At 41.0% G+C, this 72,089-nt stretch overlaps 2 non-coding genes across 2 annotated transcripts; one reads left to right on the plus strand and one right to left on the minus strand.

Moving 5' to 3' along the window:
* Positions 1 to 17,019: 17,019 nt before the first annotated feature.
* On the minus strand, positions 17,020 to 17,126 carry LOC148843896 (small nucleolar RNA R71). Its single transcript, XR_016103924.1, has one exon. It is a non-coding gene; the product is annotated as a small nucleolar RNA R71 (small nucleolar RNA).
* Positions 17,127 to 42,333: 25,207 nt separating this feature from the next.
* On the plus strand, positions 42,334 to 42,440 carry LOC148843897 (small nucleolar RNA R71). The gene has a single exon (XR_016103965.1). It is a non-coding gene; the product is annotated as a small nucleolar RNA R71 (small nucleolar RNA).
* Positions 42,441 to 72,089: the final 29,649 nt, after the last annotated feature.

A 72,089-nucleotide genomic window follows, 5' to 3' on the forward strand; every position in this document is an offset into this window, starting at 1 on the left:
TAAGATTTCTGTACCAGTCGGCATAGTTTGGGCCCTTTAGCTTGTTATCGTCTAGAAGCTTTGCAAATTGACCGTTTGCCATTTTCTGATAAAATAGCAAAATCATTAGTCCACAACCTTAGTTTGATTCATGTTACCTACATAGATATGGCTTTTAATCTATGTTCCATTCCCATTTGTTCATCTCTGAGATTTCCCTCCTTTCTCAGTGACGGAGACGACGAAATGTCTCTGGAAATGTGGAAAATCACATGGGGTGCGTGAAGCCAACTGTTTCAGCTGCATAACCTCACCACCTTTATGTGACGGATCATATCCACTCATCAAATGAGTTTCCTTTTGGCCTCTGTCAGACAAGGTTCAGAGCCATTTTCAGGTAAACCTTTCTGTCCAGTGAGTGCTTACCCATCATATTCAGGTTACGCCAAGGTACCGTGAGAGAGTTCCCATTTTCTAGTGAAGCTCCTCCCACATCGGTCTATGACGCCCCTATCATCTTATGAAACACTCTAATAGATCCAACAGCAAATGGATAGCCCAATTTTATGGTGCGTTTCCTCATTACTGAAGGACCCATCATTGTGCTAATGACGGAAGGCCTTTAGAGAGTCCATCACATGGGTCTCCCTATCACAAGCATTCATATTTGCTGGAGGGAACAAAAACGCCCTAGTTTTAATTTAGGTCAAACCAGAGTGGCTCCCACTGACTTTCATAAAGTCAGATTTCTGGTGGGCCTTAATCGGCTAGGGGTTCCGTACGCATCCCTTTTCAGGGTTGTGTGGCCCACCAAGCAAAGAGGGGTCATCCAATGACCTTGAAGGACACCATGGCAATGATGTGCATTCAGCCATGGTGTGCGCAAGAGCCACTAACGAGTCTTCATGGGCCAAGTACTTATGGCCCATGGTCGCAGCACATCAAACATCCAAACATCACATGTAAAGGAGGAATTGATCCAATCAATTAACTGCTGTAAAGCCCATTGAATAGCCCATTTAAAAACTAAGTCATTAACAATTAATGACTACTAGGTGTATGGGCTGAATCGCAGATAGCAGTTCGGCCCATACAGCTTATCTCACAGTAATGGGCCTTTTGCAGTTTTAACCCTTTAAAACTGGGCTTTACAGGTGGGCCGAAGTAATCCTTGTAATTGAACATCAGATTTGGAACAGCAAGTGTGAGAAATACTGACTGAAAAATAGCCTATCGAACCCCAGATTCGGTCCAAACAGTTTTGGTCCAATCTTGTCCGAGAGGATCCAAAACTGATTTTCAATTCAAGAATTAATTAATGAAAGATCTGAAATTAATAATTTTGATTTCAAACAATCACAAATCAAACTATGGACTGTTTGCACCACCTGCAAAACAGAGGTTAATCACAAGGGTTGCAGTTTCACAAACTGCAAATCGCAGAAAGCGATTTCTCCAACTGCAAATCTCCAGCGCCGCCTTCTTCTTCCTTCTTCTTTAATCAAGAGAAAAAAAAATAACAGAAATCCTATTTCTATTAATTACATTCTTGATCAAATCCCATACATTCAGTCTAAAATAAAAAAAAAAATTATTTACAAACCGAATATAAATAAATAGAAAGAAAAAGGGTGCGCAGACTATCTACGCCAAATCTGCACTGGGATCTCCAGGTTCGAACAGTCCATTAAATCAAAATAAATAAAGAACAATTCTAAATAAATTTTGGATTTAATAAAATTAATTTCAGATCAATCGCCCTTAACAAGAAACAGTTTCTTGAAATAAAGAAAACAATCTGCGCAAATCCTAAAAGAACACCTTCTATCCATCTGCGCAGGGTCAGATCTGATTTTCATTTGGTTCAAGATTCGAACCTGGCTTTGATACCACTGAAAGAATGGTAGGATCCATCTAATGGACGCCATAAAGGTTGCGGAATGGGTGGGCGAATTTCAACAATTTCCTACCTTCTCTCAACTGGGAATCATATTCCCTAAATTTAGAATACAATATTCAAGGATCCTACTTGAACCATAATCAAACCAGATCTGTACCAAAAGATAAATGGGAGGAATATACCTAATCCGGAGAAGCAGTATCTCCCAAAGTTGGTGTTCACGCCCAAAGAATACTCCAAGATCCGTTCCTGCTGAAGATGACACAGCTGTGAATGGAACAGAACCAGCAGGGTGCGTCCTACACACTGGATCCTTCACAAGAATCCTCTGGAAGTACTAAACACTGAATCTTTTTCAGTCTTTCTTGCAAGACTGATGTCAAGAACAGATTTCTTGACTTTCTTTTCTGCAAAGATCTAATCTTGCAATGGCAGATGGCGGCGGCAGGAGGAGATCTCCAAAACGAAAGGGGCTGAACTGATTTTTCTGTTTTTCTGGAGAGTATGAGATCTGATCTTCTCTCAATTCGCAGGAGATATCCTATATCTCTTCAAGGTGGTTCGAAATCTCCTCCTTTCTTCTTGATTAAGAAACCTCCTTTTTAGGAGTTATCCCAATCCAAATCAGTATTTGGATAGGGGATAATCTTAATCCTTTCTGCAGATAGAGTTAGCTTACTCCTGATCTTATCAGGAGGTTACCAGATTCAAATCTAATTTGAAATTGGTCTCTAAGAATGGATAAGGCTAAAGGCCCAATCCTTTTACTAACTTTAATCTCAAATTCGCCCCATGGATGGGTGATCATATCAGCCCACCTCGAAATGGGCTTTTGGCCCATTAAGTGTTCAGTGTCTAATTACTTTTCAATCTGCTGCCCAGTTGGGCTTCTTTGTATGGCATGGGACCCGAGCATTGATCTACACACTAGCCACATGGGTTCGGCCCAGCCTCTAAAGCAAGGCCCAGCCGAATTCACTGAAAAACTCAATGAACCCCTTGAGTCCATCATATGGACCCTATGGGCCCAACACTTACATTAAGTGGTCCCTGGGCCAAGCCATCTTATAAAAACCCAGGGACTGTGGGCAGGTGCAAGATTAGCCCATCAGGTATTATCCTCAATGATCTTACACTTAACCTCTCAGCCCTTAATGATCAAGCACTGCCCGACAAGAGAGGACCTCTCCCTCGGCTGCAAGGAACAGTGCCGCACTCTCCTCTCACATGGATCCCGGGAATTAAAACCATTTGCAAACAATTCAAAACCGTACATATATATATAAATATATTAATTTTGCAAAACAAAATTCTAACGATTGAAATCAACTGCCGACAGTTTGGTTTCCATTAGAGAGAGTGCATTCCCGATCATTACCCTTTGTCCGACAAAGTGGCTGATTCTATCACTATGATCACCCACTCAGATGAATTCTCAAACTGCCCCAACATACCCAGGTTTTGATCCTCGCTAAGGATCTCACTGAATGGCATATCAAAGGCAGCCTGATCCAACACCTAGTGAAATGTCATAATCGAGTCTAGGGGTCAGGTGTAACTTTCCAGTTTTGCCCATCTATCTCCAAGGTCCAGGGCAATACTGGAAATCTGGTCCGGTTCAGGGATTCAAGTAATCCCATACTGCATGTGCCTCGGGTCTTACCCTGATGGCTGAGATAGGCCATCCCAACACTCGGTGGCACACCAGAATCAGCCTTGGCAGGATAAATCTCCCCAGACTTATCCAACGGCTGTGAACATTTAAAACTAACATGAGTCTCTATAAATGTCCAGTTTTAGGGTTTTACACAGAATTAAACCAAACAACATGAATCAAACATGCACTTTATTTATTTCCACTAAATAACAAAAGTACATCAAATCAGATTGAAGCTAAGGGCATACAAAACTGTCTAACAGACCTAATACATACTGATGTATGTGGTCCCCTTAGTGTTAGGACAGAGGAACCAACACGTGTATTTCATCACCTTTACAGATGATTTTTCACGATATGGTTGCATGTACCTAATGAGGCACAAGTCTGAATCCTTTGAAAAGTTCAAAGAGTTCAGACAGTAAGTCGAGAAACAGTTAGGAGAGAAATTATGGCCCTTCGATCGGATCAAGGTGGCGAGTATCTCTCTGACGAATTCAGGGACTACTTGAAGGTCAACGGGATAGTGTCACAATTAGCTCCTCCTGCCACACCTCAACTCAATTGTGTTTTAGAGAGGAGGAATAGGACCTTGTTGGACATGGTCCGGTCACTTCTCATACGCTGGGAATTACCCACATCCTTTTGGGGATATGCATTAGAGACTGCTATCTACATACTGAATCGGGTTCCACCAAACCGGTTCCGAAGACTCCATATGAATTATGGACCAGAAGGAAGCCAAGTGTAAGACACTTGAAGATTTGGGGTTGTCCTGCTCACATTAAAAGAACGAGTGCGGACAAGTTAGAATCCAAAACCAGTCATTGCCTATTTATAGGCTACCCAAAAGATTTGGTGGGTTATCTGTTCTATGATCCAAGTGAGCAGAAAGTGTTCTTTGGTTGAAACGTCCAATTCTTAGAAACCGAATACATCCTAGACACCCACCGTCAGGAAATAGTTCTTGGTGAGTAGAGCTTAGGAACGGTGGGATATGTCCCACAAGTTCCAGGTAGTGACCAACCTAGAAGATCCACTAGGGTATCCAGGCCACTCGTCCGATATGGTTATGACCAGGACAGTTACCTGGTGAAAGCCTTGACTAGTGAGGAGAATCATATAACTTACATAGAAGCTATGTTAGGCATAGCTTCCTAGAAGTGGGTAGAGGCCATGAGAGCTAAGATGGACTCGATGGAGACCAATGGGATCTGGACTCTGGTAGATCCGCCCTCCAGGGTAAAAGCATTTGGTTGCAAGAGGAAGAAGGGCCCCGATGGCAGGATTGAGACATACAAAGCTCGTTTGGTGGTGAAAGGGTATACTCAGAAAAAAGGTATCAATTATGAGGAAACCTTTTCGCCCGTGGCCATGCTTAAATCCATTAGGATCCTACTAGCTGTAGCAGCATACCATGACTATGAGATTTGGCACATGGATGTCAAACCGTGTTCCTGAATTTAGATCTTAGTGAAGATATCTACATGCAGCAGCCGCAAGGCTTCATTGCTGATGGTCGTGAACACATGGTATGTAAACTTAATAGATCCAAAAATGGACTTAAGTAGGCTTCTAAGATTTGGAACATTCATTTTGATTTAGAAGTCAAAACGATTGACTTTGAGCAGAATCCGGATGAACCCTGTGTTTATAGGAAGTCCAGTGGGGATAAGATCACCTTTTTGGTGTTGTACGTGGATGATATCCTACTCATTGGGAATGATGTAGGAATGTTGACTTCGGTCAAGGTATGGCTATCACAGCAGTTCTCCATGAAAGATCTTGGAGAAGCTTCATATATACTGGGTCTTCAACTCTATAGAGATAGATCGAAGAAAATAATTGGATTATCCCAGGTTGCTTACATTGACAAAATTGTGAAAAGATACAGCATGGAGAACTCCAAGAAAGGAAACGTTCCTTTCAGGCACAGAGTCACTCTCTCCAAGAAGATGTCTCCAAAGACTTCTAAGGAGATTGAGGGCATAAGAGACGTTCCCTATGCCTCATCCGTAGGGAGCATCATGTATGCCATGCTGTGCACTCACCCAGACATTGCTTAGGTGGTGAGTGTGGTAAGCAGATTCTAGGACAACCCAGGGTAGGAGAATTGGACTACTGTGAAGAATATACTCAAATACCTTTGAAGGATAAAAGAGTTTTGTCTGGTATTCGATGGTAGTTCACTACAAGTTCTAGGGTATACTGATGCCGATTTCTAGTCGGATCTAGATGATAGAGAGTCTACATCTGGGTATGTTTTCATGATAGGATCGTGTGCTATTTGCTGGAAAAGCAGCAAACAGGGGTCCACTGCAGATTCCACAACCGAGGCCGAGCACATTGCCGCAAATGAAGCTGCCAAGGAAGTCGTGTGCATGAAGAAATTCAACACGAATTAGGAGTGATTCCATCCAGCACATCACCCATCCTATTTTTGTGTGATAACAATGGAGCGATCTTCCAGGCTAAAGAGCCCCGGGTCCACTCGAACTTAAAGCACATCGAGAGGAAGTACCACGTACTATGGGTGATCGTTGGTAGAGGGGACGTCCTAATTCAGAAGGTAGCATCAGCGGATAATGTGGCAGACCCATTGACTAAGCCACTAACACAGAAGGTGTTTGAGAAACACGTGGAAAGTATGGGACTCCGGCTTGTACCAGATTGGACCTAAGTGCAATTGGGAGCTATTAGACAGTTTTGTATGCCCTTAGCTTCAATCTGATTTGATGTACTTTTGATATTTAGTGCAAATAAATAAAGTGCATGTTTGATTCACGTTGTTTGGTATAATTCTATTTAAGACCCTAAAACTGGATACTTATAGAGACACGTGTTAGTTTTAAATGTTCACAGCCATTGGATAAATCTGGGGAGATTTTTCCTACCAAGACTGATACTGATGTGCCACCAAGTGTTGGGATGGCCTGTCTCAGCCACCAGGGTAAGACCCATGGCACATGCAGTATGGGATTACTTGAATCCTTGAACCAGACCAGATTTCCAGTATTGTCCTAGACCTTGGAGACAGAGTGGCAAAACTGGAAAGTTACACCTGACCCCTACACTCGATTATGACATTTCACTAGGTGTCAGATCGGGCTGTCTTTGATATGCTAATCAGTGAAATCCTTAACAGAGATCAAAACCTGGGTATGTTGGGACAGTCTGAGAATTCATCTGAGTGGGTGATCATAGTGACAGGATCAACCCCTTTGTCGAACAAAGGTAATGATCGGGAATGCACTCTCTTTGATGGAAACCAAACTGCCGGCAGTTGATTTCAATCGTTGGAATTTTGTTTTGCAAAATTAATGTATACATATATATTTGTACGATTTCAAAATGTTTGTAATTGGTTTTAATTTTCGGGATCCATGTGAGTGGAGAGTGTGGCACTGTTCCTTGTAGCCGAGGGAGAGGTCCTCTTTTGTCTGGTAGTGCTTGATCATTAAGGGCTGAGAGGTTAAGTGTAAGACCATTTAGGATAGTACTTGATGGGTTAATCTTGCACCTACCCATAGTCCCTGGGTTTTTATAGGATGGCTTGGCCCAGGGACCACTTAATGTAAGTGTTGAGCCCATAGGGTCTATGTGATGGGCTCAGGGGTTCACTGAGCTTTTCAGTGAATTCGGCTGGGCCTTGTAATAAAGGCTGGACCGAACCCATGTGACTAGTATGTAGATCAATGCTTGGGTCTCACGCCATACAAAGAATCCCAACTAGGCAGCAGATTGGAAACTAGTTAAGCATTGAACACTTAATGGGCCAAAAGCCCATTTCGAGCTGGGCTGATATGATCACCCATCTATGGGGCGGATGTGAGATTAATGTTAGCAAAAGGATTGCGCCTTTAACCTTATCCACTCTAGGAGACCAATTTCTAATCACATTTGAATCTGGTAACTTAATCTGCAGATAGGATTAAGATAATCCCCTATCCAAATACTGATTTGGATTGAGATAACTCCTAATTAGGAGGTTTCTTAATCAAGAAGAAAAGAGGAGGCACCCTAAGAGAAAAATATCAGATTTCGAACCAAGGGTTGTAAACAAGAAAGCATCCTGCGAACTGAGATTAGACCTCATTCACACTCCATAGAGAAGAGAAGCAATTCAGCCATCTTTGTCCCAGGAGTTCTCCTCCAGCCGCTGCCATTCCTTCTGGCAAGATTTGATCTTTGCAGAAGAAAGAAATCAAGAAATCATTTCTTGACATTATTCTTGCATAAAAGACTGAAAAAGATTTGGTGCTCAGAGTTTCAGAGGATTCTTGAGAAGGATATAGTGTGTAGGACACACTCTGTTGGTTCCGTTCCACATACAGCTATGTCATTTTCAGTAGAAGCGGATCTTGGTGTCCTATTTGGGTGTGAACACCAACTTTTGGAGATACTGCTTCTCTGGATCAGGTATAATTCATCCCTTCCCTTCTAGTTCAGATCTGGTTCGATTATCGTTCAAGTAGGATCCTTGAATATTGTATTCTAAATTTAGGGAATATGATTCCCAGTTGAGAGAAGGTAGTAAAGTTTTTGAACTTTGCCCACCCATTCCGCAATCTTTATGGCATCCCTTAGATGGATCCTACCATTCTTTCACATGTGAAGCAAAAGGATTACCTAATGGACAATCAAAACTAGTATGTCCTATTTGATCACAGAAATCACATGGGATGCTAGATGATGTTCATTTCTACAATATTAAAAGTATCAAATTTTTTATTCAGACTAGCAAGTTGAGCAGATATGGTTGCAAGGGAATCAATGTGGTGTACTCCTCTTTGATCGGTTCGGTCATTACTCCACTAGTAGCTTGTCGACACCATTTCTTCCACTAGATCATAGGCTTCCTCTGGAGTTTTCCTCATGATTGTGCCTCCTACAGCTGCATCAATAATGGAGCAATAGGATGGAGTAATACCATTATAAGAAGTTTGAATTTGATACCAAATTGGTATCCCATGGTGAGGATACTTCCCAAGCATCTCTTTAAATAAAGAAAGAAAAAAAAAATCCAATTTAACCAAGGTTAACAAGTGCTAATATTATTTCAGGATTAAATCCCGGCAACGGAGCCAAAAACTTGATAGCTATAATTATAAATCATTCCCACGGGGATTTAACAAAATAAGTATTAGAACTATAGTCTTCCCTAATTATTTGGACAATTGAAATTCAGATTTAAGAGTAAGAACTACTAAAAATAAAAATAGAAAAAGAAAATAAAAGCAAAGGCAATCAATAACCGAATATGCAATGAGTGAAATTGCTAAGGCCATTGGTCCACCTAACCATTCTAATTAATATTAATGGATGTGATTAACCAAGATCATTTGTCATTCCCATAAGCTAAATGTTTTCCCAATTTTATTTAATATTCTTTCCCAAGATATATTAAACCTATTTCTATCAAGTAACCCCTCGATCCCTCGACTAGAGTTCTCAATGATAGAAATGCATTAAGTTTAAGAAAAACTCATATATTTAGATGAACCATGTGTATATATCCCTGTATACCATTCAATTCACACCATGAATTATGTGGTCGAATATATAAATTCCTCTCGTGATTCATTCATATAAACCAAATCAATTAAGAGATTGCACTCCTAATCGCATTAAGCAAATAATTCATAGACTATATGGAAATCACGATCTTGGATAAATCATAATGATAAAAATATATTCATTATCATGGTTAGGCTTTCCACAGCCCGAGCTAAAAACAAATAAGTTCATGATAAAGGAAATAAAGCAAACAAGAGGAAAGAAAGAACTCATGCATCCGCCCATGGTGTTGAGATCTCTTCTTGCCACCACCTCCTTCTTGAAGCTTTCTTGATTTGTTGATCTCCTTCTTGAAGTTTCTCGATGATCTTGATTCACTTCAAAGGGATTTTAGTAATTGATTAATTTAATTATTGATTGACTGATGCCCAAGCTGGTCCCCCCCCCCCTTTATATAGCTTTTGGAGGAGGGGCTCTCTCCACCTCCTCTTAGGAGATTATCCTCAAAAATAGAAAGTCCTAATTAGATCTAATCCTATCCTATCTAGTAATCTTAATCTTTTATCTTTCTAGAATTACAATTGAAATTTAAATCTGATAGGAATTCTCAAATTCGGATTGAGTTTCTTTAATAATTTGGGCTGCTACAAGGCGTTTCTGCAAGCTGGGCTTCAGCTGTGAGCTGGGCTTTACTACGGATCCACTTCGACTTTGGGCCTGATTTTGACTTTGATTCAGGCCATATCTGTCAAAACAAGAACATGAAAGTTGTAGATCTCGCTCTTATCTTTGCAGTGCATCTTGAATCAGGCCAATCGGAGCTCGGATATGAGAGTTAGGCCCAGATTACTGAATGGTGCTGAAATTGCGAAAAACCATCCAATTAGCCTTGTTTTCCTTCTTGCGACTTCTTTCCTTGCCCTAAATCAAAATACTAGAGTAATGAGTCCAATTAAATGTAAATTAGGTGTGGAAAGACTGAATATTCATAGATAAGATTATGATAATTTCTATTCGCATCACATGGAATTAGCAGAGGCTGGCGAAACAAGGATAGCCAAGGTTGAGGGAAAAAATCTGCCCCACCCACCTGAAAGCAAACCTGCAAGAACCTTGGACTGATGGAAAAGAAGTCGATGCATCTAGGTAATGGGGGGCAATGGGAAAGACTACTATACCATCATCAAGGACCACGATGATGACAAACCACCCACTACTAAGAAGGCCATTTCCGAGGTATGATTTTATTGAATGTGTCTTGTTTAGCGTAGCCTTATCGCAACATGTACTCCTTTTCAAAAAGAATTCAACCTTAATCTATTAACAGTATTTTTCAAACCAAATACATGTTTACTACAAAGTTTCTACAATCCTCTAACGAAAGACTCTAAGTAATGTCTCAACCAATACCATTTCACCGTATCGCAAGTCGATGTTGCTACAATAACACCATCCAGTAATAATGCAACTATTGGACATGACACTAAGATATCACTTTAACCACAAACCTGTATAGACATAAAACCCTCAAAATCTGAGACGTATAATAACATGAACAACTTCAGGAGACAAAAGAAGACACATCAGAATACTGCGATGAGGTCAGAGTATCTCCAAGGTGCATGATGAATTCCATTGACACGGTTGAGGAACCATTAGAGGAGATTAACCTAGCAACAGACGGAACTGACAAAAAGCCTTTATACATTTCCGCTAAGCTAGTGGCCAAGGATAGAGGAAAATTCAATGCACTTTCACAAGGTAAGGAAATGTCCTTATCGCAGAAACTTCAAAACTTGAAACCGATCTAATCTGCATTTCTTATGCAGAATTTCAGGATGTATTCGCCTGGTCATACGAACAGATGCTAGGACTAGACTTAGAACTCATCCGCCACTTCTTGTTTAGAGTGAAGGGATAAGAAATCCATCACATAGACGCCCAAAGATTGCGGAATAAAGGGGCGAATTTTAAAACTTTTTCTCTCCCTTCAACTGGGAATCGAATTCCCTATTTAGAAAATCATATTTTCAATGATCATTCTTTAATCATAAACTGAACCAAATCTGAACCAAAAGGAGTAGGGAGAGATAATACCTGATACAGAGAAATAATATCTCTCAATGGAGGTGTTCACGCCCAAGGTAGGATCCAAAATCTGCTCCCACTGAAGATGGCACAGTGCAGGGTGGAGCAGAATCAGCAGTGTTCTTCCAAAAGAACTTGATCCTTCTCAAGAATCACCTGGACGGCTTGTGAATACAACTCCCACCAATCTTTTCTCCAAAAGATAGGAATCAAGATCTAATCTTGATTTCTCCGAAGAACTGGAGATCGAATTGCTATAGGCAGCGACTGCAGGAAGGAGGCGGCAAGAGAGTATTTGCAGGGTGCAGAATTCTCTCTTCTGTGATTTCAGCTCTGAAGACAAGACTATCTATTGCTTGTTGATTGCCTTGGGATGTCTAAAGGCTGCTGCCCACTCTTCCTTTTATAGAATTAAAGGGATCAGCTCCTAATCCCATTAGGAGTTGCTAACCCAAATAATATATGAATTAGAAGTCCCTTTAAGATAAGGGGTTAGATCATATCTGCAGATTAGATCAGCCATCTCCGAATCTAATTATGAAGTTTTTAGATCTAAATCTCATTTAGATCTTGGACTCTCTGAGTGGATAGGGTGTGGGTCCAATCCTATCAGCTGATCCATCTCAGAATTCGCCCCTTAAGTGACTAATCAAATTAGCCAAGTTCGAAATGGGCTTAAGGCCCATTTAAGGTTATGTATTCATTTATCCTTCTAAACTACTGCCCAATTGGACTTCCTTGTATGGCGTGGGACCCAAACATTGATCTACACTTCAGCCACATGGGTTCAGCCCAGCCTTTGTTACAAGGCCTGGCCGAATACACTGTTATGGACAATGCACCCCCTGAAACCCATCAGATGGGTTCTATGGGCCCAACACTTACCCTAAGTGGTCCCTGGGCCAAGGCACCTTGTAACACCTAGGGACTGTGGGCAGATGCAAGATTAGCCCATCAGGTATTATCCTCAATGGTCTTACACTAAACCTCTCAGCCCATAATGACCATACACTACTCGACTAGAGAGGACCTCTCTCTCGGATGCAAGAAACAGTGTTGCACTCTCTCTAATATGGATCCTGGGAATTAAAACCTATTTGCAAACATTTCGAAACCATAATATATATACTTTTATATCTCATATAAAATATATTTTGCAAAACAAATCTCAACGATTGAAATCGGCTGCCGGCAGTCTTGGTTTCCATCAGTGAGAGTGCATCTCTGATCATTACCTTTGTCCGACAAAGGGGCCGATCCTGTCACTATGATCACCCACTCAGATGAATTCTCAGACTGTCCCAACATACCCAGGTTTTGACCCCCGCTAAGGATCTCACTGATTGGTACATCAAAGACAGCCCAATCCGACACCTAGTGCAGTATCATAATCGAGTTTAGGGGTCGGGTGTAACTTTCCAGTTTTGCCCATCAATCTCCAAGGTCTAAGGAAATAATGGAAATCTGGTCCAGTTCAAAGATTCAATTAATCCTACACTATATGTACCTAGGGTCTCACCCCGGTAGCTAAGACAAGCCACCCCAACCGACTTGGTGGCACCACAGTGTTAGCGTTGTCAGGATAGGTCTCCCCAGACCGACCCACTGGTTGTGAACATTCTAAATTAACACGAGTCTCAATAAGTGTCCAGTTTAAGGGTATTACACAGAAACATACCAAGGGAACATGAATCAAATATGCACTTTTATTCATTTACAATAAACTCATAAAGTACATCATTTTGATTGAAGCTAAGGGCATACAAAACTGTCTAATAGCTCCCACTTGCACTTAGGTCCAATCAGGTACTAGCCAGAGTCCCATGCTTTCCACGTGTTTCTCAAACACTTTCTATGATAGTGGCTTTGTCAATGGGTCTGCTGCATTTTCCGCTGACGCTACCTTCTGAATCAGGACGTCACCTTTACCAACAATCTCCCTTAGTACATGGTACTTCCTCTTGATGTGCTTCGATTTCGAGTGAGCTCGTGGCTCCTTAGCCTGAGCAATAGCTCCATTGTTGTCACACAACAATGGGATGGGTGATGTGTGATGAACCTACAATTTATCTATATTTTATGAGGTTTTTGCATGAAATTTTATGATGGTTTAATTAAATTTTGCCCTATTTTAGCTTGATTGCAAGAAAGATTTCAGGGGGAGCCAAATCAATAAAAAGAAGGCAAAAGCAAGAAAAGAAAACCCAAAATTTACCAATTTCAGTCCGGCCCAGCCATGAGAGCAAGAGAATTTCATTCGGCCCAAGAAGAGCAAGTGAAACTCTTTGGAAAATCCAAGGGAAGAAGCCTAGGAAGAAGGAAATTTCGGCCCAGCCCATTTTTAGCCCAAATAACAGCCTAGAGTGTAGCCCACATGAGCTCAAAAGCAAGCTAAGTTGTAGCCCAAATAGCAGCCCAAAGGGAGCTAGGGGCGGCAACTTCTAGGAGTTTCTTGAAGAGAAGGAGGGAGCACTCTAGAAGGTTCATGAGGGGTGTAATACACCCCATTCTAGAGGCTTCAAGAAGGGGCAAGAGCCCCCTTGAAAAACTATATAAGGAGGCCTCTAGGAGGGGAGAAAGTTGTTCAATTGCTTGAGAGGAAGGCTCTCCCACTCTTAGAGGTTCGGCCACCTTGAGAGAAGAGAAGAGAAGAAGGCTAGGCACAAGGAAGAAGAAGAAGAAGGGCTGAAGGAAGTTCAAGACAAGCAAGCTAGAAGAAGAAGGTGAGTTCGAATTGAGAGTTTGTGATTCAAAGATCTTCTGTAATAAATCATTTGTAGTTTCATTCTCTTTTGATTTGAATTCAGTTTCTTAGTTATATGTTCTTTCTTCTTTCTCCTTGTTTCCATTCTTCCTTGATGTATTTCAGCTTGTAAAATTTCAGTTCAGCAATCTAATTCCTTTTGATTCATTCAAATGGTCATGCATTGTATTTGAAGTTTCTTGAATAAGGGTGTGATTGTAGATTAATTCGGCCAATTAACCTTCAAAACTCATATCTGAATTCTCAGATCTGAGATTGCAAGATTTGAATTGCTTGAAAGAGAATTCAGATCTGCAATTTTCAGATTGGGCGAATTAATCTACAGCTTGGAATTCCTAGAGTGCTTGAGAGAGACTCTAGGAATTCAGATCTACTATTCAAGAACTGAATTGAGTGCAAGGTTAGAGATAACTTGCACAATTCAGTTGGTGATCAATTCAGATTTGAATTGATGCCTTAGAAGTGTTTGAAGAAATGCATGCATGGGGATTAGATTCTTGTTAGAGATAGAATAACCATCACTCATGCATAGGATGAACACGCACTTGAGAGAGGCTGTTCATGACCTTGGGGTTTCACCAAACCAAGGCTCAATCATGATTCATTCGAATGATCCAAATTGATAGATTGCTGAATTCTGAGATTGACATTTACTACTTACTCTTCTAACCTGAATTGAAGGCAATTGGGCCAATGATTTAGATAGATTTTAATTTAGGATTTCTTAGCTTTCATTAGAGTTTTGATTTATTTGTTGATCAGATAAGAAATGTTCAATTTAGTATTGGTAATTGTTTCCTAAATCCTCGTGGGAACGATACTTCACTCACTACTTTATTACTTGAATGGCTAGTGCACTTGCTAGTGTCACAATGAGCCACACATCATGTTTTTGGCGCCGTTGCCGGGGATTTAGAGAAGCAATATTAGGAAACATTGAGCATTCTTAATCTGATCTCATTCAGCATTGCATTCATAGTTGGGTTAATTTGCTAACTTTTTCATTTCAGCTTGGACTGCAACTGCTGTACTACTGTAGTTATGTTTCTTCTTTCTTAAGTAGATTACTTTCATTTTTTTTGTTTCAGTTTCATTTTAATAAAGGCATGTTTGATTTCTATTCAATCTTGGTGTTGTTCCCTTCAAAAAGAAAAAAAAAAGAAAAAATTCACATAAACATGAGTGTTGCAGATCTGAGTTGCATTCGGCACTCAAATCAGCAGATTTCAGATCTGCAGCACTCAGCCAAAAAGAGTTGCTTGTGTTTCAGACTTTATTTTTTTTCTTTCTTTCATTACAAAAAGAAAAAAACAAATTAAAAAAAAAAGGGGAGATCTTTTGAACAACAAGATGAGCAATTGAGAATTCGGATCAGAACTCAAATCTGAGTTCAGATCTGAATTCTGCTATTGCAGATCTGCAACAGTTCAGATCTGAGTTCCTCTGAACTCAAACCTGAACTGATGAAATTTTGAGGGGAATTGGGTGTCATCACCACCCCAATTCACCATAGGGCACTTCTGCTATTCCCCAAAAACAATTTGGTAGCAATAACTGAAGGTAAGGCAATTGAGAATTCAGATCCAAACTCAGACTTGAGTTCAGATCTGAATTCTGCTGTTACAGATCTGCTCAGTTCAGATCTGAATTCCTCTGAACTCAGATCTGAACCGATGCAAGTTTGAGGTGAATTGGGTGCCATCACTACCCCAATCCACCCTATGATACATCCAACCTGCCTCAAGGGTGAATGGATAGCAAGGAATGAGAGAAATTCAAATCTGAAATGCAGTTGATATGATGTGAGGACTGAACTGATACAGAGCATACTATGAATTCTGGGTGGACTGAATTCTTGGCTTTACCCACTTGTAACCGAGCTACATTAGCTAAGGAGGTGTATGTTTGGATTGAATAATTGTTATGCCTCAGATATTTAAGAAAAATTAGCACTTTCCAAGTATTTCTTTTAGCATTCAGATCTGTAGCAGGGCTGCTATAGTGCAACAGTTAGCAGACCTGATTTCAGATTTCTACAAAAGTTGTATGGGCCGAATAGCTTGCAATACCAAACATTGCAGACCCAATTTTCAGGTCTTAGCAAGTGTTTGATATGCATCAGCTATACAGGTTTGAGCTTCAATTGTAGAGTTTAAAATCTTTAACCCAAGCCTAACTCAGGACTGGTTTTAGTTTATTTCAGATCCTTTTAATTTTTTTTTTTTCAGATCAGATCTGATTTCAGCCCTAAAGCATCACAGAATTGATTCCAACCTTAATGGATGTATATTGTAGTGTATACCAATGAGTGTGTATGAGATATCCAGCTCAGATCTGAATTATTATTTATTAATTTCTCTAGACTAACAATACCAAAGACTTGTAGATCTGAACTCAGATCTAAATTGGGTCTGAATTCAGATGTTGCAATCGATGGATGTAGATAAAGGAACCTTGAATAAGATGATTGGTTTAAATCTGCTTTTAGTATAATCGGCTTCATTTATTCATGATAGGATGTAGGTTTTGTATTCCAATAATTCACTTTACATTTTCAGTGTGATAGGATTAGTTATTTATTTTCTTTTGTGAATATTGGCATTTTTATTGCTTTGACTTTAACAATTTATGACAAGCAGACCTAAACTGGAAGAGATCCTTTACGACCCGGAGATTGAACGGACTCTCCGTGTCCGTTTGAGAGCTGCTAAGCAAGTCAGACAAGAAGCACAAGAAATGGCTGAACAAAGAACTATGATGGATTATGCCAAGCCTACCCTCACCGGGACTGTCTCCAGCATTATCAGGCCAACTATTGCTGCCAATAACTTCGAAATTAAACCGGCCATAATCCAAATGATACAAAATACGGTTCAGTTTTGTGGTATGGCCCATGAGGATCCGAATGCCCATATTGCTAACTTCTTGGAAATCTGTGACACCTTCAAACACAATGGGGTAAGTGATGATGCCATCCGGCTGAGGTTATTCCCATTTTCTTTGAAGGATAAAGCCAAAGCTTGGTTGAACTCATTACCGGCAGGATCTATAGCCACATGGGACGAAATGGCCAGCCGTTTTCTCTCTAAATATTTTCCCCCTTCTAAAACTGCTAAAATGAGGAATGACATCACTACTTTTTTCCAGCAAGAGGGGGAATCTTTATATGAGTCATGGGAACGATACAAGGAGCTGTTAAGGAGAGTTCCTCACCATGGCCTCCCCATTTGGCTGCAAGTGCAGACTTTCTATAATGGTCTTACTGACTCAAATAAGACCATATTAGATGCTGCAGCCGGAGGATCCATAAATAATAAAACTCCTGAGGTTGCCCATGCACTTATTGAGGAAATGGAAGCCAACAATTATCAATGGCATTCGGAAAGGACTCAAACTAGGAAGCAACAAGGCTTGCATAATGTTGACACTTATATAGCACTAGCTGCACAAATAGGAGCACTCAGTAAAAAAATAGATGAAATGCAGATAGCTGCCATGCATGTGTAGCCTCTTAATTGTGAATTGTGTGGGGGAGGCCACATCAGTACAGACTGCCAAGTTGGCAATCAGTTCAGACCATCTACTGAACAAGTTGACTATGTCAGCAATTCGTCAAGACAGTAGGGTTACCAGAGTCACCATACTTTTCATCCAGGATGGAGGGGACATTCAAACCAGTCCTGGCCAAATCAGCATATTTCCAAGCCGTTCCACCAGACTTATCATCACCCTGAACCGAAATCCAATTTGGAGGAACTGATGACAAAATTTATAGCAGGTGCAGAAACTAGGTTCCAGAACCAGGAAGCCTCAATCAAAAACCTGGAAAACCAAGTGGGGCAATTGGCACAATTAATCTCTTCCAGACTGCCGGGAACTCTTTCAAGCAACACTGAAGTGAATCCACGAGAGCAGGTGCAAGCTATTACCTTAAGAAGTGGAAAAGAGTTGCCTGAGGTAGAAAAGAAGAATTGGGCTGAACCCAAGGCAGAAACAAGCCTTGGAACCAGACAACAGAAGACGGAACAACCAGAAGCACAACAAGGGATGCACCAACAACCACAAGTTCCATTCCCTAACAGGCTGAAGCAACAAAAATTGGAGAAGGAATTTGGTAAGTTTCTTGAAATATTTAAAAGTTTACATATTAATATTCCTTTTGCTGATGCTTTAGCCCAGATGCCACACTATGCAAGGTTTTTGAAGGAATTATTGGCAAACAAAAGGAAACTGGGAGATGTGGCTACAGTTGCATTAAATGAGGAATGTTCTGCTATCCTTCTGAACAAGCTGCCTCAGAAACTCAAAGATCCAGGGAGTTTCACTATTCCTTGTACCATTGGCAGTTTAAAATTTGAAAAAGCTTTATGTGACCTGGGAGCTAGCATCAATTTAATGCCATATTCTATCTTCAAGAAATTGGGGTTGAATGAACCCCAACCCACTAGAGTGGCATTACAATTGGCTGATAGATCCATTAGACATCCTAGGGGGATCATAGAAGATGTGTTAGTTAAAGTCGACAAATTCATTTTTCCAGTTGATTTCATTGTGTTAGACATGCAAGAAGATGTGGAGGTCCCGCTTATCCTAGGGAGACCTTTCCTGGCTACCGGGAAAGCAATGATTGATGTCCAACAAGGACAACTCAGCCTTAGGATACAAGATGAGGAGATAATTTTTAAAATGTCTGATGCTATGAAACATGCACCCTCTAGTGATGATTCTTGTTTTATGATTGATGCCATTGAATTGACAATTGATGAATGCTTCCAGGTAAGTAGAATAACTGATCCTCTTGAACTCTGCCTCCAGCAGGGAGAACTTGAAGAAGCAGAAAAATTGGGCTGAACCCAAGGCAGAAACAAGCCTTGGAACCAGACAACAGAAGACGGAACAACCAGAAGCACAACAAGGGATGCACCAACAACCACAAGTTCCATTCCCTAACAGGCTGAAGCAACAAAAATTGGAGAAGGAATTTGGTAAGTTTCTTGAAATATTTAAAAGTTTACATATTAATATTCCTTTTGCTGATGCTTTAGCCCAGATGCCACACTATGCAAGGTTTTTGAAGGAATTATTGGCAAACAAAAGGAAACTGGGAGATGTGGCTACAGTTGCATTAAATGAGGAATGTTCTGCTATCCTTCTGAACAAGCTGCCTCAGAAACTCAAAGATCCAGGGAGTTTCACTATTCCTTGTACCATTGGCAGTTTAAAATTTGAAAAAGCTTTATGTGACCTGGGAGCTAGCATCAATTTAATGCCATATTCTATCTTCAAGAAATTGGGGTTGAATGAACCCCAACCCACTAGAGTGGCATTACAATTGGCTGATAGATCCATTAGACATCCTAGGGGGATCATAGAAGATGTGTTAGTTAAAGTTGACAAATTCATTTTTCCAGTTGATTTCATTGTGTTAGACATGCAAGAAGATGTGGAGGTCCCGCTTATCCTAGGGAGACCTTTCCTGGCTACCGGGAAAGCAATGATTGATGTCCAACAAGGACAACTCAGCCTTAGGATACAAGATGAGGAGATAATTTTTAAAATGTCTGATGCTATGAAACATGCACCCTCTAGTGATGATTCTTGTTTTATGATTGATGCCATTGAATTGACAATTGATGAATGCTTCCAGGTAAGTAGAATAACTGATCCTCTTGAACTCTGCCTCCAGCAGGGAGAACTTGAAGAAGCAGAAAATGAAAAAATAAACCTCATGATAGCATACCTGAACGATAAGCCTCAATTCAAGGGAAAGGGGTTTCTTAAATTAGAGAACTTAGGCAAATTGCCCGGACCATCAGGTAAGCCATCACCCCAAGAACCCCCCACCCTTGAACTGAAGCAATTACCATCCCATTTAGAGTATGCTTTCCTTGAGGAACCATCAGATCTCCCCGTGATAATTTCCGCAGCACTGAATCCCTTACAAAGAGAAAAATTATTAAGAGTGCTGCGGGAACACAAAAATGCTATAGCTTGGAAGGTAGAAGATATCAAAGGCATTAATCCATCAATCTGCACTCACAGAATTTTGATGGAAGAGGACAGCAAGCCTTCCGTTCAGCCCCAAAGATGCCTGAATCCCAACATGAAAGAAGTGGTAAAGGCTGAAATAATTAAGTTGTTAGATGCTGGGATCATTTATCCTATTTCTGATAGTTCTTGGGTAAGCCCTGTGCAAGTTGTGCCCAAAAAAGGGGGTACGACTGTTGTTCCAAATGAGAAAAATGAACTCATCCCTACTAGAACCGTTACCGGATGGCGTGTGTGTATTGACTATAGAAAATTAAATGAAGCCACCCAGAATGACCATTTCCCTCTCCCATTTATGGATCAAATGTTGGAGAGGCTAGCCGGGCATGAGTATTATTGTTTCTTGGATGGATATTCTGGGTATAACCAGATACCAATTGCACCAGAAGAACAAGAAAAGACCACTTTTACTTGCCCATATGGAACCTTTGCATACCGAAGGATGCCCTTTGGGTTATGCAATGCCCCAGCAACCTTTCAGCGATGTATGATGTCTATATTTTCTGATATGGTTGAAAAATTTATTGAGATCTTCATGGATGATTTTTCAGTTTTTGGCTCTTCGTTTGATGCATGTTTGAATAATCTGGAATAGGTGCTTACTAGATGTAAAGAAACACATCTTGTGTTGAATTGGGAGAAATGTCATTTTATGGTGCAAGAAGGCATAGTGCTTGGACACAAGATCTCTCAAAGAGGTATAGAAGTCGACAAGGCCAAGGTGGAGGCAATTGAAAAATTACCAACCCCAACATCTGTTCGTTCTTTGAGAAGTTTCTTAGGACATGTCGGATTCTATAGAAGGTTTATTAAAGATTTCTCAAAAATTTCCAAGCCATTATCTACCTTGCTTCAGAAAGAAGTGCCTTTTGAATTTTCAACTGAATGTCTTCATGCTTTCAACATCTTGAAAGACAAATTGATCCATGCACCTATCATGGTAGCACCAGATTGGACCCTCCCATTTGAATTGATGTGTGATGCGAGTGATTTTGCTATAGGAGCTGTTTTAGGACAAAGAATGAACAAACATTTTTCAGCCAATTTACTATGCTAGCAGAACCTTGACTGGACCCCAACTCAATTACACCACCACAGAAAAGGAGCTGTTAGCAGTAATATTTGCACTTGATAAGTTTCGTTCATATCTGATATTATCCAAGGTTGTTGTCCACACAGATCACTCGGCATTAAGGCACTTGCTTACCAAGAAAAACTCAAAACCAAGACTGATCAGGTGGATCCTTTTATTGCAAGAGTTTGACATTGAGATTAGAGACCTGAAGGGTGCTGCAAACCTGGCTGCTGACCATCTCTCCCGGTTGGACACGGTAAGCTCAAAAGAGGAGATAACCAGCAACATTCGAGAAGAATTTCCGGATGAGCAGTTGTACTCAATACAGAAATACTCATATCCTTGGTATGCTGATTTTGCTAATTATATAGCTGCACAAGTCCTTCCTCCTAACCTTTCATATCAACAGAAAAAGAAATTCTTTTCTGATGTAAAATACTATCTGTGGGAGGAACCCTTTTTGTATAAATTGTGTGCAGATCAGATCATAAGGAGATGTGTCCCCGAGGAGGAGATGGAGTCGGTACTCCAATTTTGCCATGATAAAGAAGCAGGAGGTCATTTTGGAGCTAGTCGCACTGCAGCCAAGGTTTTGCAATCAGGTTTTTATTGGCCCACACTCTTCAAAGATGCCCATCGGTATGTGTCCACATGTGACAAATGCCAAAGATCGGGAAACATTTCCCGACGGAATGAAATGCCCCTTTCCAATATTTTAATCTGTGAAATCTTTGATGTTTGGGGTATAGATTTCATGGGACCTTTCCCGAATTCTTTTGGGAATAAGTACATCCTCGTTGCAGTTGACTATGTATCCAAATGGGTAGAAGCCATGGCTTTACCCACAAATGACTCAAGAAGGGTAGTACACTTCCTAAAGAAGCTATTCTCCCGATTTGGCACTCCGCGAGCTATAATTAGTGATAGGGGAACTCACTTCTGCAATAGCCAATTTGAGAGGTTAATGCAGAAATATGGAATTACACATAAATTAGCTACCCCTTATCACCCTCAAACCAGTGGCCAAGTGGAGTTGGCTAACAGGGAACTCAAAAGAATTCTGGAAAAGACCGTAGCATCCGCCAGAAAAGATTGGTCCATCAAATTAGATGATGCATTATGGGCATACAGAACTGCATTTAAGACACCTATTGGCATGTCTCCCTACAGATTGGTCTTTGGTAAAGCATGCCATTTACCAGTTGAATTGGAACACAAGGCCTATTGGGCTCTTAAATTCTTAAATTTTGACATTCAGGCCACAGGGGCTAAAAGGCGGTTGCAATTGAATGAATTGGATGAATTCAGACTTACCACCTATGAGAATGCCAAAGTTTATAAAGAAAGAATAAAAAACTGGCATGATAAGAATTTGCTGAGACGGGACTTTTATGTACGCCAACAGGTATTGTTATATAATTCCCGTCTCCGCTTGTTTCCAGGTAAGCTGAGATCCAGGTGGTCTGGACCCTTTACCATTTCACAGGTTTTTCCCCATGGGGCTATAGAACTCACCCACCCGATTCAGGGCATGTTTAAAGTAAATGGTCAGCGCCTGAAACCATATTTAATGGGCAGTACTGTACCCCCTCCATCCACTGTTTATCTAGATAACCAATAATCTCTTATGCTTGCTCATGAACAAGTTAAGGAATCTTTTTGTCATTTATCTTTTTAGAATATTAGTTAGTAAAATAAAGATCTTTTTCTCAAAATTCCAATTGTTTAAGGACTCAGTTCATCATTTTCTTTTCTTCAGTTTGCTCTAGCAAGTATGACTCCCTAACACTACGAACATTGAGGACAATGTTCATCTCAAGTGTGGGGGAGTGAGCCCGAGGCTAGGGTATGGGGGTTGAAACCATGCACCTCATGCACCCCAACACACATATGCAGGCAATGACATCACAAAAAAAATTAAAAATAAAAAATAAAAAAAAAAAGACTGGAACCCCGCAAGTTCATTACTATTTATTTGATGATTTTTTTTTAAGAAGGAATTCAATGAGTTAAGGGAGACTGATGTACTTGTTAAGTTTTTATTCTTGTGAATGACCCAATTTGATATATGCAGGAGAAAAGGGGAGCTGAATATGCCTTTCAGCATGACTAGCCCTAACTTCCTTCATGTGTATGGAAGCCCTTGATTTCATTGTTAATGGTCAAGAAAACTAGTGCACATCTGAAATGTTGATTCTTGAGGTTCAATAATTGCAAAAGAAGGACAAAAGCCCAAATTGACTCCGCTATTCTGAGCTGAATAGTAAAACTAGCAGCTTAGAACATGAGTCCTATTTACCTACCTCAAGCAAGTGACCAGTGTGAGATGGAGCATAAGATGCACTCACACCAAAAAAAAAAAAAAAAAAAAGAGAAAAGTGTGAGATGGAGCATAAAATGCACTCACACCGAAAAAAAAGAGAAAAGTGTGAGATGGAGCATAAAATGCACTCACACCGAAAAGAAAAAAAAGGTGAGATGGAGCATAAAATGCACTCACCCTTAGAAATAAGTAATTGTGGTGACAACCGAGGTTCAAAGGGGCACTCTAAAGTTGAACTCTCATTAAGATTTAGTTACAGATGTGAAACTTAGTGAAATTTGATTATTAACCTTGACAATTAAGGAGCTGATTTATATATGAATTAGGAGTGAAGGCTAGACTATGATGAAATTCATATTCTTCTTTCCTTGGATCTGATACATATCTTAAATGGTAATTTACAAGAATAAAAGTTGAGCACTTACAAAAGTTCCCCGACTACTTTTTTTTTTCTATCTTAAAAAGTTCATCAGGTAAATGGTGAGAACAGAAGGGGGGAATGTTAAGTTTATGGCTGATGTCTTTGCTTGAGGACAAGCAAAAGCTTAAGTGTGGGGGTATTTGATGAACCTACAATTTATCTATATTTTATGAGGTTTTTGCATGAAATTTTATGATGGTTTAATTAAATTTTGCCCTATTTTAGCTTGATTGCAAAAAAGATTTCAGGGGGAGCCAAATCAATAAAAAGAAGGCAAAAGCAAGAAAAGAAAAACCCAAAATTACCAATTTCAGTCCGGCCCAGCCATGAGAGCAAGAGAATTTCATTCGGCCCAAGAAGAGCAAGTGAAACTCTTTGGAAAATCCAAGGGAAGAAGCCTAGCAAGAAGGAAATTTCGGCCCAGCCCATTTTTAGCCCAAATAACAGCCTAGAGTGTAGCCCACATGAGCTCAAAAGCAAGCTAAGTTGTAGCCCAAATAGCAGCCCAAAGGGAGCTAGGGGCGGCAACTTCTAGGAGTTTCTTGAAGAGAAGGAGGGAGCACTCTAGAAGGTTCATGAGGGGTGTAATACACCCCATTCTAGAGGCTTCAAGAAGGGGCAAGAGCCCCCTTGAAAAACTATATAAGGAGGCCTCTAGGAGGGGAGAAAGTTGTTCAATTGCTTGAGAGGAAGGCTCTCCCACTCTTAGAGGTTCGGCCACCTTGAGAGAAGAGAAGAGAAGAAGGCTAGGCGCAAGGAAGAAGAAGAAGAAGGGCTGAAGGAAGTTCAAGACAAGCAAGCTAGAAGAAGAAGGTGAGTTCGAATTGAGAGTTTGTGATTCAAAGATCTTCTGTAATAAATCATTTGTAGTTTCATTCTCTTTTGATTTGAATTCAGTTTCTTAGTTATATGTTCTTTCTTCTTTCTCCTTGTTTCCATTCTTCCTTGATGTATTTCAGCTTGTAAAATTTCAGTTCAGCAATCTAATTCTTTTTTATTCATTCAAATGGTCATGCATTGTATTTGAAGTTTCTTGAATAAGGGTGTGATTGTAGATTAATTCGGCCAACTAACCTTCAAAACTCAGATCTGAATTCTCAGATCTGAGATTGCAAGACCTGAATTGCTTGAAAGAGAATTCAGATCTGCAATTTTCAGATTGGGCGAATTAATCTACAGCTTGGAATTCCTAGAGTGCTTGAGAGAGACTCTAGGAATTCAGATCTACTATTCAAGAACTGAATTGAGTGCAAGGTTAGAGATAACTTGCACAATTCAGTTGGTGATCAATTCAGATTTGAATTGATGCCTTAGAAGTGTTTGAAGAAATGCATGCATGGGGATTAGATTCTTGTTAGAGATAGAATAACCATCACTCATGCATAGGATGAACACGCACTTGAGAGAGGCTGTTCATGACCTTGGGGTTTCACCAAACCAAGGCTCAATCATGATTCATTCGAATGATCCAAATTGATAGATTGCTGAATTCTGAGATTGACATTTACTACTTACTCTTCTAACCTGAATTGAAGGCAATTGGGCCAATGATTTAGATAGATTTTAATTTAGGATTTCTTAGCTTTCATTAGAGTTTTGATTTATTTGTTGATCAGATAAGAAATGTTCAATTTAGTATTGGTAATTGTTTCCTAAATCCTCGTGGGAACGATACTTCACTCACTACTTTATTACTTGAATGGCTAGTGCACTTGCTAGTGTCACAATGAGCCACACATCAATGTGCTGGACGAAACTACTCCCAACTCATGAACGAACTTCTTCATCCACACGGCTTCTTTGGCAGCCTCACTTGCGGCAATGTACTCGGCCTCGGTCGTGGAGTCTGCAGTGGACCCTTGTTTGCTACTTTTCCAGCAAACAACACACAATCCTATCGTGAAAACATATCCAAATGTAGACTTTCTATCATCTGGATCCGATTGGAAATCGGCATCAGTATACCCTTGGATCTGTAGTGAATTACCATCGAATACTAGACAAAACTCTTTTGTCCTTCGAAGGTACTTAAGTATGTTTTTCACAGCAGTCCAGTGCTCCTGCCCCGGGTTGGCCTGAAATCTGCTTACTACACTCACTGCCTAAGCAATGTCAGGATGAGTGCACTGCATGGCATACATGATGCTCCCTACGGTAGAGGCATAGGGAACGTCTTTCATGCCATCAATCTCCTCAGAAGTCTTGGGAGACATCTTCTTGGAGAGAGTGACTCCATGCCTGAAAGGAACATTTCTTTTCTTGGAGTTTTCCATGCTATATCTTTTGACTATTTTGTCAATGTAGGCAGATTGGGATAATCCTATTATCCGCTTCGATCTATCTCTATAGAGTCGAAGACCCAGTATATAGGAGGCTTCTCCAAGATCTTTCATGGAGAATTGTTGTGAAAGCCATACTTTCACCATAGTCAACATTCCTACATCATTCCCAATGAGTAGAATGTCATCTACATACAGAACCAAGAAGGTAACCTTATCTCCACTGTACTTCCTATAAACACAGGGTTCATCCGGATTCTGCTCGAAATCAAACGATTTGATGACAGAGTCAAAACGGATGTTCCAACTTCTAGAAGCTTGCTTAAGTCGATAAATGGATCTGTTAAGTTTACATACCATGTTTTCTTGACCTGCAGCAATGAAGTCTTGCATCTGCTGCATATAGATATCTTCAGTAAGATCTCCATTCAGGAATGCAATTTTGACATCTATTTGCCAAATCTCGTAATCATGGTATGTTGCTACAGCTAGCAAGATCCTAATGGATATAAGCATGGCCACAGGCGAAAAGGTTTCCTCATAATCGATGCCCTCTTTCTGAGAGTACCCTTTCACCACCAGACGAGCTTTGAAGGTCTCAACCCTACCATCGGGGCCCTTCTTCCTCTTGTAAATCCATTTGCAACCGATTGCTTTTACCACGGAGGGCGGATCTACCAGAGTCCAGACTCCATTGGTTTCCATTGATTCCATCTCTACTCTCATGGCCTCCACCCACTTCTGGGAATCTATGTCCAACATAGCTTCCGCGTAAGTCACGGAATCCTCCTCACTAGTCAAGGTTTCCACCAGGTAACTATCCTAGTCATAACCATAACGGACAGGTGTCCTGGATACCCAAGTGGATCTTCTAGGTTGGTCACTACCTAGAACTTGTGGGATATCTCCCACTGCTCCTGAGCTCTCCTCATCAAGAACAATTTCCTGACGATGGGTGTCCAGGATGTAATCGGTCTCCATGAATTGGGCATTTCGACTGCAGAACACTTTCTGCTCACTTGGGTCATAGAATAGGTAACCTACAGAGCCTTTTGGGTAGCCTACAAATAGGCAACGGCTGGTCTTGGATTCCAACTTATCTGCACTCGTTCTTTTAACGTGTGTTGGACAAACCCAAATCTTCAAGTGTCTAACACTTAGTTTCTTTCCAGTCCAAAGTTCATATGGAGTGTTCAGAACCGATTTGGTTGGAACCCGATTCAGCACGTAAATCGCAGTCACTAATGCATAACCCCAAAAGGATGTGGGTAACTCTGAGTGTATGAGAAGTGACCGGACCATATCCAATAAGGTCATATTCCTTATCTCTGAAACACCATTGAGTTGTGGTGTAGCAGGAGGAGCTAATTGTGATACTATCACATTGTCCTTTAAGTAGTCCCTGAATTTGTCAGAGAGATACTCGCCAACTGTTTCTCGACCTCTTGTCTAAACTCTTTGAACATTTCAAAGGATTCAGACTTTTGTCTCATTAGGTACACGTAACCATATCGTGAGAAATCATCTGTGAAAGTGATGAAATACACGTGTTGATTCCGTGTCCTAACACTCAGGGGACCACATACATCTGTATGTATTAGGTCAAGTGTGCCTGTACATCTTTCAGGTTTACCGTTAAATGGCCGTTTCATAATCTTGCCTTGTAGGCAAGGCTAACAGGTGGGAAGATCTTCTACAATTAGAAAATCCAAAGGACCATCTTTTACCAACCTTGTGATTCGGTCAACATCGATGTGGCCAAGTCGGTAATGCCACAGACACGTGGGATTAACTATATCACGGGCTCTCTTCTTAGGGATTTCAGCCGACGTAGTTTTGGTTATGTTAGTTTCTAGAGAAGGATGTAGAACATAGATACCATTCTCCAGTTCCCTGTATGCGATGAATCTATTATTTCTTTTAATAGTAATCATATTACAAAAGAAGACAGAATAACCATCTGCACACAGTTTTGAAACAGAAATCAAATTTCTTCTTAAATTTTGTACATAAAGACAGTCTTTCAGTACAACTTTCTAATCCAATTAGGAAAGAGTTTCTTGATCCAAATTTGATATTTAAATCTGGACCCTTAAGTGGATAAAACATCTTATCCTCTTGCTGATCCTAATCAGATTATAAACTTAATCCGCCCCATTTAATTAAATCACTTAAGCCTAGTTCGAAATGGGCTTTAGGCTCATTAAGTCATATCTCTCACTTTCCCTTTTAAATGCTAGCTAGTTTGGCTCTCTTTGTATGGCATGGGACCCTAGCATTGATCTTCAAAAAAGCCATTTGGGTTCAGCCTAGCCTCTGTTACAAGGCTGGGCCAAATTCACTACTGAAGACAGTGAACACTTGAGCTCATCAATATGGGCTCTTAACAGACCTAACATTTACACTAAATGGTCCCTGGGGCCAACCCACTTATGAAGGCCCAAGGACTATGGATTTATGTGAGATTATCCCATCAGGTAAAACCCAAAATGGTCTTACACTTAACCTCTCAGTCCATAATGATCAAACACTGCACGATAAGAGATGATCTCTCCCCCGGCTGCAAGGTACAGTGTTGCACTCTCTGCTCACATGGATACTGAGAATTAAAACTTTTTGCAAACATTTTGTCAAACCATAATATATATATATATATATATATATATATATAAATATCTTTTGCAAAACAAATCTCAACAAGTTTGAAATCAACTGCCAACATTTAGGTTTCCTTTAGAGAGAGTGCATTCCCCGATCATTCACTTTGTCCAACAAAGGGGCTGATTCTGTCACTATGATCACCTACTCAGGTGAACTCTCAGACTACCCCAACATACCCAAGTTTTGATGTTAGACAATTTGTATGCCCTTAGCTCTAATCAGTTTTGATGTACTTTAGACATTTTGTGTAAATGAATAGAGTGCATGTTTGATTCATGTTGTGTGGTATGTTTTTGTGTAAGACCCTTAAATTGGACACTTAATTAGACTCGTGCTAGTTTAAAATGTTCACAGCCAGGGGGTCGGTCTGGGGAGACTTATCCTGATAAGGCTAACACTGATGTGCCGCCAAGTTGGTTGGGGAGGCTTGTCTCAGCTGCCAAGGTGAGACCCGAGGTACATGTAGTGAGGATTCAACTTGAAACCTTAAACTGGACCAGATTTCCAGTATTGCCCTGGACCTTGGTGATGTGTGGGAAAAACTGGAAAGTTACACCTGACCCCTAGACTCGATTATGATACTGCACTAGGTGGTGAATTGGGCTATCGGGTAGTGTTTTGGATCATTATGGGCTGAGAGGTTAAATTTAAAACCAATTAGGGTTATACCTGATGGGCTAATATTGCATCTGCCCACGGTCCCTGGATTTTTATAAGATAGCTTGGCCTAGGTACCACTTAGTGTAAGTGTTGGTCCCATATAGTCCATGTGATGGGCTCAAAGGGTTCACTGGGCTTTCCAATGAATTTGGCTAGGCCTTGTAACAGAGGCTGGGTTGAACCCATGTGGTCGATGTGTAGATCAATGCTTGGGTCCCATGCCATACAAATAAGCCCAACCAGGCAGTAGTTTGGAAGCCTATTGAGCACTTGGTGCATATTGGGCCTAAAGCCATTTCGAACTGGGCTGATTTGATTAGTCACCTAAAGGGGCAGATCTGAGGTTAGGTCAATCCAAAAAGGATTGGGTCTTAACCCAATCCACTCATGGAGACCAAATTCAAATTATGATTTGAATCTAGTAACCTCCTGATAAGATCAGGAGTGGGCTGATCTAATCTACAAATAGGATTAAGAAGACTCCTTATCCAAATACAGATTTGGATTAGGATAACTCCTAATAAGATTAGGAGGTTTCTTAATCACTAAGAAAAGAGGAGAAAACCCTAATTTTGGATTACAAGAATTCAAACCTTAAGGGTATTCGCAAAACACACTGCATCTTGAGATAGGATCTCAGAGAAAACTCTAGAGAGAAGAAAGCTATTCGTCACCTTCTGCTCTAGCCCTCTCCTCCAGTAGCCGCCGCCATCTACTACCAGTTCGTTTTCTCTATAAGGGAAAGATCAAGAAAGGTTCTTGATATCAATCTTTGCTTAAATGTTGATTGTGTGTGGTGCTCATTGCTTCCATCGAGTTCTTCAGAAGGACCTTGTTCGTGGAATGAGCACTGCTGGTTCTACTTCATTATCACTTTGTCATCTTCAGTGGGAGCAGTTCTTAGGAGTTTCTTTGGGCGTGAACTTTGACATTAGAAGATACTGTTTCTCCAAATCAGGATCCCTCCCCTTTTCTTTTGGTTCAGATCTGGTTTGGTTTTGGTTCAAGTCAGATCCTTGAATATTGTATTCTAAATTTAGGGATATGATTCCCAGTTGGAAGAAAGGTAAGAAATTTTTTAAATTCACCACCCTCCCTTCCACACCCTTTTGGCATCCATATGATGGATCTTACCATTCTTTTAGTGGTATCAGAGCCAGGTTCGAATCTTGAATCAAATAAAATCAGAACTGAACCTACGCAAATGGGCAGAAGGTGTTCTACCCGGATTTGCGCAGATTGAATTTTTATTTCTAGAAAATTGTTTCTGGATGTAGGGTGATTGATCTGAAATTAATTTGATAAATCTGAAATTGATTTAGAACTATTCTTTATTTATTTCTTGGTTTATTGGGTTGTTCGTACATGGAGGTCGAAGTGCAGTTTTAGCACAAAATGTCTGCGCATTCTATTAGCAGTATTCTATTCATTCGGTCTGTAATTTTTTTTTCTTTCTAGATTGAATGTATAGGATTCAATCAAGTTGTATATAATTAAGAGAAATTAGGATTTCTGTTTTTTTTTATTTCTTGATTGAAGTTGGCGGCAGTGCTGGAGATTCGTAGATATCACTATCGCAATTTGCGTTTTTGCAGTTTATGAAACTGCAACCTTATGTTCTAATCTCTATTTTGTAGGTGGATTTAGTACGAAAAGCCCCATATCTGATTTATGATAGTCCGTAATCAGAATTGTTAATTTCAGATCTTTCTTGAAATTGATTCTTGAATTCAAAATTAGTTTCGGACCATTTCGGACCAGATTGGACCAAAACAGTTTGGACTGAATCTAGGGTTCGAAGGAGACTGTTTTCAGCCATATTTTCTCCCACAATCAGGTATGAAACTAATGTTTAATTGTAAGAATCAATTCGGCCCAACCTATAAAGCCCAGTTATAAAGAGTTAAAACTGCACAAGCCCACTTTTGTGTGAAAGCTATATGGGCCGAATTGCGAACCGCTATTCAGCCCATATACCTAGATAATGTTAACTGTTAATATTATGGACTTTTAAATGGGCTTATTAATGGGCTTTACAGCAAGTGATTGATTGGATCAATTCTTCCATTGCCTGTGATGTATGGATGTATGATGTGCTGCGACCATGGGCCATAAGCACTTGGCCCATGATGATGCGATAGTGGATCTTGCGCACACCATGGCTGAATGCACATCATTGCCATGGTGTCCCTTATGGTCATTGGATGACCCCTCCCTCCAGCAATATGAGTGCATGTGATAGGGAGATTCATGTGATGAACTCTCTAAAGGCCTTCCGTCATTAGCACGACAATGGGTCATTCAGTAATGAGGAAACACACCATGAAATCGGGCTATCCATTTGCTGTTGGATTTGTTAGAGTGTTTCATAAGATGATAGGGGCGTCATAGACCGATGTGGGAGGGGCTTCACCAAAAAATGGGAAATCTCTCACGGTACCTTGGCGTAACTCAAATATGATGGGTGAGCGCTCATTGAACATAAAGGTTTACCCTAAAATGGCTATGAACCTTGTCTGATAGAGGCCTAAGGGAAAACTCATACGATGAGTGGATGTGATCCTTCACAGAAAGGTGGTGGGGTTATGCAGCTGAAACAGTTGGCTCCATGCACCCTATGTGATTTCCCACATTTCCAGAGACATTTCACTATCTCCGTCACTGAGATGGGAGGGAAATCTTAGAGATGAATAAATAGAAATGGAACATAGATTAAAAGCCATATCTATGTAGGTTACTTGAATCAAACTATGGTTGAGGACTAATGTTTTGTTGTTTTACCAGAAAATGGCAAACGGTCAATTTGCAAAGCTTCTCGACAATAATAAGCTTAAGGGTCCAAACTATGCTGACTGGGTGTGGTCCTGACTTCAGAAAAGTTAGATAAGGTGGCAAAGAATCCTGCACCGAAACATCCGGGAGATAGGGCTTCAAAAGCCTACAAGAGGGACTACCAAGAGTGGGAGGAGAAAAACTCCCTAGCCCACTACTATATCATAGCCTCTCTAGATAACCTGATACAGAGGCAGTTCGATCAAATCGAACTTTCCAAAGACATGTTGGATAGTCTAAAGATTATGTATGAAGAGCAGAATCGTTTTACTCGCCAAAGGTCCTGAAGTAGTTCATGACCGCGCAGATGACCAAGGGGTAGCAAGTTCTTGACCATTGTCTCTGGATGATGGGTTACATAAACAAGCTGGAGGCCCTTGGCTCTGGGCTAGATCTGGTCACACAGATAGACGCCATTCTTAACTCCTTGCCGCCGTCCTCTAATCCCTTCATCAAGAATTCTAACATGAACAAGCTGAATGTCAGCTTGTAAGAGCTCAGCAATATGTTGCAACGAGCCAAAGAACTGATTAGGAAGGATGAGCCGACAGCCATGCTTGTTGAAGTTGGAATATCTGGAAAGAAGAGGAGGGCAAAGACAAAGCCCCAGAAAAAGGCCACCAAATCTAAGAAGCAAAAGAAAGACAAGGCATTCGATGCCTGTCACTTCTGCAAGCAGGCCGACCATTGGAGAGGAATTGTCCCGCCTACCTAAAATCTAATAGAGGTAATCTCGAAACTTGTGTCATGGAGACTAATCTGTTAGTTACTTTTTTATCCTGGTGTGTTGACTCCGAGGCTTCAACTCATGCGTGTAATTCACCACAAGGGTTCAAAGTAAGGAGAAGGTTGAGTGAAGGGGAAGTAATGCTTTACTTGGGGACTTCTACAAGTGTTGCGGCTACGGCGATAGGAACCGTAGAATTAGTCTTTAGAGAAGAAATTCTTGTACTTAAAAATTGTCATTATGTACAGAACATAAGAAGAAATTTGATTTCTGTTTCTAAACTATGTGCTGATGGATATACTATCTATTTTAATAATATGATTACTATTAAAAGGAACAATAAATTCATCGCATGTGGGGAACTAGAGAACGATCTCTATGTTCTACGTCCTTCTCTAGAAACTAACTTAGCCGAAACTACGCCAGTCGAAATCCCCAAGAAAAGAATGCATGATATAATAAGTCCCACGTGCCTGTGGCATTACCGACTTGGCCATATCGGTATTGACCAAATCACAAGGTTGGTAAAGGATGGTCCTTTGGATTTTCTAACCGTAGAAGATCTTCCCACTTGTGACCCTAGCCTCCGAGGAACGATGATAAAATGGCCATTTAACGGTAAGCCTGGAAGATGTATAGGCATGCTTGACCTTATACATACTGATGTATGTGGTCCCCTGAGTGTTAGGACTCGTAACCAACACATGTATTTCATCACTTTCATCGATGATTACTCGTAGTATGGTTACATGTACCTAATAAGACAGAAGTTCGAATCCTTTGGTAAGTTCAAGGAGTTCAGACAAGAAGTCAAGAAATAGTTAGGGAGAGAAATTAAGGCAGTGTTTCAGAGAGGAGGAATAGGACCTTTTTAGACATGGTTCGGTCACTTTTCACACACTTAGAATTACCTACATCGTTTTGGGGATATGCATTAGAGACTGCTATCTACATGCTGAATCGGGTTCCAACCAAATTGGTTCCAAAAACTCCATATGAACTTTGGACTAGAAAGAAACCAAGTGTCAGACACTTGATGATTTGGGGTTGTCCTGCACACGATAAAAGAATGATGTAGACAAGTAGGAATCCAATACCAATCGTTGCCTATTTGTAGGATACCCAAAGGATTCAATGGGTTATCTATTCTATGACCCAAGTAAGCAGAAAGTGTTTTGCAGTCGAAATGCCCAGTTCTTAGAGACCGATTACATCTTGGACACCCATCGTCAGGAAATAGTTCTTGATGAGGAGAGCTCAGGAGTAGTGAGAGGTGTCCCACAAGTTTCAAGTAGTGACTAACCTAAAAGATCCACCCGGGTATCCAGGCCACCAGCTCGTTATGGTTATGACCGGAACAGTTACCTGGTGGAAGCCTTGACTAGTGAGGAGGATCCCATGACTTATGCGGAAGCTATGTTGGACATAGCTTCCTAGAAGTGGGTTGAGGCCATGAGAGCTGAGATGGACTCGATGGAGGCCAATGGAGTCTGGACCCTAGTAGGTCCACCCTCCGGGGTAAAAGCAATTGGTTGCAAATGGATCTATAAAAGGAAGAAGGGCCTCGATGGCAAGATTGTGACCTACAAAGCTCGTTTGGTGGTGAAAGGGTATACTCAAAAAGAGGGCATCGACTATGAGGAAACCTTTTCGCCCGTGGCCATGCTTAAATCCATTAGAATCCTGCTAGTTGTAGCAGCATACCATGACTACGAGATTTGGCAGATGGATGTCAAAACTGTGTTCCTGAAAAGAGATCTTAGTGAAGATATCTACATGCAGCAACCACAAAGCTTCATTGCTGCTAGTCAACAACACATGGTATGTAAACTTAATAGATCCATATATGGACTTAAGCAAACTTCTAGGAGTTGGAACATCCGCTTTCACTCTACCGTCAAACCGTTTGACTTTGAGCAAAATCCGGATGAGTTACAAGAAGTCCAGTGGGGATAAGGTTACCTTCTTGGTGTTGTATGTGGACGATATCTGATAACTATAATTATATAACCCTAGCAAGTGTACTAGTTATCAAATAGTATAATAATATCATTCCCATGGGGATTTAACAAAATAAGTATTAGAATCACAGTTTTCCCTAATTATTTGGACAATCAAAATTTGAAATTAAGCAAGAACTACTGATAATAAAACTGGAGCAAAGAAAGTAAAAGCAAGGGTGATCACTAATCGAATATGCAAATGATGAAATCGCTAGGACCTTTGGTCCACCTAACCAATGTAATGAATATTGATGGGTTCGATTAACCAAGATTAACTGTTATTCCCATAAGCTAAAGTTTTTCCCAATTTTACTTAATATTCTTTCCCAAGATATATTAAACCTATTTCTATCAAGTAACCCCTCGATCTCTCGACTAGAATTCTCAATAATAGGAATGCATTAAGTGCAAGAAAAACTGAAATATTCAGATGAATCATGTGTATATATCCGTATATACCATTCAATTCACACCATGAATTATGTGGTCGAGTATATAAATTCATCTCCCAATTCATTCATATACACCGAATCAATTAAGAGATGGCCACTCCTAATCGCATTAACCAAATAATTCATAGACTATATGTAAATCACAATCTTGGAAAAATCATAGAGATAAAAATATATTCATTATCATGGTTAGGCCTTCCACAGCCTTAGCAAGAAACAAATCAGTTCATGATGGAAGAATTAAAACAAACAAAGAGAAAAAAAGAACTCTTGAATTCGCCCATGGTGCTGAGATCTCTTCTTCTTGCCACCACCTTGTTCTTGGGGATTCTTGAATTCTTGATCTCCTCCACCACGTTTCTTGAATTCTTGGAAATTCTTAGCTGATTGCTTCTTTTCTTCTTGATTCAAATCAGGAAGTGAGTGATTGAGTGATGCCTAAAGCTGGTCCGCCCCCTCCTTTATATAGCTTAAAGGGGAGGGGGTGGTCTCCTACTTCCTCTTGAAGTTGATCTTTACAAGAATTACAAGTCCAATCATAATTCTAATCTTATCTTTTTATCTAATGAACTCAATCCTCTTATCTCTCTAAATTTACATCAAGAATTTAGATCTGGAAGGACTCTTCTTAGTTTCTTGTTCTTGGATTCGTATTAGACCTCCTCTGCGAATTGGGCTTCAGCCAGGCTTTTCTGCAAGTTGGGCTTCAACTGCAAATTGGGCCTTCCTATGAAATTGACGCGACTTCGGGCCCAGATTTGACTTCGATGCAGGATGAATCTACAAAAGCCCAAAACATGAAAGTTGTGTATTTTTCTCTTATCTTTCCATTGGAATTTGAATCACCCCATTCGGAGTTCGGATACGCGAGGTAGGCCCAGATTACTGAACAACATCAAAACTGTGAAAAATCATCCGAGTTGTCTTTCTTTGCTATTGATGCCTTCTTTCATGCCCTGAACAGAAATATGAGTCCAATTAGGTGCTAATTAAGTATAAAAAAACAGAATAATTAGGGATAAAAATTGAAGGGATAGGAAATCCATCACATGAACGCCCAAAGATTGCGGAATAAGGGGGAAAATTTCAAAAAAAATTCTCTCCCTTCAACTGGAATCGAATTCCCTATTTAGAAAATCATATTTTCAATGATCATTCTTAAACCATAAACTGAACCAGATCTGAACCAAAAGGAGTAGGGAGAGATAATACCTGATACAGAGAAATAATATCTCTCAATGGAGGTGTTCACGCCCAAGGTGGATCCAAAATCTGCTCCCACTGAATATGGCGTAGTGCCGGGTGGAGTAAAATCAGTAGTGTTCTTCCAAAAGAACTTAATCCTTCTCAAGAATCACCTGGATGGCTTGTGAATACAACTCCCACCAATCTTTTCTCCAAAAGATTGGAATCAACATCCAATCTTGATTTCTCCCAAGAATTGGATATCGAACTGCTGTAGGCAGCGACTGCAGGAAGGAGGCGGCAAGAGAGTATTTGCAGGGTGCAGAATTCTCCCTTCTGTGATTTCAGCTTTGAAGACAAGACTATCTATTGCTTGCTGATTGTCTTGGGATGTCTAAAGGCTGCCGCCCACTCTTCCTTTTATAGAATTAAAGGGATCAGCTCCTAATCCCATTAGGAGTTGCTAACCCAAATCATATCTGGATTAGAAGTCACTTTAAGATAAGGGATAACCCTTATCTTATCTGCAAATTAGATCAGCCATCTCCTAATCTAATTAGGAAGTTTCCATATCTAAATCTCATTTATATCTTAGACTCTCTGAGTGGATAGGGTGTGGGCCCAATCCTATCAGCTGATCTTATCTCAAAATTTGCCCCTTAATGACTAATCAAATTAGCCCAGTTTGAAATGGGCTTAAGGCCCATTTAGGGTTATGTATTCATTTATCCTTCCAAACTGCTGCCTAGTTTGGCTTCCTTATTTGCGTGGGACCCAAACATTGATCTATACATCAGCCACATGGGTTCAGTCCAGCCTTTGTTACAAGGCCTGGCCAAATACATTATTATAGACAGTACACCTCCTGAAACCCATCTCATGAGTTCTATGGGCCCAACACTTACCCTAAGTGGTCCCTGGGCCAAACCACCTATAACACCCAGGGACTGTGGGCAGATGCAAGATTAGCCCATCAGGTATTATCCTTAATGGTCTTACACTTAACCTCTCAGCCCATAATGATCATACACCACCCGACAAGAGAGGACCTCTCCCTCAGCTGCAAGGAACAGTGTTGCACTCTCTCAAGTATGGATCCCGGGAATTAAAACCTTTTGCAAATCATTTCAAAACCATAATTTATATACTTTTAAATCTCATATAAAATATATTTTGCAAAACAAATCTCAACGATTGAAATCGGTTGCCGATAATCGTGGTTTCCATCAGTGAGAGTGCATCCCCGACCATTACCTTTGTCCGACAAAAGGGTTGATCATGTCACTATGATCACCCACTCAGATGAATTCTTAGACTATCCCAACATACCCAGGTTTTGACCCCCGTTAAGGATCTCACTGATTGGTTTATCAAAGACAGCCCAATCAGACACCTAGTGCAGTATCATAATCGAGTCTAGGGGTCGGGTGTAACTATCCAGTTTTGTCAATCAATCTCCAAAGTCCAGGGCAATACTGGAAATCTGGTCCAGTTCAAAAATTCAATTAATCCTACACTATATGTGCCTAAGGTCTCTGACGGGTTGTCGAAGCCCTCAAAATTATTACTAGTCCCACAATAAAATATTTGCAGTAAAAGTGGTTCTAGGTCGAATCCCACAGGGAGCAAATCAGTAATTTCTTGGCCAAATGGGTAAAGTAATTGTGTGGGAAAATTAAATAACTAAAATTAAAAGAATAACAAACTAAGCAAACAAGAGAAAATCAGTCTTACCGAATTCTGGTTCAAGGGTTCGGGTTGAATCGATTGGCCATCGATCCTAGGTACAATTCAGCATTCTTGCAATTCAAGCATTTAACCTTAGATTTATTAGGATAGCCATAATAAACCTTGCGTTTTCCTAATTCAATTGACCAAACCCAGCATTCGATCAACACTTATCACCACTCAACTGGGTACGATAGCGTTCTATGTTAAACAATGATAGCATTAAGATTTGTGAAAACAGTTAAACCAAAATAACAATAATTGAGATAGCTGCAATTACTGAATTTTGTTCCATCGATTCTTTTAGGTTGAACCATGTTAAAACATTGGTCAAAGGCTGTCACGAACAATTGACCCAAAAAGATAACAACCTAATTGCTACTTGTACCATTATTCGTGACAATTACGGATCACCGAAATCATGGATAGTAGTAGGAAAATCAACATTAATTCAATTTGTCAGACTAATTAACATTAACATCCAATAAAAATGTGCACAAGAACAAATGAATACTTGAATTAAAAAGAAATAAAATAAAGTAACTACAGAACCTCACAATGACACAATCGAACCTCCCCACTTGAACCAGAAAAAGAAGCTTAGCTACTCATGATCTGCGCAATCTCCATGCTCTTCTTCTTCATAGCCGAACTGCCTTCTTGCTTCTTGGTCTTCTTGATGATCTCTTGGATCTTGGAATGCGTGATTTTTAGAGCTAGTTCACCCCCCTCTTTATATAGCCAAAGGAGATGGCTGTTTTCCAACTCCTTCTAGGAAATCATCTTATCCTTAGGGAGTTTTGATCTTATCTTGAACTAATCCTATCCTATCTCTTATCTAATGCTCTAATCTCAATCTTCTTATCTCTCTAGGATTACATTCAAGAATTTAGATCTGATAAAACTCTCTCCTTGGAGATTACATTCGAAATTCGGACTCTTAACTCTTGAATTCAAGTTGGGCTGCTTCAAGGTACTTCTACAAGTTGGGCTTAAGTTGTGAAATGGGCCTGGCTGCGAACTTGCTCCGAATTTGGGCTCACTTTCATACTCGATGCGGGCCGAATCTGTCAAAACCCAAAACATAAAAGTTGTGGGCCTTCCTTTCAAATTTCTAATGCTTCTTGAATTGTCCAATTCGGTGTCCGGAATTGAGAGTTAGGCCCAGATTACTGACTATCGCCGAAACTGTGCAAAATCACCCGATTTGCCATGTTTTCTTCCAATTGCCTTCTTTATTGCCCTAGATCGAAAGACAAGAGTAATGAGTTCATTTAAGTGATAAATAAATATAAAAGAGTGAATATTAGAGGATAAAAATAGGGTTCTTTTTGGTCTCATCAAATCCCCCCACACTTAAAATTTGTCCGTCCTCGGGCAAGGCAAAAACTTAAGTAACACAAGAGAGACTAACTATTGATTTTCAATCTTTCTTTTTCTCTACATGAGGCCTGGTTCATTTCATGCTTTAGTTCAGACTTGGTAACCTTTCCCTTTTCATCTCTTTCTCCCCTTTTTCTTGTCCAAGAGTGATCGCATATCACCATTCCTCAGGGTCCCAAGTTAAATCGATAGTCAAGGAAACAAGCCTTCCAGGGCTGAAACTCCTTGGATTGCACGGGTGCTCATTGCTTTTAACAAACCAATTCAGCCAGATGCAATTACTTTCCTTTGAATCAAAACAAGGTGTGCTTATTGCCATAAGCTTGCTATGTATCACATCTTCACCACTTAGTGTGAATTCCTAGGATCTGAAGGTGAGAATGGAGTTGGGGTTCTAGAGTGAGTGCATTTTATGCTCCATCTCACCCTTGCCTTTTTTTCAAGATGTGAGTGCATTTTATGCTCCATCTCACACTTGCTTTCATTTCTAAATGTGAGTGCATTTTATGCTCCGTCTCACACTTGTTTTTATGTTTCTAGATGTGAGTGCATTTTATGCTCCATCTCACATTAGTCACGATTTTAGTTTCAAACTCCCTCTTTTTTTTTTCACAAGAATCACAGGGTTTCACCGCCTGATTCATGAATTCATTGATCGTGGTTTCTATATGCCTAACATAGCAAGTTCTAGAATAATAAACCCATGTTTGACAGATAATTATGTGAAAATCAATCAAAACCTTATGCATCTTGCCTATTGATCGATTAAAATCATGAGATACCATATGCAGCCAAGAAAGATTCAGTTAGTCATTCTTGCATCCTATCTTATCTATTCAGCCTAAGCACATGATTCTTGATAAGTTGAAATCATTCAAGGATAAGTTTCTAGGAAGCAGAAATTTCAAGAAGGTAAGGTATCCCAAATTTTCATCAGATTTTCGTAATCTCCCCACACTTAAGTTAAACATTGTCCCCAGTGTATGTGATTATGCATAAAGTAGAAGGATTTGGGGGTACTTCCCTGTTTGTCTTGTTGGGTTCCTGCTAAACACAAAAATCAAAACCAAACAAAATAACAAAATTAACTAAACACAATGGGTTGCCTCCCACAAGCGCAATTGTTTAACGTCGTTATGCTCGACGTCCTCCTTTACTACTTTAGCTCTCGTGGTTTCAGCTTTCGGTGTGCTCCCCTTCCATCCATCATGGGTGGGTTCAAATCTAGAATAGGGGCCTTCGTATCCAATTGTGCACTCGATTCTAGCTCCTCATTCATATCTTTTTCAAAAAATCCCTACACAATTGGATCAATAGTGTCAACTGAATGGTCTTCATTTGGGTACTTCATAGCTTCAAAAATATTAAATTTAATAGTCTCTCCGTCACATTCGATGAAGAGGGTACTCTCATCCACATCTATTTTGGTCTTGGCCATTTTCATAAATGGCCTGCCTAATGGAAGTGGGGCTGAACTTTCGATCGTGTCCTCCTCCATCTTCAGAATGTAAAAATCAGCTGAGAAAATTAAATCGTTAACCTGCACCATTACAATCTCAACAATCCCTTATGGGAAGGCGTTAGAACGATCAGCTAATTGGATAACAGCTTTAGTTTCCCTTAAAAGACCTAATCTCAAAGCATAGTAAATTGAGTATGGCATGACATTGATAGATGCACCTAAGTCTAGCATGGCATGCTCGATTTTCTTATTGCCAATCGCACAAGGTAGGGTGAACATACCTGGATCAGCATATTTTTCTGGTAAGGTCCTCTTGATCATGGCTGAAACGTTCTCTCTAACTCTTGAGTCCTGCACCTTGTCTTCTTCTTGTCCATTATCCACCTTCCTTGGTGAGGTAGGTTCTAGCTGCAGTTCCTTCCCACTTCTTAGCACCACTGCACTTACATTCTCCTTGGGGTTGACTACCGTTTGTGATGGTAGTTTCCCGGAGCTCTACACCTCCAACTTGCTAACGGCAATGGCAAGTTGGCTGATTTGGTTCCCCAAATTCTGAATGCTGGCTCTTGTTTCCTGTTGAAATTGCTGAGTATTAGTAGTTAGAGCCTTAACTATATCTTCTAATGACATACCTGAATTCGAGGGTTGGCCTTGCGCTGTGATGGGTGTTGAAAACTGGAGTTGTCGACTGAAAAAATGGGGCTGGTATTGCTGTTGTCCTCCTTGGTTCCCGTAGCTTAGGTTTGGGTGATCTCTCCACCCCGGGTTGTAATAATTGGAGTAGGGGTCATACTTTCGTTGGGGCTGGCCCGGGAATCCTCCTACGGCATTGACTTGCTGCATCGAACCATCTTGCAATGATGGACACATGTCCATAGGATGGCCAGGAATCAAACAGATACCACACACCCTGGCAGTTTGTACTTATCCTGCAGTGAGTTGTCTTACCAAAGCAGTTAGGTCAGAAATCTGATTTTCTAAATTTACATGGCTTACCTCATTAACCCGTCTAATGGTACCGTCTGTCCTAGCACCGAACTGTTGTGAATTTTCGGCCATGTTGGAGATTAACTCCCTGGCCGCTTCGGGTGTCTTGTTCACCAAGGCTCCTCCACTGGCTGCATCGACCATACTTCTATCCATGGGCTGAAGCCCTTCATAGAAGTATTGGATTAACAATTGTTCAGGAATTTGGTGGTGGGGACAACTAGCAACAAGTTGCTTAAACCTTTCCCAATATTCATATAATGTCTCACCACCAAACTGTCGAACTCCATATATTTCTTTTCTTATATTCGCAGCCTGGGATGCAGGAAAATATTTATCTAAAAATATCCTATTCATTTCATCCCATGTGCATACAGAACCGGGAGGGAGAATATAAAACCAATCCTTTGCTTTATCTCTTAAAGTAAATGGAAAGGCTATGAGTTTTACCTGGTCCTTGGTCATACCGTGGGGTTTCATGCTTGAACAGACGACATGAAATTCCTTTAGATGTTTGTGAGGGTCCTCACCTGAGAAACCATGAAACAGAGGTAATAATTGAATCAAACCAGATTTGAGTTCAAAGGCTACCTCAAGAGTGGGGTACGTGATGCATAAAGGTTGTTGGTTCATAATTGGTGCAGTCAACTCCCTTAATGTCCTCTCTCTGTCAGCCATTCCTTCTACTTCTTCGAATATGGGAAGATCACAATCTGAATTCACCTTCTTTGGTGAACGATCCTTCCTTTGTTTCGCCTCCTTTCTTAAACGACGGGTGGTCCTCTCAATTTTGGGATTGTACTCGAGTTCACCTCGTTGAGAATCACGAGTCATAAAACAAAAGAGGTTAACAAGAGGAAGGTAATAGCTAAGAAATTAAAGTTGCTCCCCGGCAACGGCGACAAAATTTTGACGGGTTTGTCGAAGCCCTCAAAATTATTACTAGTCCCACAATAAAATATTTGCAATAAAAGTGGTTCTAGGTCGAATCCCACAGGGAGCAAATCAGTAATTTCTTAGCCGAATGGATAAAGTAATTGTGTGGGAAAATTAAATAACTAAAATTAAAAGAATAACAAACTAAGCAAACAAAAGAAAATCAGTCTCACCGAATTCTGGTTCAAGGGTTCGGGTTGAATCGATTGGCCATCGATCCTAGGTACAATTCAGCATTCTTGCAATTCAAGCATTTAACCTTAGATTTATTAGGATAGCCATAATAAACCTTGTGTTTTCCTAATTCAGTTGACCAAACCCAGCATTCGATCAACACTTATCACCACTCAACTGGGTACGATAGCGTTCTATGTTAAACAATGATAGCATTAAGATTTGTGAAAACAGTTAAACCAAAATAACAATAATTGAGATAGCTGCAATTACTGAATTTTGTTCCATCGATTCTTTTAGGTTGAACCATGTTAAAACATTGGTCAAAGGATGTCACGAACAATTGACCCAAAAAGATAACAACCTAATTGCTACTTGTACCATTATTCGTGACAATTACGGATCACCGAAATCATGGATAGTAGTAGGAAAATCAACATTAATTCAATTTGTCAGACTAATTAACATTAACATCCAATAAAAATGTGCACAAGAACAAATGAATACTTGAATTAAAAAGAAAGAAAATAAAGTAACTACAGAACCTCACAGTGACACAATCGAACCTCCCCACTTGAACCAGAAAAAGAAGCTTAGCTACTCATGATCTGCGCAATCTCCATGCTCTTCTTCTTCATAGCCGAATTGCCTTCTTGCTTCTTGGTCTTCTTGATGATCTCTTGGATCTTGGAATGAGTGATTTTTAGAGCTAGTTCACCCCCCTCTTTATATAGCCAAAGGAGAGGGCTGTTTTCCAACTCCTTCTAGGAAATCATCTTATCCTTAGGGAGTTTTGATCTTATCTTGAACTAATCCTATCCTATCTCTTATCTAATGCTCTAATCTCAATCTTATTATCTCTCTAGGATTACATTCAAGACTTTAGATCTGATAAAACTCTCTCCTTGGAGATTACATTCGAAATTCGGACTCTTAACTCTTGAATTCGAGTTGGGCTGCTTCAAGGTACTTCTGCGAGTTGGGCTTAAGTTGTGAAATGGGCCTGGCTGCGAACTTGCTCCGAATTTGGGCTCGTTTTCGTACTCGATGCTGGCCGAATCTGTCAAAATCCAAAACATAAAGGTTGTGGGCCTTCCTTTCATCTTTCTAATGCTTTTTGAATTGTCCAATTCGGTGTCTGGAATTGAGAGTTAGGCCCAGATTACTGACTATCGCCAAAACTGTGCAAAATCACCCGATTTGCCATGTTTTCTTCCAATTGCCTTCTTTATTGCCCTAGATTGAAAGACAAGAGTAATGAGTTCATTTAAGTGATAAATAAATATAAAAGAGTGAATATTAGAGGATAAAAATAGGGTTCTTTTTTGTCTCATCAGTCTCACCTCGGTAGCAGAGACGAGCCACCCCAACCGACTTGGTGGCACCACAGTGTCAGCCTTGTCAGGATTGGTCCCCCCAGACTGACCCACTGGCTGTAAACATTCTAAACTAACATGAGTCTCATTAAGTGTCCAGTTTAAGGGTATTACACAGAAACATACCAAAGGAACATGAGTCAAATATGCACTTTTATTCATTTACAATAAACTCATAAAATACATCATTTTGATTGAAGCTAAGGGCATACAAAACTGTCTAACAACTCCCACTTGCACTTAGGTCCAATCAGGTACTAGCCGGAGTCCCATCCTTTCCAAGTGTTTCTCAAACACTTTCTGTGATAGTGGCTTTGTCAATGGGTTTGCTACATTTTCTGCTGACGCTACCTTCTGAATCAGGACGTCCCCTCTACCAACAATCTCCCTCAGTACACGGTACTTCCTCTCGATGTGCTTCGACTTCGAGTGGGCTCGTGGCTCCTTAGCCTAAGCAATAGCTCCATTGTTGTCACACAACAATGGGATGGGTGATGTGCAGGATGGAACTACTCCCAACTCGTGAACGAACTTCTTCATCCACATGGCTTCTTTGGCAACCTCACTTGCGGCGATGTACTCGGCCTCGATCGTGGAGTCTATAGTGGACCCCTGTTTGCTGTTTTTCCAGAAAACAGCACACGATACTTTTGTGAAAACATATCCAGATGTAGACTTTCTATCATCTTGATCCAACTGGAAATCGGTATCTGTATACCCTTGGATATGTAGTGAATTACCATCGAATACTAGACAAAAGTCTTTTGTCCTTCGAAAGTACTTAAGTATGTTTTTTACAGCAGTCCAGTGCTCCTGCCCTAGGTTGGCCTGAAATCTGCTTACTACACTCACTGCATGAGCAATGTCAGGGCGAGTGCACAGCATGGCATACTTGATGCTCCCTATGGCAGAGGCATAGGGAACGTCTTTCATGCCATCAATCTCCTCAGAAGTCTTGGGAGACATCTTCTTGGAGAGAGTGACTCCGTGCCCAAAAGAAACATTTCCTTTCTTGGAGTTTTCCATGCTGTATCTTTTGACTATTTTGTCAATGTAGGCAGATTGGGATAATCCTATTATCCGCTTCGATCTATCTCTATAGAGTCGAAGACCCAGTATATAGGAGGCTTCTCCAAGATCTTTCATAGAGAATTGCTGTGAAAGCCATACTTTTAGCGTAGTCAACATTCCTACATCATTTCCAATGAGTAGAATGTCATCTACATACAGAACCAAAAACGTAACCTTATCTCCATTGTACTTCCTGTAAGCACAGGGTTCATCTGGATTCTGCTCGAAGTCAAATGATTTGACGGCAGAGTCAAAATGGATGTTCCAACTTCTAGAAACTTGCTTAAATCCATAAATGGATCTATTAAGTTTACATACCATGTTTTCCTGACCCGCAACTATGAAGCCTTGTGGCTGCTACATATATATATCTTCAGTAAGATCTCCATTCAGGAATGCAATTTTGACATCCATTTGCCAAATCTCATAATCATGGTATGCTGCTACAGCTAGCAGGATCCTAATGGATTTAAGCATGGCCACAGGCGAAAAGGTTTTCACATAATCGATGCCCTCTTTCTGAGAGTACCCTTTTGCCACCAAACGAGCATTGAAGGTCTCAACCCTACCATCGGGGCCCTTCTTCCTCTTATAATCCATTTGCAACTTATTGCTTTTACCCCGGAGGGCGGATCTACTAGAATCCAGACTCCATTGGTCTCCATTGAGTCCATCTCTACTCTCATGGCCTCCACCCACTTCTAGCAATTTATGTACAATATAGCTTCTGCGTAAGTTATGGGATCCTCCTCACTAGTCAAGGTTTCCACCAGGTAACTATCCTGGTCATAACCATATCAGACTGGTGGCCTAGATACCTGAGTAGATCTTCTAGGTTGGTCACTACCTGGAACTTGTGGGACATCTCCCAATGCTACTGAGCTCTCCTCATCAAGAACAATTTCCTGACGATGGTGTCCAGGATGTAATCGGTTTCCAAGAATTGGGCATTTTGACTGCAGAACACTTTCTGCTCACGTGGGTCATAGAATAGGTAACCTATAGAGCCTTTTCGGTAGCCTACAAATAGGCAACGGCTGGTCTTGAATTCCAACTTATCTGCACTCGTTCTTTTAACGTGTGCTGGACAACCCCAAATCTTCAAGTGTCTGACACTTGGTTTCTTTCCGGTCCAAAGTTCATATGGAGTGTTCAGAACCGATTTGGTTGGAACCCGATTCAGCACGTAAATCGCAGTCTCTAATGCATAACCCCAAAAGGATGTGGGTAACTCTAAGTGTATGAGAAGTGATCGGACCAAATCCAATAAGGTCTGATTCCTCCTCTCTGAAACATCGTTAAGTTGTGGTGTAGCAGGAGGAGCTAATTGTGATACTATCCCATTGTCCTTGAAGCCCCGGAGTCAATACACCAGGATGCAGAAACTACCAATAAATTAGTTTCTATAATACAAGTTTCGAAATTACCTTTCTTGGATTCCAGGTAGGCAGGACAATTCCTTTTCCAGTGGCCAGTCTTCTTGCAGAAGTGACAGGCATCCGATGCTTTGTCTTTCTTCTGCTTCTTACCCTTGGTGGCTTTCTTTTGAGGCTTCTTTGACATCCTCTTTCTCTTGCCCGTCTTGCTAGTTTCAACAAGCATAGCTACAGGATCATCCTTTCTAATCAGTTCTTCGGCTCTCTGCAACATATTGTTGAGCTATTGCAAGTTGACATTCAGGATAGCATTTATCTGGGTTGAATGGTCTAGCCCGGATCCAAGAGCCTCTAGTTCGTTGATGTAACCCATCATCCAAAGACAATGGTCATGAACTTGTTGGCCCATGGACATTTGAGTGGTCATTAACTGTTTCAAGACCTTTTTTCGAGTAGAATGATTCATCTCTTCATACATCGTCCTGAGATTATCCAATATGTCCTTGGCAAGTTCGATCTGATCAAACTGCCTCTGTATTGGATTGTCCAAAGAGGCAATGATGTAACACCGGGCAAGGGAGTTTTTCTCCTCCCATTTCACATAGTCTCTCCTTCGGGCCTCAGAAGCCCTGTCACCCGGACGCTCTGAGGTAGGATTCTTAAACACTTTGTCCATCTTTTCAGAAGCTAGGACCAGCATAATGTTCCTGTACCAGTCGGCATAAGTTGGACCCTTAAGCTTGTTGTCATCAAGAAGCTTAGCAAAAGATCCATTTGCCATTTTCTGATAAAAGAGCAAACATCAGTCCACAACCTAATTTGATTCATGTTCATCTCATAGATATGGATTTTAATCTACGACCCATTTTCATTTATTCATCTCTGAGACTTCCCTCCTTTCTCAGCGATGGAGACTACGGGTTGTCTCTGGAAATGTGGAAAATCACATAGGGTGCATGGAGCCAACTGTTTCAGCTGCATAACCCCACCACCTTTCTGTGAAGGATCATAACCACTCATCATATGAGTTTTCCCTTTGGCCTCTGTCAAACAAAGTTCAGAGCCGTTTTCAGGTAAACCTTTCTGTCCAGTGAGTGCTTACCCATCATATTCGTGAACACCAAGGTACCAGGTGAGAGTTCCCATTTTCTGGTGAAGCCCCTCCCACATCGGTCTATGACGCCCCTATCATCTTATGAAACACTCAGACAAGCCCAACAGCAAATGGATAGCCCATTTTCTAGTGCGTTTCCTCATTACTGGAGGACCCATCCTCATGCTAATGATGGAAGGTCTTTAGAGAGTTCATCATATGAATCTCCCTATCCCATGCACTCATATTAGCTGGAGGGAACAAATAATTACGCCCTAGTTTGATTTAGGTCAAACCAAAGTGGCTCCCGCTCACTATCATAAAGCCAGATTTTGGTGGAAATTAAATCGGCTAGGGTTCCGCACGTAACTTCTTGATGAGGTGTGGGGGCCCACCACTGAGGGAGGTCATCCAATGACCAAAAGGGACACCATGGCAATGATGTGCATTCAGCCATGGTGTGCGTAAGAGCCACTGTCAAATGAGCATGGGCCAAGTACTTATGGCCCATGTACGCAACACATCACACATCCATACATCTCATGCAGGGATAAATTGATCCAATCAATTAATTATCTGTAAGGCCCATTGGAAGCCCGTTAAAATTCCATAATATTGACCATCAATATTATCTAGGTATATGGGCTGAATTAGGGTTACCCAGTTCGGCCCATATAGCTTTATCCTTTAAGGTGGGCTTTTAGCAATTTTAACTATTTAAAACTAGGCCTTTACAGGTTGGGCCGAATTAACCATTTAATTAAATATCAATCCTCAGGCCCATTAGTGGGAAAATTAGGGCTGACTTTCAGCCATGATTAAACCCTAGATTTGGTCCAAATAGTTTGAACCAATCTTGGTTCGAATGGGTCTAAGGTTTGATCATTAATTAAATCCTTAATTCAAGAAAATAATCTAAAATTAAATAACTAATAAAAAAGAAGCAAGAACCAGTTAATCAGGGCAGTTTGCATACTCCATCCTGCAAAATAGAGGTTAGATCACAGATTGCAGTTTCACAAACTGCAAATTGCAGATAGCGAATGTCCCATCTGCGAAATCTCCTTCTCTGCGCCGCCATCTTCGATCAAAAATAAAAATAAATTGAAATCCTATTTCTATTAATTATTACATCAGATCGAATGCCTATACATTGAGTCTAAAAATTTAAAAAAAATTATTTACAGACCAAATATAATAAATAAATTCAAAAACTGCAAATCTTGCAGTTCTCCCTACTTAAACCAAGAATTCGATCTCCTCTTGTACGAATAGCCCATAAATGAAGAAAATCATATATAACTATTATAAATAATAATCAGATTTATATAAAATTAATTTTAGATTGTTTGCCCATCAGTTTTGGGAACAAATTTCCCAAAACCCATATCTACACAAATTGGGTAGAACGCCTTCTCCCTATTTGCGCAGGTTCAGAACTGAAACAGAATGGTTCAAGATTTGAACCATGGCTCTGATACCACTGAAGGGATAGAAAATCCAACACATGGATGCCCAAAGATTGCGGAATAAGAGGGCAAATTTCAAAAAATTTTCTCTCCCTTCAACTGGGAATTGAATTCCATATTTAGAAAATCATATTTTCAAGGATCATTCTTGAACCATAAACTTAACCAGATCTGAACCGAAAGGACTAGGGAGAAATAATACCTGATACAAAGAAATAATATCTCTCAATGGAGGTGTTCACACCCAAGGTAGGATCCAAAATCTGCTCCCATTGAAGATGGCACAGTGCAGGGTGGAGCAGAATCAGCAGTGTTCTTCCAAAAGAATTTGATCCTTCTCAACAATCACTTGGACGGCTTGTGAATACAACTCCCACCAATCTTTTTTCCAAAAGATTGGAATCAACATCCAATCTTGATTTCTTCCAAGAACTGGAGATCGAACTGCTGTAGGCGGCGGCTGCAGGAAGGAGGCAGCTAGAGAGTATTTGCAGGGAGCAGAATTCTCTCTTCTATGATTTCAGCTCTGAAGACAAGACTATCTGTTGCTGATGATTGTGTGTCTAAAGGCTGCCGCCCCCTCTTCCTTTTATAGACTTAAAGGGATCAGCTCCTAATCCTATTAGGAGTTGCTAACCCAAATCATATCTAGATTAGAAGTCCCTTTAAGATAAGGGATAACCCTTATCTTATCTGCAGATTAGATCAGCCATCTCCAAATCTAATTAGGAAGTTTCTATATCTAAATCTCATTTCGATCTTGGACTCTCTGAGTGGATATGTGTCGGCCCAATCCTATCAGCTGATCTTATCTCAGAATTTGCCCCTTAATGACTAATCAAATTAGCCCAGTTCAAAATGGGCTTAAGGCCCATTTAGGGTTATGTATTCATTTTGCCTTCCAAATTGCTGCCCAGTTGGGCTTCTTTATATGGCGTGGGACCCAAACATTGATCTACACATCAGCCACATGGGTTCAACCCAGCCTTTGTTACAAGGCCTGGCTGAATACACTGTTATAGACAGTGCACCCCCGAAAACCCATCTCATGAGTTCTATGGGCCCAACACTTACCCTAAGTGGTCCCTCGGCCAAGCCACCTTGTAACACCTAGGGACTGTAGGCAGATGCAAGATTAGCCTATCAGGTATTATCCTCAATGGTCTTACACTTAACCTCTCTGCCCATAATGATCATACACTGCCCGACAAGAGAGGACCTCTCCCTCGGTTGCAAGGAACAGTGTTGCACTCTCTCAAGTATGGATCCCAGGAATTAAAACCTTTTGCAAATCATTTCAAAACCATAATTTATATACTTTTATATCTCATATAAAATATATTTTGCAAAACAAATCTCAACGATTGAAATCGGCTGCCAGAAGTCTTGGTTATCATAAGTGAGAGTGCATCCCCGATCATTACCTTTGTCCGACAAAGGGGCTGATCCTGTCACTATGATCACCCACTCAGATGAATTCTCAGACTGTCCCAACATACCCAGGTTTTGACCCCCGCTAAGGATCTCCCTGATTGGCACATCAAAGATAGCCCAATCCGACACCTAGTGCAGTATCATAATCGAGTCTAGGGGTCGGGTGTAACTTTTCAGTTTTGCCCATCAATCTCCAAGGTCCAGGGCAATAGTGGATATCTGGTCCAGTTCAAAGATTCAATTAATCCTACACTATAAGTGCCTAGGGTCTCACCCTGGTAGCTGAGACAAGCCACCCCAACAGACTTGGTGGCACCACAGTGTCAGCCTTGTCAGGATAGGTCTCCCCCAGACCGACCCACTGGCTGTGAACATTCTAAACTAACACAAGTCTCATTAAGTGTCTAGTTTAAGGGTATTACATAGAAACATACCAAGGGAACATGAATCAAATATGCACTTTTATTCGTTTACAATAAACTCATAAACTACATCATTTTGATTGAAACTAAGGGCATACAAAACTGTCTAACAAAAATATGATAAATTCTACTCTTATCAATATCGTACTCATTGGAAATGATGTAGGAATGTTGACTTCGGTCAAAGCGTGGTTTTCGCAGCAATTCTCCATGAAAGATCATGGAGAAGCCTCCTATATACTGGGTCATCGACTCTATAGAGATAGATAAATGGAAGCGGATAATAGGATTATCCCAGGCTGTTTACATTGACAAAACTGTCAAAAGGTACAGTATAGAGAACTCCAAGAAGGGAAACGTTCCTTTCAGGCATGGAGTCACTCTTTCCAATGGAGCAATCACCCATCCCGTTGCTGTGTGATGACAATGGAGCAATCGCCCAGACTAAGGAGCCTTGAACCCACTTGAAGTCAAAGCACATCGAGAGGAAGTACTATGTACTGTGGGAGATTGTTGGCAGAGGGGACGTCCTGATTCAGAGAGTAGCATCAGCGGATAATGTGGCAGACCCATTGACTAAGCCACTCACATAGAAAGTGTTTGAGAAACACGTGGAAAGCATGGGACTCTGGCTTGTTCCAGATTGGACCTAAGTGCAAGTGGGAGCTGTTAGACAGTTTGTATGGCCTTAGCTTCAATCAATTTTGATATACTTTAGACATTTAGTGTAAATGAATAAAGTGCATGTTTGATTCATGTTGTATGGTATGTTTATGTGTAAGACCCTTAAACTAGACACTTAATGAGACTTGTGTTAGTTTAAAATGTTCACAGCCAGTGGGTCGGTCTAGGGAGACCTATCCTGATAAGGGTGACACTGATGTGCCACCAAGTTGGTCGGGGAGGTTTGTCTCAGCCGCAAGGGTGAGACCCGAGGTACATGCAGTGAGGATTCAACTTGAAACCTTGAACTGGACTAGATTTCTAGTATTGCCCTGGACAACTGGAAAGTTACACCTGACCCCTAGACTCGATTATGATACTGCACTAGGTGGTGGATTGGGCTATGATTGATATGTCAATCAGTGAGATCCTTAGAGGGGGTCAAAACCTGGGTATGTTGGGATGGTTCTTGAACCCATCTGAGTGGGTGATCATAGTGACAAAATCAGCCCCTTTGTCGGACAAAGGTAATGATCGGGGGTGCACTCTCTATGATGGAAACCAAAACTGCCGGCAGTCGATTTCAACCATTGGAATTTTGTTTTGCAAAATATATTTATAATGTTATAATATATATGTACGGTTTCAACTTGTTTGCAAAAAGGTTTTAATCCTCGGGGTCCATCCTAGAGGAGAGTGTAGCACTATGCCCTGTAGCCAAGGGAGAGGTCATCTCTTGTTGGGTAGTGTTTTGGATCATTATGGGTTGAGAGGTGATGAACCTACAATTTATCTATATTTTATGAGGTTTTTGCATGAAATTTTATGATAATTTAATTAAATTTTGCCCTATTTTAGCTTGATTGCAAGAAAGATTTCAGGGGAGCCAAATCAACAAAAAAAAAGGCAAAAGCAAATAAAAAAAACCCAAAATTTATCAAGTTCAGCCCGGCCCAGCCATGAGAGCAAGAGAATTTCATTCGGCCCAAGAAGTGCAAGCTAACTCTTTGGAAAACCCAAAGGAAGAAGCCTAGCAAGAAGGAAATTTCGGCCCAGCCCATTTTTAGCCCAAATAACAGCCTAGAGTGTAGCCCACATGAGCTCAAAAGCAAGCTAAGTTGTAGCCCAAATAGTAGCCCAAAGGGAGCTAGGGGCGGCAACTTCTAGGTGTTTCTTGAAGAGAAGGAGGGAGCACTCTAGAAGGTTCATGAGGGGTGTAATACACCCCATTCTAGAGGCTTCAAGAAGGGGCAAGAGCCCCCTTGAAAAACTATATAAGGAGGCCTCTAGGAGGGGAGAAAGTTGTTCAATTGCTTGAGAGGAAGGCTCTCCCACTCTTAGAGGTTCGGCCACCTTGAGAGAAGAGAAGAGAAGAAGGCTAGGTGCAAGGAAGAAGAAGAAGAAGGGCTGAAGGAAGTTCAAGACAATCAAGCTAGAAGAGAAGGTGAGTTCAAATTGAGGGTTTGTGATTCAAAGATCTTTTGTAATAAATCATTTGTAGTTTCATTCTCTTTTGATTTGAATTCAGTTTCTTTGTATATTTTCTTTCTTCTTTCTCCTTGTTTCCATTCTTCCTTGATGTATTTTAGCTTGTAAAATTTCAGTTCAGCAATCTAATTCTTTTTGATTCATTCAAATGGTCATGTATTGTACTTGAAGTTTCTTGAATAAGGGTGTGATTGTAGAGTAATTCGGCCAACTAACCTTCAAAACTCAAATCTGAATTCTCAGATCTGAGATTGCAAGATCTGAATTGCTTGAAAGAGAATTCAGATCTGCAATTTTCAGATTGGCTGAATTAATCTACAGCTTGGAATTCCTAGAGTGCTTGAGAGAGACTCTAGGAATTCAGATCTACTATTCAAGAACTGAATTGAGTGCAAGGTTAGAGATAATTTGCACAATTCAGTTGGTGATCAATTCAGATTCGAATTGATGCCTTAGAAGTGTTTGAAGAAATGCATGCATGGGGATTAGATTCTTGTTAGAGATAGAAGAACCGTCACTCATGCATAGGATGAACATGCGCTTGAGAGAGGCTGTTCATGACCTTGGGGTTTCACCAAACCAAGGCTCAATCATGATTCATTCGAATGATCCAAATTGATAGATTGCTGAATTCTGAGATTGACATTTACTGCTTACTCTTCTAACCTGAATTGAAGGCAATTGGGCCAATGATTTAGATAGATTTTAATTTAGGATTTCTTAGCTTTCATTAGAGTTTTGATTTATTTGTTGATCAGATAAGAAGTGCTCAATTTAGTATTGGTAATTGTTTCCTAAATCCTCGTGGGAACGATACTTCACTCACTACTTTATTACTTGAACGGCTAGTGCACTTGTTAGTGTCACAATGAGCCACACATCAAGAGGTTATGTGTAAGGCCATTTAGGGTTATACCCGATGGGCTAAACTTACATCTGCCCATAGTCCCTGGGTTTTTATAAGATGGTTTGGCCCAGGGACCAATTAGTGTAAGTGTTGGGCCCATAGAGAGGAGAGTGCAGCACTATGCCTTGTAGTCGAGGGAGAGGTCATCTCTTGTTGGGCAGTGTTTTGGATCATTATGGGTTGAGAGGTTAAGTGTAAGGCCATTTAGGGTTATACCTGATGGGCTAATCTTGCATCTGCCCACAGTCCTTGAGTTTTTATGAGATGGTTTGGCCCAGGGACCACTTAGTGTAAGTGTTGGGCCCATAGAGTCCATGTGATGGGCTGAAGGGGTTCACTGGGCTTTCCAATGAATTTGGCTAGGCCTTGTAATAGAGGCTGGGCCGAACCAATGTGGCTGATGTGTGGATCAATGCTTGGGTCCCATGCCATACAAAGAAGCCCAACTAGGCAGCTGTTTAGAAGCCTATTGAGCACTCGATGCATACTGGGCCTAAAGCCCATTTTGAACTAGGCTGATTTCATCAGTCACCTAATGAGATTAGGAGGTTTCTTAATCACTAAGAAAAAAGGAAAAAACCCTAATTTTGGATTACAAGAATTGGACCTTAAGGGTATTCGCAAAACACCCTGTGCCTTGAGATAGGATCTCAGAGAAAACTCTAGAGAGAAGAATGCTTTTCGTCACCTTCTACTCTAGCCCTCTCCTCTAGCAGCCACCGCCATCTACTACCATTTCGTTTTCTCTATAAGGGAAAGATCAAGAAAGGTTCTTGATATCAATCTTTGCGGAAAGGATGATCATGTGTGGTGCTCATTGCTTCCATCGAGTTCTTCAGAAGGACCTGGTTCGTGGGACGAACATTGTTGGTTCTGCTTCAATTACACTGTGTTATCTTCAGTGGGAGTTCTTGAGAGTTTCTTTGGGTGTGAACAATGACTTTGGGAGATATCGTTTCTCCGGATCATGTATATCCCTTCCCTTTTCTTTTGGTTCAGATCTGGTTCAGTTTTGGTTCAAGTTAGATCCTTGAATACTGTATTCTAAATTTAGGGAATATGATTCCCAATTGGAAGAAAGGTAAGAAATTTTTGAAATTCGCCCCCCCCCCCAATCCACACCGCACCCTTTTGGCAAACATATGATGGATCTTAATATTCTTTCATTTGACCCCTACTAAGGATCTCACTGATTGGTATACGAAAACAGCCCAATCCAACACGTAGTGTAATACCATAATTGAAGGGATGAGAGATCCATCGTATGGACGCCCAAATCTTGCGGAATAAAAGGGCGAATTTCAAAATTTGTGTCTCCCTTTCAACTGGCAATCGCATTCCCTATTTAGAAAATCATATTTTCAATGATCAATCTTGAACTATAAACTGAATCAGATATGAACCAAAAGTAGAGGAGAAGATTATACCTGATACGGAGAAACAACATCTCCCAACGAACGTGTTCACGCCCAAGGAAGGATCCAAAGACTGCTCCCACTGAACATGGCGCAGTGTAGGGTGGAGCAGAATCAATAGTATTCTTCTCCAAGAATTATGTCCTTCGTAAGAAACAGTAGGATGGCGCGTGAGCTCCTATCAATTCTTTCTCAAAGAACTGATGTCAAGATCGAATCTTGACTTCTCCCACAACTGGAGATCGAACTGGAAAACTGGGCGGCAAGAAAGAATTTTGCAGGGTTGCTTAATTCTTTCTTCTGTGTTTTCAGCACTCATGAGGATGTGAATAATCTCTATTAAAGGCTGCCACCCCTTCCTTCTCTTGTAACCCCAAAGGATCAACTCCTAATCCAATTAGGACTTGCTGATCAAAATCTGATTTGAATCAGACATACCTTTAGGGTATAAGGATAAACCCTTATCTTATCTGCAGATTAGATTAGCCTTCTGCTAATCTCATTAGGAGGTTTCTAGATCTGAATGTGATTTAGATCTGGACTCTCTGAGTGGATAGGGTTAAGACCCTATCCTATCTGCTAATCCATCTCAGAATTCGCCCCATGTTTAACTAATCAAATAGCCCTGTTCGAAATGGGTTTTAGGCCCAATAAGCTTATGTTCTCACTTAACCCTCCTAACTGCTGCCCAAATGGGCTTCCTTGTATGGTGTGGGACCCAAGCATTGATCTACACATCAGCCACATGGGTTTGGCCCAGTCTTTGTTACAAGGCCTGGCCGAATACACCGTTATGGATAGTGCACATCATTGCCATGGTGTCCTTCAAGGTCATTGGATGACCCCTCTTTGCTTGGTGGGCCCCACAACCCTGAAAAGGGATGCGTACGAAACCCCTAGCCGATTAAGGCCCACCAGAAATCTAACTTTATGAAAGTCAATGGGAGCCACTCTGGTTTGACCTAAATTAAAACTAGGGCATTTTTTTTGTTCCCTCCAGCAAATATGAATGCATGTGATAGGGAGACCCATATGATGGACTCTCTAAAGGCCTTCCGTCATTAGCACAATGATGGGTCCTTCAGTAATGAGGAAACACACCATAAATTTGGGCTATCCATTTGCTGTTGGATCTATTAGAGTGTTTCATAAGATGATAGGGGCGTCATAGACCGATGTGGGAGGGGCTTCACCAGAAAATGGGAACTCTCTCACGGTACCTTGGCGTAACCTGAATATGATGGGTGTGCACTCACTGGACAGAAAGGTTTACCTGAAAACGGCTCTGAACCTTGTCTGACAGAGGCCAAAAGGAAACTCATTTGATGAGTGGATATGATCCATCATAGAAAGGTGGTGGGGTTATGCAGCTGAAACAGTTGGCTTCACGCACCCCATGTGATTTCCCACATTTCTAGAGACATTTCGTCGTCTCCGTCACTGAGAAAGGAGGGAAATCTCAGAGATGAACAAATGGGAATGGAACATAGATTAAAAGCCATATCTATGTAGGTAACATGAATCAAACTAAGGTTGTGGACTAATGATTTTGCTATTTTATCAGAAAATGGCAAACAGTCAATTTGCAAAACTTCTAGACGATAACAAGCTTAAGGGCCCAAACTATGCCGACTGGTACATAAATCTTATGTTGGTCCTAAATTCCGAAAAGTTAGACAAGGTGGTGAAAAATCCTGCCCCGGAACGTCCGGGTGATAGGGCTTCTGAGGCCCGTAGGAGGGAATACCAAGAGTGGGAGGATAAGAACTCCCTAGCCCGCTACTTTGTCATTTCCTCATTAGACAACTCAATACAGATGCAGTTCGATCAGATCGAACTAGCCAAGGACATATTGGACAGTCTAAGAACAATGTATGAAGAGCAGAACCGTTCTACTCGATAGAAGGTCCTGAAATTGTTCATGACCGCGCAAATGACCAAAGGGCAGAAAGTTCATGACCATTGTCTTCGGATGATGGGATACATTAACGAACTTGAAGCTCTTGGATCCGGGCTAGATCTTGGCACGCAAGTGGATTCCATCCTCAATTCTTTGCCCTCTTCCTTCAATGCGTTGACAATGAACTACAATATGAATAAGCTGAATGTCAGCGTCCAGGAACTCAGCAATATGTTGCAGAGAGCCGAGGATCTACTCAAGAAGGATGAGCCTGTGGTTATGCTTGCTGAAGCTAACAAATCGGGCAAGAAAAAGAGAAAGGCAAAGAAGCCTCAGAAGAAGGCTGCCAAACCTAAGAACTAGAAGAAGAACAAGGCATCTGATGTCTGTCACTTCTGCATGCAGACCGGCCACTGGAAGAGGAATTGTCCTGCCTACCTGGAATCTAAGAAAGGTAACATCGAAACTTGTGTCATAGAAACTAACATGTTAGTTACTTCTGTGTCCTGATGTGTTTACTCCGGGGCTTCAACTCATGCGTGTAACTCACAGTAGGGGTTCAAAGTTAGTAGAAGGTTGAGTGAAGGTGAAGTGACACTATTCTTGGGAACAACTACAAGTGTTGCAGCGGCGGCAATAGGAACCGTAGAATTAGTTTTTAAAGAAGGAATACTTGTACTTATATTGTCTTTATGTACAAAACTTGAGAAGAAATTTAATTTCTGTTTCAAAACTGTGTGCTGATGGATATACTGTTTATTTTAGTAATATGATTACTGTTAAACGGAATAATAAATTCATCGCATGCGGGGAACTAGAGAACGGTCTCTATGTTCTACATCCTTCTCTGGAAACTAACTTAACCGAAACTACGTCGGTCGAAAATCCCAAGAAAAGGAATCGTGATACAGTAAGTCCCACGTGCCTCTGGCATTACCGACTTGGCCATATCGGTATTGACCGAATCACAAGGCTGGTAAAGGATGGTCCTTTGGATTTTCTAACCGTAGAAAATCTTCCCACTTGTGAACCTTGCCTTCAAGGTAAGATGTCTAAGCGGCCATTTGACGGTAAGCCTGAAAGATTTGAAGGCACACTTGACCTGATACATACTGATGTATGTGGTCCCCTGAGTGTTAGGACACAAAATCAACATGTGTACTTCATCACCTTTACAGATGATTTTTCACGATATGGTTACGTGTACCTAATGAGACATAAGTCTGAATCATTTGAAAAGTTCAAAGAGTTCAGACAGGAAGTCGAGAAATAGTTAGGGAGAGAAATTAAGGCCCTTCGATCAGATCGAGGTGGCGAGTATCTCTCTGACGAATTCAGGGACTACTTAAGGGACAATGGGATAGTGTCACAACTAGCTCCTCCTGCTACACCTCAACTCAACGGTGTTTCAGAGAGGAGGAATAGGACCTTGTTGGACATGGTCCGGTCGCTTCTCGTACGCTCACAATTACCCACATCCTTTTGGGGATACGCATTAGAGACTGCTATCTACGTGTTGAATCGGGTTCCAACCAAATCAGTTCCGAAAACTCCATATGAACTTTGGACCGGAAGGAAGTCAAGTGTAAGACACTTGAAGATTTGGGGTTGTCCTGCACACGTTAAAAGAACAAGTGCGGACAAGTTGGAATCTAAAACCAGTCGTTGCCTATTTATAGGCTACCCAAAGGATTCGGTGGGTTATCTATTCTATGACCCGAGTGAGCAGAAAGTGTTCTGCAGTCGAAACGCCCAATTCTTAGAATCCGATTACATCCTGGACACCCATCGTCAGGAAATAGTTCTTGATGAGGAGAGCTCAGGAGCAGTGGGAGATGTCCCACAAATTCTAGGTAATGACCAACCTAGAAGAACCACTCGGGTATCCAAACCACCAGTCCGATATGGTTATGACCAGGATAGTTACCTGGTGGAAACCTTGACTAGTGAAGAGGATCCCGTGACTTACGTGGAAGATATGTTAGACATAAACTCCCAGAAGTGGGTGGAGGCCATGAGAACTGAAATAGACTCAATGGAGACCAATGGAGTCTGGACTCTAGTGGATCCGCCCTCCGGGGTAAAAGCAATTGGTTGCAAATGGATCTACAAGAGGAAGAAGGGCCCCGATTGCAGGATTGAGACATTTAAAGCTCGTTTGGTGGCGAAAGGGTATACTCAGAAAGAAGGCATCGACTATGAGGAAACCTTTTCGCCCGTGGCCATGCTTAAATCCATTAGGATCCTGCTAGCTGTAGCAGCGTACCATGACTATGAGATTTGGCAAATGGATGTCAAAACCGCGTTCCTGAATGGAGATCTTAGTGAAGATATCTACATGCAGCAGTCGCAAGGCTTCATTGCTGCTGGTCAGAACACATGGTATGTAAACTTAATAGATCCATATATGGACTTAAGCATGCTTCTAGGAGTTGGAACATCCATTTTGATTCTGCAGTCAAAACGTTTGACTTTGAGCAGAATCCGGATGAGCCCTGTGTTTACAGGAAGTCCAGTGGGGATAAGATCACCTTTTTGGTGTTGTACGTGGACGAATCCTACTCATTGGGAATGATGTAGGAATGTTGACTTCGGTCAAGGTATGGCTATCACAGCAGTTCTCCATGAAAGATCTTGGAGAAGCTTCATACATACTAGGTCTTCGGCTCTATAGAGATAGATCGAAGCGGATAATTGGATTATCCCAGGCTGCTTATATTGACAAAATTGTCAAAAGGTACAGCATGGAGAACTCCAAGAAAGGAAACGTTCCTTTCAGGCACGGAGTCACTCTCTCCAAGAAGATGTCTCCCAAGACTTCTGAGGAGATTGACAGCATGAGAGACGTTCCCTATGCCTCAGCCGTAGGGAGCATCATGTATGCCATGCTGTGCACTCGCCCTGACATTGCTCAGGCGGTGAGTGTAGTAAGCAGATTCCAGGCAAACCCAGGGCAGGAGCATTGGACTGCTGTGAAGAACATACTCAAATACCTTCGAAGGACAAAAGAGTTTTGTCTGGTATTCGATGGTAGTTCACTGCAAGTTCTAGGGTATACCGATGCCGATTTCCAGTCGGATCCAGATGATAGAAAGTCTACATCTGAGTATGTTTTCACGATAGGATCGTGTGCTGTTTGCTGGAAAAGCAGCAAACAGGGGTCCACTACAGACTCCACAACCGAGGCCGAGTACATTGCCGCAAGTGAAGCTGCCAAGGAAGCCGTGTGGATGAAGAAGTTCATACACGAATTGGGAGCGATTCCATCCAGCACATCACCCATCCCGTTGTTGTGTGACAACAATGGAGCGATCGCCCAGGCTAAAGAGCCTCGGGCTCACTCGAAGTCAAAGCACATCGAGAGAAAGTACCATGTACTGCTGGAGATCGTTGGTAGAGGAGACGTCCTGATTCAGAAGGTAGCATCAGCGGATAATGTGGCAGACCCATTGACTAAGCCACTGACACAGAAGGTGTTTGAGAAACACGTGGAAAGTATGGGACTCCGACTTGTACCAGATTGGACCTAAGTGCAAGTGGGAGCTGTTAGACAATTTTTGTATGCCCTTAGCTTCAATCTGATTTGATGTACTTTTGTTATTTAGTGGAAATAAATAAAGTGCATGTTTGATTCATGTTGGTTGGATTATTTCTATGTAAAACCCTAAAACTGGACATTTATAGAGACTCGTGTTAGTTTTAAATGTTCACAGCCGTTGGATAAGTCTAGGGAGATTTATCCTGCCAAGGTTGATACTAGTGTGCCACCAAGTGTTGGGATGGCCTATCTCAGCCATCAGGGTAAGACCCGAGGCACATGCAGTATGGGATTACTTGAATCCTTGAACCGGACCAGATTTCCAGTATTGCCCTGGACCTTGGAGATAGATGGGCAAAATTGGAAAGTTACACCTGACCCCTAGACTCGATTATGACACTTCACTAGGTGTTGGATCAGGCTGCCTTTGATATGCCAATCAGTGAGATCTTTAGCGTGGATCAAAACCTAGGTATGTTGGGGCAGTTTGAGAATTCATCTGAGTGGGTGATCATAGTGACAGAATCAGCCACTTTGTCGGACAAAGGGTAATGATTGGGAATGCACTCTCTCTGATGGAAACCAAACTGCCGACAGTTGATTTCAATCGTTGGAATTTTGTTTTTGCAAAATTAATATATTTATATATATATATATATATATATATATATATATTATATAGTACGGTTTCAAATTGTTTGCAAATGGTTTTATTTCCCGGGATCCATGTGAGAGGAGAGTGCGGCACTGTTCCTTGCAGCCGAGGGAGAGGTCCTCTCTTGTCGGGCAGTGCTTGATCATTAAGGGCTGAGAGGTTTAGTATAAGACCATTTAGGATAATACCTGATGGGCTAATCTTGCACCTGCCCCTAGTCCCTAGGTTTTTATAAGATGGTTTGGCCCAAGGACCACTTAATGTAAGTGTTGGGCCCACAGGGTCCATGTGATGGGCCCAGGGGTTCACTGAGCTTTTCAGTGATTTCAGCTGGGCCTTGTAATAAAGGCTGGACCGAACCCATATGACTGGTGTGTTGATCAATGCTTGGGTCCCACGGCATAAAAAGAAGCCCAACTCGGCAGCAGATTGGAAACTAGTTAAGCACTGAACACTTAATGGGCCAAAAGCCCATTTCGAGCTAGGCTGATATGATCACCCATCTATGGGGCGGATCTGAGATTAGTGTTAGCAAAAGGATTGGGCCTTTAAACTTATCCACTCTGGGAGACCAAATTCAAATCAGATTTGAATCTGATAACCTCCTGATAAGATCAGGAGTAAGCTAACTTAATTTGCAGATAGGATTAAGATAATCCCCTATCCAAATACTGATTTGGATTGGGATAACTCCTAATTAGGAAATTTCTTAATCAAGAAGAAAAGAGGAGAAACCCTAAGAGAAAAATATTAGATTTCGAACCAAGGGTTGTAAGCAAGAAAGCATCATACGAACTGAGATTAGATCTCATTCACACTCCAGAGAGAAGAGAAGCAATTCAGCCATCTTCGTCCCAGGAGTTCTCCTCCAGCCGCTGCCATTCCTTTTGGTAAGATTTGATTTTTGTAGAAGAAAGAAATCAAGTAATCAATTCTTGACATCAGTCTTGCAGAAAAAACTGAAAAAGATTTGGTGCTCAGAGTTTCCAGAGGATTCTTGAGAAGGATCTAGTGTGTAGGATGCACTTTGCTGGTTCCGTTCCACATACAGCTAGGTCATCTTCAGCAGGAGTGGATCTTAGTGTCCTTTTTGGACGTGAACACCAACTTTGGGAGATACTGCTTCTCTAGATCAGGTATAATTCCTCCCTTCCCTTCTGGTTCAGATCTAGTTCGATTATGGTTCAAGTAGCATCCTTGAATATTGTATTCTAAGTTTAGGGAATACAATTCCCGGTTGAGAGAAGGTAGGAAAATTTTTTAAATTTGCCCACTCATTCCGCTATCTTTATGGCGTCCATTAGATGGATCCTACCATTCTTTCATTTTTAACCTAAGGGAATCAGTGGAACAAGATTTGATAATTGCAGCTATTTCAATTATTGTTATTTTGGTTTAACTGTTTTCACAAAGCTTAATGCTATCACTAGTTGATCGAATGCTGGGTTTGGTCAGTTGATTTAGGAAAACACAAGGTTTATTATGGCTATCCTAATAAATCTATGGTTAAATGCTTGAATTGAAAGACTACTAGAGTTTACCTGTGATCGATGGCCAATTGACTAACCCGAACCCTTGAACCAGAATTAGGTAAGACTGATTTCTCTTGTTTGTTTAGTTTGCTATTACTCTCTTTTAATTTCAGTTATTTAATTTTCCCACTCAATGATAATATTCATTCGGTTAAGTTATTACTTTTAGCTCCCTGTGGGATTCGACCTAGTACCACTTTTACTACAAATATTTTATTGTGGGACTAGTACTAATTTTGAGGGCTTCGACAACCCGTCAGAATTTTGGCACCGTTGTCGGGGAGCAACTTTAATTTCTTAGCTATTTCCTTCTATTTCTGTTAACCTTCTTGTTTTATGACTTGTACTTCTCAATGAGGTGAACTCGAGTACAACCCCGAAATTAAGAGGACTATCCGTCGTTTAAGGAAGGAGGCGAAACAAAGGAAGGATTGTTCACCTAAAAGGGTGAATTCAGATTTTGATCCACCAACTTATGATCAATCCATCTTCGAAGAGGAAGAAAGGATGGCTGATAGAGAGAGAACATTAAGGGTGTTGGCTGCACTGATTATGAACCAACAGCCCCTGTGCATAACATATCCCACTCTTGAGGTAGCCTTTGAACTAAAATCTAGTTTAATACAATTACTGCCTATTTTTCATGACTTTCTAGGTGAGGACCCTCATAAACATCTAAAGGAATTCCATGTCATCTGTTCTAGCATGAAGCCATAGGGTATGACTGAGGACCAGGTAAAACTTATAGATTTTCCATTTACTTTACAAGATAAAGCAAAGGATTGGTTGTATATTCTTCCTCCCGGTTCAATACATACATGGGATGAGATGGAGTGCTCCAGCCCATGGATAGAAGTATGGTAGATGCAACTAGTGGAGGAGCCTTGGTGAACAAAACACCCGAAGCGGCCAAGGAATTAATTTCCAACATGGCTGAAAATTCACAACAGTTCGACGCAAGGATAGATGGCACCATTAGACGTGTTAATGAGGTAAGTCGTGCTAATTTAAAAAATCATATCTCAAATTTAACTGCTTTGATTAGGCAACTAGCTGCAGGACAACTGCAAACAACCAGGGTGTGTGGTATTTGTTTGATCCCTGGTCATCCTACGGACATGTGTCCATCACTACAGAATGGATCGATGCAGCAAGTGCCATAGGAGGACTCCCGAGTCATCCTCAATGCAAATTGAAGGGATGAGAGATCCATTGTATGGATGCCCAAATCTTGCAGAATAAAGGGGCGAATTTCAAAAATTTTTCTCTCCCTTTCAACTAGGAATCGCATTCTCCATTTAAAAAATCATATTTTCAAGGATCAATCTTGAACCATAAACTGAACCAAATCTGAACCAAAAGTAGTAGGAGAAGATTATACCTAATATGGAGAAACAATATCTCCCAACGAAGGTGTTCACGCCAAAGGAAGGATCCAAAGACTACTCCCACTGAACATGGCGCAGTGTAGGGTGGAGCAGAATCAGTAGTATTCTTCTCCAAGAATTCTATCCTTCATAAGAAACAGTAGGATGGCACATGAGCACAGCTTCCTATCAATTCTTTCTCAAAGAACTGATGTCAAGATCGGATCTTTACTTCTCCCTCAACTGGAGATCGAACTGGCAAATTGAGCGGCAAGAACAAGGAGGCAGCAAGAAAGAATTCTGCAGGGTTGCTTAATTCTTTCTTCTGTGTTTTCAGCACTCAAGAGGATGTGAATAATCTCTACTAAAGGTTGCCGCCCCTTCCTTCTCTAGTAACCCCAAAGGATCAGCTCCTAATCCAGTTAGGACTTGCTGATCCAAATCTGATTTGGATCAGACATCCCTTCAGGTGATAAGGACAAACCCTTATCTGGACTCTCTAAGTGGATAGGGTTAAGACCCTATCCTATCTACTAATCCATCTCAGAATTCACCCCATGTTTAACTAATCAAATAGCCCAGCTCGAAATGGGCTTTAGGCCCATTAAGCTTATGTGTTCACTTAATCTTCCTAACTGTTGCCAATTGGGCTTCCTTGTATGGCGTGGGACCCAAGCATTGATCTACACATCAACCACATGGGTTCGGCCTAGCCTTTGTTACAAGGCCTGGCTGAATACACTGTTATGGACAGTGCACCCCCTGAAACCCATGAAATGGGTTCTATGCTTGTAAATATGCTTGTTGAAGCTAGCAAAACGGGCAAGAGAAAGAGGAAGGCAAAGAAGCCTCACAAGAAAACCAATGAGGGCAAGAAACAGAAGAAAGACAAAGCATCGGATGCTAATCACTTCTACAAAAAGGCTGGCCACTGGAAAAGGAATTGTCTTGCATACCTGGAATCCAAAGAAGGTAATTTCAAAACTTGTGTTATAAAACCAATTTATTGGTAGCTTCTATGTCCTAGTGTATTGACTCCGGGGCTTCAACTCATGCGTGTAACTCACTATAAGGGTTCAAAGTAAGCAGAAGGCTGAGTGAAGGAGAAATCACACTCTACTTGGGGACTACTACAACTGCTGCAGTCACGGCAATAAGAACCGTGGAGTTAATTTTTAGAGAAGGAAAAATTGTACTGAAAGATTGTCTTTATGTACAAAATTTAAGAAGAAATTTGATTTTTGTTTCAAAACTGTGTGCAGATGGTTATTCTGTCTTCTTTAGTAATACTATTACTATTAAAAAAATAACAGATTCATCGCATACGGGGAACTGGAGATCAGTCTCTATGTTACATCCTTCTCTAGAAACTAACATAACCGAAACTACGTCGGCTGAAATCCCCAAAAAGAGAGCCCGTGATACAGTTAATCCCACGTGTATGTGGCATTACCGACTTGGCCACATCGGTGTTAACCAAATCAGAAAGTTGGTAAATGATGGTCCTTTGGATTTTCTAACTGTAGAAGATTTTCCCACCTATGAGCCTTGCCTACAAGGCAAAATAACGAAACGGCCATTTAACGATAAACCTAAAAGATGTATAGGCACACTTGGCCTAATACATACGGATGTATGTGGTCCTCAGAGTGTCAGAACACGAAATCAACATGTGTATTTCATCACCTTCACAGATGATTTCTCACGATATGGTTACATGTACCTAATGAGACACAAGTCTGAATCTTTGGAAAATTTCAAAGAGTTTAGACAAGAGGTCGAGAAACAGTTGGGGAGAGAAATTAAAGCCCTTCGATCTGATCGAGGTGGCGATTATCTCTCTGGCGAATTCAGGGACTACTTAAAAGACAATGGGATAATATCACAATTAGCTCCTCCTGCTACACCACAACTTAACGTTGTTTCAGAGAAGAGGAATAGGACCTTATTGGATATGGTCTGGTCACTTTTCATACACTCAAAGTTACCCACATCTTTTCGGTCTGTAGGTTACCTATTCTATGATCCAAGTGAGCAGAAAGTGTTTTGTAGTCGAAATGCCCAATTCTTGGAGACCGATTATATCTTGGACACCCATCATCAGGAAATTGTTCTTGATGAGGAGAGCTCAGGAGCAGTGGGAAATGTCCCACAAGTTCCAGGTAGTAACCAACCTAGAAGATCCACTCGGGTATCCATGCCACCAGTCCGTTATGGTTATGACCAGGATAGTTACCTAGTGGAAACCTTGACTAGTGAGGATGATCCCGTGACTTACGCGGAAGCTATGTTGTACATAGATTCTCAGAAGTGGGTGGAGGCCATGAGAGCAAAGATGGACTCAATGGAGACCAATGGAGTCTGGTCTCTAGTAAATCCACCCTCTGGGGTAAAAGCAATCGGTTGCAAATGGATTTACAAGAGGAAGAATGGCTCCAATGGTAGGGTTGAGACCTTCAAAGCTCGTCTGGTGGTGAAAAAGTACACTCAGAAAATGGGCATCGATTATGAGGAAACATTTTCGCCTGTGGCCATGCTTAAATCCATTAGGATGCTGCTAGCTGTAGCAGCATACCATGATTATGAGATTTAGCAAATGGATGTCAAAACTGCATTCGTGAATGGAGATCTTACAAAAGATATCTATATGCAGCAACCGCAAGGATTCATAGCTGCAGGTCAGGAAAACATGGTATTTAAACTTAATAGATTCATTTATTGACTTAAATCGTTTGACTTCGAGCAGAATCCGGATGAACCCTGTGTTTACAGGAAGTATAGTGGAGATAAGGTCCTTCTTGGTTCTGTATGTAGATGACATTCTACTCATTGGGAATGATGTAGGAATGTTGACTACGGTGAAAGTATGGTTTTCACAACAATTCTCCATGAAAAACCTTGGAGAAACCTCCTATATACTGGGGCTTTGACTCTATAAAGATAGATCGAAGCGGATAATAGGATTATCCCAATCTGCCTACATTGACAAAATAGTCAAAAGATACAGCATGGAAAATTCCAAGAAAGGAAATGTTCCTTTCAGGCACGGAGTCACTCTCTCCAAGAAAATGTCTCCCAAGACTTCTAAGGAGATTGATGGCATGAAAGACATTCCCTATGCCTCTGCCGTAGGGAGCATCATGTATGTCTTACTGTGCACTCGTCCTGACATTGTTCAGGCAGTGAGTGTAGTAAGCAAATTTCAGGCCAACCTAGGGCAGGAGCTCTGGACTGCTGTGAAAAACATACTTAAGTACCTTCGAAAGACAAAAGAGTTTTATCTAGTATTCGATTGTAATTCACTACAGATCCAAGGGTATACAGATGTCGATTTCCAGTCAGATCCAGATGATAGAAAGTCTACATCTGGATATGTTTTCATGATAGGATCGTGTGTTGTTTGCTGGAAAAGCAGCAAATAGGGGTCCACTGCAGACTCCACGGCCGAGGCCAAGTATATTGCCGCAAGTGAGGCTGCCAAAGAAGCCATGTGGATGAAGAGGTTCGTTCACGAGTTGGGAGTAGTTCCATCCAGCACATCACCCATCCCATTGTTGTGTGACAACAATGGAGCTATTGCTCAGGCTAAGGAGCCACGAGCCCACTCGAAGTTGAAGCACATCGAGAGGAAGTACCATGTACTAAGGGAGATTGTTGGTAGAGGGGACATCCTGATTCAGAAGGTAGCGTCAGTGGAAAATGTAGCAGACCCATTGACAAAGCCACTATCACAGAAAGTTTTTGAGAAACACGTGGAAAACATGGGACTCCGGCTATTACCTAATTGGACGTAAGTGCAAGTGGGAGCTGTTAGACAATTTTGTATGCCTTTAGCTTCAATCAAAATGATGTACTTTATGAGTTTATTGTAAATGAATAAAAGTGCATATTTGATTCATGTTCCCTTGGTATGTTTTTGTGTAATACCCTTAAACTAGACACTTAATGAGACTCGTGTTAGTTAAGAATGTTCACAGCTAGTGGGTCGGTCTGGGGAGACCTATCCTGATAAGGCTGACACTATTGTATAAATACCCTTAATCCATCTCAGAATTCACCCCATGTTTAACTAATCAAATAGCCCAGTTCGAAATGGGCTTTAGGCCCATTAAGCTTATGTGCTCACTTAACCTTCCTAACTGTTGCCCAGTTGGGCTTCGTTGTATGGCGTGGGACCCAAGCATTGATCTACACATCAGCCACATGGGTTCAGCCCAGCCTTTGTTACAAGGCCTGACCAAATACACTGTTATGGACAGTGCACCCCTTGAAACCCATCAAATGGGCTTTATGGGCCCAACACTTACCCTAAGTGGTCCATGGGCCAAGCCACCTTGTAACACCCAGGGACTATGGGTAGATGCAAGATTAGCCCATTAGGTATTATCCTCAATGGTCTTGCACTTAACCTCTCAGCCCATAATGATCATACACTGCCTGATAAAAGAGGACCTCTCCCTTGGCTACAAGGAACAGTGTTGCATTCTCTACCTATATGGATCATGGGAATTAAAACCTTCTGCAAACATTTATGAACCATAATATATATATACTTTTATATTTCATATAAAACATATTTTGCAAAACAAGTCTCAACGATTGAAATCGGTTGCCGGCAGTCTTGGTTTCCATCAGTGAGAGTGCATCCCCAATCATTACCTTTGTCCAACAAAGGGGCTGATCTTGTCACTATGATCACCCACTCAGATGAATTCTCAGACTGTACCAACATACCCAGGTTTTGACCCCCGCTAAGGATCTCACTGATTGGTACATCAAAGACAGTCCAATCTGACACCTAGTGCAGTATCCTAATCGAGTGTAGGGGTCGGGTGTAACTTTCCATTTTTGCCCATCAATCTCTAAGGTCCAAGGCAATACTAGAAATCTGGTCCAGTTCAAAGATTCAATTAATCCTACACTGTATGCGCTTAGGGTCTCACCCTAACAGCTGAGACAGGCCACCCCAACCGACTTGGTGGCACAATAGTGTCAGCCTTATCAAGATAGGTCTCCCAAGACCGACCCACTGGCTGTGAACATTCTAAACTAACACGAGTCTCATTAAATGTCCAGTTCAAGGATCCTATTTGAACCAGAACCGAACCAGATCTGAACCAAAAGAGAAGTGAGTGATTATACCTGATCCAGAAAATAATATCTCCCAAAGTTGGTGTTCATGCCCAATGAAGTCACCAATATCCGTTTCTATTGAAAATGACACAGCAACTATGGAACAGAACTAGTAGAGTGCATCCTACACACTGAATCCTTCACAAGAATCCTTTGGAAGCAATGAGCACCGAACTGGATCAGCCTTTTAGCAAAGTCTGATATCAAGAACTTTTCTTGATCTTTCTTTGATAGAGAAATTAAACTACAATAGATGGTGGCTGCTGCAACAGGAGGAAGCTAGAGAAGAAGGGGCTGATCCCGTCACTATGATCAGAGATTGCATCCCCGATCATTACCTTTGTTTGACAAAGGGGCTAATCATGTCACTATGATCACCCACTCAGATGAATTCTCAGACTGTCCCAACATATCCAGGTTTTGACCCCCGCTAAGGATCTCACTAATTGGCATATCAAGGACAGCCCAATCCAACACTTAGTGCAGTACCAAAATTGGGTCTAGGGGTCAGGTGTAGCTTTCCAGTTTTTGCCAATCAATATCCAAGGTCCAAGGCAATAATGGAAATCTGGTCCGGTTCAAGGGTTCAAGTAATCCTACACTGCGTGTGCCTTGGGTCTCACCCTGGCGGCTGAGACGAGTCACCCCAACAGTTGGCAGCACACCAGTGTCAGCCTTGGCAAGATAAATCTTCCCAGACTTATCCAATGGCTGTGAACATTTAAAACCAACACAAGTCTCATTAAATGTCCAGTTTTAGGGTATTACACAGAAATATACCACACAACATGAATCAAACATGTACTTCATTTATTTACATTAAATATCAAAAGTACATCATAATTAATTGAAGCTAAGGGCATACAAAAACTGTCCAACATCGATCTATATCTATAGAGTCAAAGTCCCAAGATGTAGGAGTCTTCTCCAAGATCTTTCATGGAGAATTATTGTAAAAACCACACTTTCACCATAGTTGACATTCCCACATCATTCCTAATGAGTAGAATGTCATCTACATATAGAACCATGAACGTAACCTTATTGCCCACAACCTTCCTGTAAACACAAGGCTTATCCGGATTCTGCTCAAAGTTAAACTATTTGATGGTAGATTCAAACCGGATGTTCCAGTTCCTAGAAACTTGCTTAAGTCCATATATGGATCGGTTAAGTTTACACACCATGTGTTCCTGACCTGCAGCAATGAATCCTTGCAGTTGCTACATGTAGATATCATCAATAGGATCTCCATTCAGGAATGCGATTTTGACATCCATTTTCCAAATCTTGTAATCATGTGTGCTTTTATAGCTAGCAGGATCCTAATGGACTTGAGCATGGCCACTAGCAAAAAGGTTTCCATATAGTCGATTCCCTCTTTTTGAGTGTACCCTTTTGCCACAAGATGAACTTTATAGGTCTTAATGTTGCCATCAGGGCCCTTTTTACTCTTGTAGATCCATTTGTAACCTATTGCTTTCACCCCAAGGGGTGTGTCTACAAGAGTCCAGACCTTGTTAGTCTCCATCGAGTCCATCTCGGATTTTATGGCATCTATCCACTTCAAGGAATCTATATCCAACATAACTTCTCTATAAGTCATGGAATCCTCCTCACTAATCGTGGCTTCCATCAAGTAAGTTTTTTGTTCATAGCCATAGTCCTTGGGCCTTCATAAGGTGGCTGGACCCAGGGACCATTTAGTGTAAATGTTGGTACTGCTAAGAGCCCATGTTGATGGACTCAAGGGTTCACTATCTTCAGTAGTGAATTCGGCTAGGCCTTGTAACAGAGGCTGGGCTGAACTCATATGGCTTTTGTGGAGATTAGTTCTAGGGTCCCATGCCATACAAAGAGAACCAAACTAGCAAGCATTTAAAGAGACGGTGAGCTATGTGACTAAATAGGCCTAAAGCCCATTTTGAACTAGGCATAAGTGATTTTATTAAATGGGCGAATTCTGGTTTATAATTTGATTATGATAAGCTAAAAGATAAGATAAATCT

This window comes from Nelumbo lutea, chromosome 8, assembly GCF_056320005.1.
Source record: "Nelumbo lutea isolate HS-2025 chromosome 8, American lotus-T2T, whole genome shotgun sequence".
Classification (NCBI taxonomy): domain Eukaryota; kingdom Viridiplantae; phylum Streptophyta; class Magnoliopsida; order Proteales; family Nelumbonaceae; genus Nelumbo; species Nelumbo lutea.